At 46.2% G+C, this 72,089-nt stretch overlaps 15 non-coding genes across 15 annotated transcripts; all 15 read left to right on the plus strand.

Annotated features, from left to right (window-relative positions):
* Positions 1–7,879: 7,879 nt before the first annotated feature.
* Positions 7,880–7,951, plus strand: TRNAH-GUG (transfer RNA histidin (anticodon GUG)). Its single transcript has one exon. It is a non-coding gene; the product is annotated as a tRNA-His (tRNA).
* Positions 7,952–12,819: 4,868 nt separating this feature from the next.
* TRNAH-GUG (transfer RNA histidin (anticodon GUG)) lies at positions 12,820–12,891 on the plus strand. Its single transcript has one exon. It is a non-coding gene; the product is annotated as a tRNA-His (tRNA).
* Positions 12,892–15,289: 2,398 nt separating this feature from the next.
* Positions 15,290–15,361, plus strand: TRNAH-GUG (transfer RNA histidin (anticodon GUG)). The gene has a single exon. It is a non-coding gene; the product is annotated as a tRNA-His (tRNA).
* A 1,922-nt stretch (positions 15,362–17,283) lies between these two features.
* Positions 17,284–17,355, plus strand: TRNAH-GUG (transfer RNA histidin (anticodon GUG)). Its single transcript has one exon. It is a non-coding gene; the product is annotated as a tRNA-His (tRNA).
* A 2,280-nt stretch (positions 17,356–19,635) lies between these two features.
* On the plus strand, positions 19,636–19,707 carry TRNAH-GUG (transfer RNA histidin (anticodon GUG)). Its single transcript has one exon. It is a non-coding gene; the product is annotated as a tRNA-His (tRNA).
* Positions 19,708–21,629: 1,922 nt separating this feature from the next.
* On the plus strand, positions 21,630–21,701 carry TRNAH-GUG (transfer RNA histidin (anticodon GUG)). Its single transcript has one exon. It is a non-coding gene; the product is annotated as a tRNA-His (tRNA).
* Positions 21,702–23,981: 2,280 nt separating this feature from the next.
* TRNAH-GUG (transfer RNA histidin (anticodon GUG)) lies at positions 23,982–24,053 on the plus strand. The gene has a single exon. It is a non-coding gene; the product is annotated as a tRNA-His (tRNA).
* Positions 24,054–26,333: 2,280 nt separating this feature from the next.
* Positions 26,334–26,405, plus strand: TRNAH-GUG (transfer RNA histidin (anticodon GUG)). The gene has a single exon. It is a non-coding gene; the product is annotated as a tRNA-His (tRNA).
* Positions 26,406–30,797: 4,392 nt separating this feature from the next.
* TRNAH-GUG (transfer RNA histidin (anticodon GUG)) lies at positions 30,798–30,869 on the plus strand. Its single transcript has one exon. It is a non-coding gene; the product is annotated as a tRNA-His (tRNA).
* A 2,160-nt stretch (positions 30,870–33,029) lies between these two features.
* On the plus strand, positions 33,030–33,101 carry TRNAH-GUG (transfer RNA histidin (anticodon GUG)). Its single transcript has one exon. It is a non-coding gene; the product is annotated as a tRNA-His (tRNA).
* Positions 33,102–40,048: 6,947 nt separating this feature from the next.
* Positions 40,049–40,120, plus strand: TRNAH-GUG (transfer RNA histidin (anticodon GUG)). Its single transcript has one exon. It is a non-coding gene; the product is annotated as a tRNA-His (tRNA).
* A 17,671-nt stretch (positions 40,121–57,791) lies between these two features.
* Positions 57,792–57,863, plus strand: TRNAH-GUG (transfer RNA histidin (anticodon GUG)). The gene has a single exon. It is a non-coding gene; the product is annotated as a tRNA-His (tRNA).
* A 2,636-nt stretch (positions 57,864–60,499) lies between these two features.
* On the plus strand, positions 60,500–60,571 carry TRNAH-GUG (transfer RNA histidin (anticodon GUG)). The gene has a single exon. It is a non-coding gene; the product is annotated as a tRNA-His (tRNA).
* Positions 60,572–65,309: 4,738 nt separating this feature from the next.
* Positions 65,310–65,381, plus strand: TRNAH-GUG (transfer RNA histidin (anticodon GUG)). Its single transcript has one exon. It is a non-coding gene; the product is annotated as a tRNA-His (tRNA).
* Positions 65,382–70,010: 4,629 nt separating this feature from the next.
* Positions 70,011–70,082, plus strand: TRNAH-GUG (transfer RNA histidin (anticodon GUG)). Its single transcript has one exon. It is a non-coding gene; the product is annotated as a tRNA-His (tRNA).
* The last annotated feature ends 2,007 nt before the right edge of the window (positions 70,083–72,089 follow it).

A 72,089-nucleotide genomic window follows, 5' to 3' on the forward strand; every position in this document is an offset into this window, starting at 1 on the left:
ATGAATGCCTGAATTTTATGGTGGTGGCCTTCGGGTGATTTGGCACGTGCAATTGGTGAAGAGCACTTCTCCTGCGCAAAAAAATTAATTTACTATTAGCACCCCGGAGGGAGCCTCTGCACTTCTTATAGGGAGAAAACTCTGCAATGGAAGGGGACAGGGTCAATAACAGCTGTAAACTCTCACAAGACCATCACTGCTCTCACACTTTCCTGCTCTCAGGCTGGCGGGCCATTATCGGCCCTGGCTGCCGCACCATTGCCAGGTTTGTGTAACTATATTATTTCTAATTGGCTCCACTTTGATGTCTTTCATTTGGATTATGACTTGATTAGTGAGATCTTAAATAAGTGACTGGGGATCAGGTGTCCACTTATTCTCATGGATAACATCACAACCAACCTTTAATTCAAACATGAGTCATGACATCACAGATGGAGTACAGCTTATGATAGAGGTGGAACGTCACATTGTAGCAGCTCAAGTAGCTCGCCTTGATCATATAGTGGTTAGTACTCTGCGTTGTGGCCGCAGCAACCTCGGTTTGAATCCGAGTCACGGCATTGCGGTGAGGCAATGTCACGGCAGTTTGGCAGATATTTTAGAATTTCCATTAATACATTGGCAATCTCTGTGGAGGACTGAAACAATTCGATATGTCCTGTTACTGTTATGAACCTTTTGTTTCTTTAATGCTCTTTGCACACTTTTTCATCGGGTGACTGTAATGTATTTCAACCAAATCTAATTAAGAGCGCATTATGTGGTGACATTTGCAGTACATGAAACATTATAACACTGCCATTTACGTCAATAACCACTAGCTTGATTAAGACATATGTATTGCAGCGACAGTATTTCCCAGTTACAAATGGGAATAAAAACAACATCCGCGAGGGATTGAACCAACGACATTTAACTGATGTTGCCAATGGAGCGCGTTACAGAGAGCGCGAGGTCCCGCCTTTACAGTCACACGCTGATGATAATACAGATGTTTAAATAAACAGGCATATCTGTGGACTTGTGGTCTTTCTACATTGGGACTCATAGTCTAGTCCTAGGCTATTGTAGGCACTGGCGTATCTTTTAGTGGAATGAGAGGCATTCTGTAGTCGCGTGAAAGGACCTTTCAAGTCAATCTGATCTGTATTGTCCTGTGAAAAAAAGCGTTCTTAGACACAGTGAGGAGTTTTTGGGGATAATGGGAAAATCATTTCCAACTAAATGACAGGAATTTCTTAGTCCAATCATGAGGTGTGCTAGGCTTTTTTATACTGTGGCGGAAAGAGAGAGAGTATAACAGTCATTATAAATAAAGGGCCAAGGAAGTGACAGTTTATGGAAGGAACAATTTGCACATAGTTTTAGAATGTGGTCAGGAGGAGGACAATGTGCTTACACATATGAAACATTAGAAGGTAGACATTATGGAAGCACATATATTTCTTTATTTTTATTGTATTTGGGGAGAGGGGGTTAATATAGCACGTCCAATGTGGAAAAGTGCTTTCCATAGCACCTTGCAGGTGGGCGACATCTAGAGCTGTGCAGTAGCCACCCATGCCCCAGACGTCAAAGAGAACAAGAAGTTACACATGTTGGAAGTGAGGGTGAGACATTGAGGAGATATGATCCCCATATGAAGCCGAGAGAAGGAGGAGGCGTGAACGTGCATCCATGTATGCAGGCGAGAAGGAAAGGAGCATTGCATCCCTGCATGAGGGTGAGACAGGGAGGAGATATGATCCCCGTATGAAGCCGAGAGAAGGAGGAGGCGTGAACGTGCATCCATGTATGCGGGCGAGACAGGAAGGAGCGTTGGTCATGCATCCCTGCATGAGGGTGAGACAGGGAGGAGATATGATCCCCGTATGAAGCCGAGAGAAGGAGGAGGCGTGAACGTGAATCCATGTATGCGGGCGAGACAGGAAGGAGCGTTGGTCATGCATCCCTGCATGAGGGTGAGACAGGGAGGAGATATGATCCCCGTATGAAGCCGAGAGAAGGAGGAGGCGTGAACGTGCATCCATGTATGCAGGCGAGAAGGGAAGGAGCATTGGTCATGCATCCCTGCATGAGGGTGAGACAGGGAGGAGATATGATCCCCGTATGAAGCCGAGAGAAGGAGGAGGCGTGAACGTGCATCCATGTATGCTGGCGAGACAGGAAGGAGCATTGGTCATGCATCCCTGCATGAGGGTGAGACAGGGAGTAGATATGATCCCCGTATGAAGCCGAGAGAAGGAGGAGGCGTGAACGTGCATCCATGTATGCGGGCGAGACGGGAAGGAGCATTGGTCATGCATCCCTTCCTGAGGGTGAGACAGGGAGGAGATAAAATCCCAGTATGAAGCCGAGAGAACGAGGAGACATGAACGTGCATCCATGTATGCGGGCGAGAAGGGAAGGAGCATTGGTCATGCATCCCTGCATGAGGGTGAGACAGGGAGGAGATAAAATCCCTGTATGAAGCCAAGAGTACGAGGTGGCATGAACATGCATCCTTGTATGCAGGTGTGACATGGAGTCATCATGAACATGCATCCCTTTATAAGGACATAACATGGAGGACGCATGAACATGAATGCCTGAATTTTATGGTGGTGGCCTTCGGGTGATTTGGCACGTGCAATTGGTGAAGAGCACTTCTCCTGCGCAAAAAAATAAATGTACTATTAGCACCCCGGAGGGAGCCTCTGCACTTCTTATAGGGATAAAACTCTGCAATGGAAGGGGACAGGGTCAATAACAGCTGTAAACTCTCACAAGACCATCACTGCTCTCACACTTTCCTGCTCTCAGGCTGGCGGGCCATTATCGGCCCTGGCTGCCGCACCATTGCCAGGTTTGTGTAACTATATTATTTCTAATTGGCTCCACTTTGATGACTTTCATTTGGATTCTGACTTGATTATTGAGATCTTAAATAAGTGACTGGGGATCAGGTGTCCACTTATTCTCATGGATAACATCACAACCAACCTTTAATTCAAACATGAGTCATGACATCACAGATGGAGTACAGCTTATGATAGAGTTGGAACGTCACATTGTAGCAGCCCAAGTAGCTCGCCGTGATCGTATAGTGGTTAGTACTCTGCGTTGTGGCCGCATCAACCTCGGTTCGAATCCGAGTCACTGCATTGCGGCAGTTGGGCAGATATTTTAGAATTTCCATTAATACATTGGCAATCTCTGTGGAGGACTGAAACAATTCGATATGTCCTGTTACTGTTATGAACCTTTTGTTTCTTTAATGCTCTTTGCACACTTTTTCATCGGGTGACTGTAATGTATTTCAACCAAATCTAATTAAGAGCGCATTATGTGGTGACATTTGCAGTACATGAAACATTATAACACTGCCATTTACGTCAATAACCACTAGCTTGATTAAGACATATGTATTGCAGTGACAGTATTTCCCAGTTACAAATGGGAATAAAAACAACATCCGCGAGGGATTGAACCAACGACATTTAACTGATGTTGCCAATGGAGCGCGTTACAGAGAGCGCGAGGTCCCGCCTTTACAGTCACACTCTGATGATAATACAGATGTTTAAATAAACAGGCATATCTGTGGACTTGTGGTCTTTCTACATTGGGACTCATAGTCTAGTCCTAGGCTATTGTAGGCACTGGCGTATCTTTTAGTGGAATGAGAGGCATTCTGTAGTCGCGTGAAAGGACCTTTCAAGTCAATCTGATCTGTATTGTCCTGTGAAAAAAAGCGTTCTTAGACACAGTGAGGAGTTTTTGGGGATAATGGGAAAATCATTTCCAACTAAATGACAGGAATTTCTTAGTCCAATCATGAGGTGTGCTAGGCTTTTTTATACTGTGGCGGAAAGAGAGAGAGTATAACAGTCATTATAAATAAAGGGCCAAGGAAGTGACAGTTTATGGAAGGAACAATTTGCACATAGTTTTAGAATGTGGTCAGGAGGAGGACAATGTGCTTACACATATGAAACATTAGAAGGTAGACATTATGGAAGCACATATATTTCTTTATTTTTATTGTATTTGGGGAGAGGGGGTTAATATAGCACGTCCAATGTGGAAAAGTGCTTTCCATAGCACCTTGCAGGTGGGCGACATCTAGAGCTGTGCAGTAGCCACCCATGCCCCAGACGTCAAAGAGAACAAGAAGTTACACATGTTGGAAGTGAGGGTGAGACATTGAGAAGATATGATCCCCGTATGAAGCCGAGAGAAGGAGGAGGCGTGAACGTGCATCCATGTATGCAGGCGAGAAGGGAAGGAGCATTGGTCATGCATCCCTGCATGAGGGTGAGACAGGGAGGAGATATGATCCCCGTATGAAGCCGAGAGAAGGAGGAGGCGTGAACGTGCATCCATGTATGCGGGCGAGAAAGGAAGGAGCGTTGGTCATGCATCCCTGCATGAGGGTGAGACAGGGAGGAGATATGATCCCCGTATGAAGCCGAGAGAAGGAGGAGGAGTGAACGTGCATCCATGTATGCAGGCGAGAAGGGAAGGAGCATTGGTCATGCATCCCTGCATGAGGGTGAGACAGGGAGGAGATATGATCCCCGTATGAAGCCGAGAGAAGGAGGAGGCGTGAATGTGCATCCATTTATGCGGGCGAGACGGGAAGGAGCATTGGTCATGCATCCCTTCCTGAGGGTGAGACAGGGAGGAGATAAAATCCCCGTATGAAGCCGAGAGAACGAGGAGACATGAACGGGCATCCATGTATGCGGGCGAGAAGGGAAGGAGCATTGGTCATGCATCCCTGCATGAGGGTGAGACAGGGAGGAGATAAAATCCCTGTATGAAGCCAAAAGAACGAGGCGGCATGAACATGCATCCTTGTATGCAGGTGTGACATGGAGTCATCATGAACATGCATCCCTTTATAAGGACATAACATGGAGGACGCATGAACATGAATGCCTGAATTTTATGGTGGTGGCCTTCGGGTGATTTGGCACGTGCAATTGGTGAAGAGCACTTCTCCTGCGCAAAAAAATAAATGTACTATTAGCACCCCGGAGGGAGCCTCTGCACTTCTTATAGGGAGAAAACTCTGCAATGGAAGGGGACAGGGTCAATAACAGCTGTAAACTCTCATAAGACCATCACTGCTCTCACACTTTCCTGCTCTCAGGCTGGCGGGCCATTATCGGCCCTGGCTGCCGCACCATTGCCAGGTTTGTGTAACTGTAATATTTCTAATTGGCTCCACTTTGATGACTTTCATTTGGATTCCGACTTGATTATTGAGATCTTAAATAAGTGACTGGGGATCAGGTGTCCACTTATTCTCATGGATAACATCACAACCAACCTTTAATTCAAACATGAGTCATGACATCACAGATGGAGTACAGCTTATGATAGAGGTGGAACGTCACATTGTAGCAGCCCAAGTAGCTCGCCGTGATCGTATAGTGGTTAGTACTCTGCGTGGTGGCCGCAGCAAACTCGGTTGGAATCCGAGTCACAGCATTGCGGTGAGGCAATGTCACTGCAGTTGGGCAGATATTTTACAATTTCCATTAATACATTGGCAATCTCTGTGGAGGACTGAAACAATTCGATATGTCCTGTTACTGTTATGAACCTTTTGTTTCTTTAATGCTCTTTGCACACTTTTTCATCGGGTGACTGTAATGTATTTCAACCAAATCTAATTAAGAGCGCATTATGTGGTGACATTTGCAGTACATGAAACATTATAACACTGCCATTTACGTCAATAACCACTAGCTTGATTAAGACATATGTATTGCAGCGACAGTATTTCCCAGTTACAAATGGGAATAAAAACAACATCCGCGAGGGATTGAACCAACGACATTTAACTGATGTTGCCAATGGAGCGCGTTACAGAGAGCGCAAGGTCCCGCCTTTACAGTCACACGCTGATGATAATACTGATGTTTAAATAAACAGGCATATCTGTGGACTTGTGGTCTTTCTACATTGGGACTCATAGTCTAGTCCTAGGCTATTGTAGGCACTGGCGTATCTTTTAGTGGAATGAGAGGGATTCTGTAGTCGCGTGAAAGGACCTTTCAAGTCAATCTGATCTGTATTGTCCTGTGAAAAAAAGCGTTCTTAGACACAGTGAGGAGTTTTTGGGGATAATGGGAAAATCATTTCCAACTAAATGACAGGAATTTCTTAGTCCAATCATGAGGTGTGCTAGGCTTTTTTATACTTTGGCGGAAAGAGAGAGAGTATAACAGTCATTATAAATAAAGGGCCAAGGAAGTGACAGTTTATGGAAGGAACAATTTGCACATAGTTTTAGAATGTGGTCAGGAGGAGGACAATGTGCTTACACATATGAAACATTAGAAGGTAGACATTATGGAAGCACATATATTTCTTTATTTTTATTGTATTTGGGGAGAGGGGGTTAATATAGCACGTCCAATGTGGAAAAGTGCTTTCCATAGCACCTTGCAGGTGGGCGACATCTAGAGCTGTGCAGTAGCCACCCATGCCCCAGACGTCAAAGAGAACAAGAAGTTACACATGTTGGAAGTGAGGGTGAGACATTGAGGAGATATGATCCCCGTATGAAGCCGAGAGAAGGAGGAGGCGTGAACGTGCATCCATGTATGCAGGCGAGAAGGGAAGGAGCATTGGTCATGCATCCCTGCATGAGGGTGAGACAGGGAGGAGATATGATCCCCGTATGAAGCCGAGAGAAGGAGGAGGCGTGAACGTGCATCCATGTATGCAGGCGAGAAGGGAAGGAGCATTGGTCATGCATCCCTGCATGACGGTGAGACAGGGAGGAGATATGATCCCCGTATGAAGCCGAGAGAAGGAGGAGGCGTGAACGTGCATCCATGTATGCAGGCGAGAAGGGAAGGAGCATTGGTCATGCATCCCTGCATGAGGGTGAGACAGGGAGGAGATATGATCCCCGTATGAAGCCGAGAGAAGGAGGAGGCGTGAACGTGCATCCATGTATGCGGGCGAGACAGGAAGGAGCCTTGGTCATGCATCCCTGCATGAGGGTGAGACAGGGAGGAGATATGATCCCCGTATGAAGCCGAGAGAAGGAGGAGGCGTGAACGTGCATCCATGTATGCGGGCGAGACGGGAAGGAGCATTGGTCATGCATCCCTTCCTGAGGGTGAGACAGGGAGGAGATAAAATCCCCGTATGAAGCCGAGAGAACGAGGAGACATGAACGTGCATCCATGTATGCGGGCGAGAAGGGAAGGAGCATTGGTCATGCATCCCTGCATGAGGGTGAGACAGGGAGGAGATAAAATCCCTGTATGAAGCCAAGAGAATGAGGCGGCATGAACATGCATCCTTGTATGCAGGTGTGACATGGAGTCATCATGAACATGCATCCCTTTATAAGGACATAACATGGAGGACGCATGAACATGAATGCCTGAATTTTATGGTGGTGGCCTTCGGGTGATTTGGCACGTGCAATTGGTGAAGAGCACTTCTCCTGCGCAAAAAAATAAATTTACTATTAGCACCCCGGAGGGAGCCTCTGCACTTCTTATAGGGAGAAAACTCTGCAATGGAAGGGGACAGGGTCAATAACAGCTGTAAACTCTCACAAGACCATCACTGCTCTCACACTTTCCTGCTCTCAGGCTGGCGGGCCATTATCGGCCCTGGCTGCCGCACCATTGCCAGGTTTGTGTAACTATATTATTTCTAATTGGCTCCACTTTGATGACTTTCATTTGGATTCTGACTTGATTATTGAGATCTTAAATAAGTGACTGGGGATCAGGTGTCCACTTATTCTCATGGATAACATCACAACCAACCTTTAATTCAAACATGAGTCATGACATCACAGATGGAGTACAGCTTATGATAGAGGTGGAACGACACATTGTAGCAGCCCAAGTAGCTCGCCGTGATCGTATAGTGGTTAGTACTCTGCGTTGTGGCCGCAGCAACCTCGGTTCGAATCCGAGTCACGGCATTGCGGTGAGGCAATGTCACGGCAGTTGGGCAGACATTTTAGAATTTCCATTAATACATTGGCAATCTCTGTGGAGGACTGAAACAATTCGATATGTCCTGTTACTGTTATGAACCTTTTGTTTCTTTAATGCTCTTTGCACACTTTTTCATCGGGTGACTGTAATGTATTTCAACCAAATCTAATTAAGAGCGCATTATGTGGTGACATTTGCAGTACATGAAACATTATAACACTGCCATTTACGTCAATAACCACTAGCTTGATTAAGACATATGTATTGCAGCGACAGTATTTCCCAGTTACAAATGGGAATAAAAACAACATCCGCGAGGGATTGAACCAACGACATTTAACTGATGTTGCCAATGGAGCGCGTTACAGAGAGCGCGAGGTCCTGCCTTTACAGTCACGCGCTGATGATAATACAGATGTTTAAATAAACAGGCATATCTGTGGACTTGTGGTCTTTCTACATTGGGACTCGTAGTCTAGTCCTAGGCTATTGTAGGCACTGGCGTATCTTTTAGTGGAATGAGAGGCATTCTGTAGTCGCGTGAAAGGACCTTTCAAGTCAATCTGATCTGTATTGTCCTGTGAAAAAAAGCGTTCTTAGACACAGTGAGGAGTTTTTGGGGATAATGGGAAAATCATTTCCAACTAAATGACAGGAATTTCTTAGTCCAATCATGAGGTGTGCTAGGCTTTTTTATACTGTGGCGGAAAGAGAGAGAGTATAACAGTCATTATAAATAAAGGGCCAAGGAAGTGACAGTTTATGGAAGGAACAATTTGCACATAGTTTTAGAATGTGGTCAGGAGGAGGACAATGTGCTTACACATATGAAACATTAGAAGGTAGACATTATGGAAGCACATATATTTCTTTATTTTTATTGTATTTGGGGAGAGGGGGTTAATATAGCACGTCCAATGTGGAAAAGTGCTTTCCATAGCACCTTGCAGGTGGGCGACATCTAGAGCTGTGCAGTAGCCACCCATGCCCCAGACGTCAAAGAGAACAAGAAGTTACACATGTTGGAAGTGAGGGTGAGACATTGAGGAGATATGATCCCCGTATGAAGCCGAGAGAAGGAGGAGGCGTGAACGTGCATCCATGTATGCAGGCGAGAAGGGAAGGAGCATTGGTCATGCATCCCTGCATGAGGGTGAGACAGGGAGGAGATATGATCCCCGTATGAAGCCGAGAGAAGGAGGACGCGTGAACATGCATCCATGTATGCGGGCGAGACAGGAAGGAGCATTGGTCATGCATCCCTGCATGAGGGTGAGACAGGGAGGAGATATGATCCCCGTATGAAGCCGAGAGAAGGAGGAGGCGTGAACGTGCATCCATGTATGCAGGCGAGAAGGGAAGGAGCATTGGTCATGCATCCCTGCATGAGGGTGAGACAGGGAGGAGATATGATCCCCGTATGAAGCCGAGAGAAGGAGGAGGCGTGAACGTGCATCCATGTATGCGGGCGAGACAGGAAGGAGCATTGGTCATGCATCCCTGCATGAGGGTGAGACAGGGAGGAGATATGATCCCCGTATGAAGCCGAGAGAAGGAGGAGGCATGAACGTGCATCCATGTATGCGGGCGAGACGGGAAGGAGCATTGGCCATGCATCCCTTCCTGAGGGTGAGAGAGGGAGGAGATAAAATCCCCGTATGAAGCCGAGAGAACGAGGAGACATGAACGTGCATCCATGTATGCGGGCGAGAAGGGAAGGAGCATTGGTCATGCATCCCTGCATGAGGGTGAGACAGGGAGGAGATAAAATCCCTGTATGAAGCCAAGAGAACGAGGCGGCATGAACATGCATCCTTGTATGCAGGTGTGACATGGAGTCATCATGAACATGCATCCCTTTATAAGGACAAAACATGGAGGACGCATGAACATGAATGCCTGAATTTTATGGTGGTGGCCTTCGGGTGATTTGGCACGTGCAATTGGTGAAGAGCACTTCTCCTGCGCAAAAAAATAAAAGTACTATTAGCACCCCGGAGGGAGCCTCTGCACTTCTTATAGGGAGAAAACTCTGCAATGAAAGGGGACAGGGTCAATAACAGCTGTAAACTCTCACAAGACCATCACTGCTCTCACACTTTCCTGCTCTCAGGCTGGCGGGCCATTATCGGCCCTGGCTGCCGCACCATTGCCAGGTTTGTGTAACTATATTATTTCTAATTGGCTCCACTTTGATGACTTTCATTTGGATTCTGACTTGATTATTGAGATCTTAAATAAGTGACTGGGGATCAGGTGTCCACTTATTCTCATGGATAACATCACAACCAACCTTTAATTCAAACATGAGCCATGACATCACAGATGGATTACAGCTTATGATAGAGGTGGAACGTCACATTGTAGTAGCCCAAGTAGCTCGCCGTGATCGTATAGTGGTTAGTACTCTGCGTTGTGGCCGCAGCAACCTCGGTTCGAATCTGAGTCACGGCATTGCGGTGAGGCAATGTCACGGCAGTTGGGCAGATATTTTAGAATTTCCATTAATACATTGGCAATCTCTGTGGAGGACTGAAACAATTCGATATGTCCTGTTACTGTTATGAACCTTTTGTTTCTTTAATGCTCTTTGCACACTTTTTCATCGGGTGACTGTAATGTATTTCAACCAAATCTAATTAAGAGCGCATTATGTGGTGACATTTGCAGTACATGAAACATTATAACACTGCCATTTACGTCAATAACCACTAGCTTGATTAAGACATATGTATTGCAGCGACAGTATTTCCCAGTTACAAATGGGAATAAAAACAACATCCGCGAGGGATTGAACCTACGACATTTAACTGATGTTGCCAATGGAGCGCGTTACAGAGAGCGCGAGGTCCCGCCTTTACAGTCACACGCTGATGATAATACAGATGTTTAAATAAACAGGCATATCTGTGGACTTGTGGTCTTTCTACATTGGGAGTCATAGTCTAGTCCTAGGCTATTGTAGGCACTGGCGTATCTTTTAGTGGAATGAGAGGCATTCTGTAGTTGCGTGAAAGGACCTTTCAAGTCAATCTGATCTGTATTGTCCTGTGAAAAAAAGCGTTCTTAGACACAGTGAGGAGTTTTTGGGGATAATGGGAAAATCATTTCCAACTAAATGACAGGAATTTCTTAGTCCAATCATGAGGTGTGCTAGGCTTTTTTATACTGTGGCGGAAAGAGAGAGAGTATAACAGTCATTATAAGTAAAGGGCCAAGGAAGTGACAGTTTATGGAAGGAACAATTTGCACATAGTTTTAGAATGTGGTCAGGAGGAGGACAATGTGCTTACACATATGAAACATTAGAAGGTAGACATTATGGAAGCACATATATTTCTTTATTTTTATTGTATTTGGGGAGAGGGGGTTAATATAGCACGTCCAATGTGGAAAAGTGATTTCCATAGCACCTTGCAGGTGGGCGACATCTAGAGCTGTGCAGTAGCCACCCATTCCCCAGACGTCAAAGAGAACAAGAAGTTACACATGTTGGAAGTGAGGGTGAGACATTGAGGAGATATGATCCCCGTATGAAGCCGAGAGAAGGAGGAGGCGTGAACGTGCATCCATGTATGCAGGCGAGAAGGGAAGGAGCATTGGTCATGCATCCCTGCATGAGGGTGAGACAGGGAGGAGATATGATCCCCGTATGAAGCCGAGAGAAGGAGGACGCGTGAACGTGCATCCATGTATGCGGGCGAGACAGGAAGGAGCATTGGTCATGCATCCCTGCATGAGGGTGAGACAGGGAGGAGATATGATCCCCGTATGAAGCCGAGAGAAGGAGGAGGCGTGAACGTGCATCCATGTATGCAGGCGAGAAGGGAAGGAGCATTGGTCATACATCCCTGCATGAGGGTGAGACAGGGAGGAGATATGATCCCCGTATGAAGCCGAGAGAAGGAGGAGGCGTGAACGTGCATCCATGTATGCGGGCGAGACAGGAAGGAGCATTGGTCATGCATCCCTGCATGAGGGTGAGACAGGGAGGAGATATGATCCCCGTATGAAGCTGAGAGAAGGAGGAGGCGTGAACGTGCATCCATGTATGCGGGCGAGACGGGAAGGAGCATTGGTCATGCATCCCTTCCTGAGGGTGAGACAGGGAGGAGATAAAATCCCTGTATGAAGCCGAGAGAACGAGGAGACATGAACGTGCATCCATGTATGCGGGCGAGAAGGGAAGGAGCATTGGTCATGCATCCCTGCATGAGGGTGAGACAGGGAGGAGATAAAATCCCTGTATGAAGCCAAGAGAACGAGGCGGCTTGAACATGCATCCTTGTATGCAGGTGTGACATGGAGTCATCATGAACATGCATCCCTTTATAAGGACATAACATGGAGGACGCATGAACATGAATGCCTGAATTTTATGGTGGTGGCTTTCGGGTGATTTGGCACGTGCAATTGGTGAAGAGCACTTCTCCTGCGCAAAAAAATAAATGTACTATTAGCACCCCGGAGGGAGCCTCTGCACTTCTTATAGGGAGAAAACTCTGAAATGGAAGGGGACAGGGTCAATAACAGCTGTAAACTCTCACAAGACCATCACTGCTCTCACACTTTCCTGCTCTCAGGCTGGCGGGCCATTATCGGCCCTGGCTGCCGCACCATTGCCAGGTTTGTGTAACTATATTATTTCTAATTGGCTCCACTTTGATGACTTTCATTTGGATTCTGACTTGATTATTGAGATCTTAAATAAGTGACTGGGGATCAGGTGTCCACTTATTCTCATGGATAACATCACAACCAACCTTTAATTCAAACATGAGTCATGACATCACAGATGGAGTACAGCTTATGATAGAGGTGGAACGTCACATTGTAGCAGCCCAAGTAGCTCGCCGTGATCGTATAGTGGTTAGTACTCTGCGTTGTGGCCGCAGCAACCTTGGTTCGAATCCGAGTCACGGCATTGCGGTGAGGCAATGTCACGGCAGTTGGGCAGATATTTTAGAATTTCCATTAATACATTGGCAATCTCTGTGGAGGACTGAAACAATTCGATATGTCCTGTTACTGTTATGAACCTTTTGTTTCTTTAATGCTCTTTGCACACTTTTTCATCGGGTGACTGTAATGTATTTCAACCAAATCTAATTAAGAGCGCATTATGTGGTGCCATTTGCAGTACATGAAACATTATAACACTGCCATTTACGTCAATAACCACTAGCTTGATTAAGACATATGTATTGCAGCGACAGTATTTCCCAGTTACAAATGGGAATAAAAACAACATCCGCGAGGGATTGAACCAACGACATTTAACTGATGTTGCCAATGGAGCGCGTTACAGAGAGCGCGAGGTCCCGCCTTTACAGTCACACGCTGATGATAATACAGATGTTTAAATAAACAGGCATATCTGTGGACTTGTGGTCTTTCTACATTGGGACTCATAGTCTAGTCCTAGGCTATTGTAGGCACTGGTGTATCTTTTAGTGGAATGAGAGGCATTCTGTAGTCGCGTGAAAGGACCTTTCAAGTCAATCTGATCTGTATTGTCCTGTGAAAAAAAGCGTTCTTAGACACAGTGAGGAGTTTTTGGGGATAATGGGAAAATCATTTCCAACTAAATGACAGGAATTTCTTAGTCCAATCATGAGGTGTGCTAGGCTTTTTTATACTGTGGCGGAAAGAGAGAGAGTATAACACTCATTATAAATAAAGGGCCAAGGAAGTGACAGTTTATGGAAGGAACAATTTGCACATAGTTTTAGAATGTGGTCAGGAGGAGGACAATGTGCTTACACATATGAAACATTAGAAGGTAGACATTATGGAAGCACATATATTTCTTTATTTTTATTGTATTTGGGAAGAGGGGGTTAATATAGCACGTCCAATGTGGAAAAGTGCTTTCCATAGCACCTTGCAGGGGGGCGACATCTAGAGCTGTGCAGTAGCCACCCATGCCCCAGACGTCAAAGAGAACAAGAAGTTACACATGTTAGAAGTGAGGGTGAGACATTGAGGAGATATGATCCCCGAATGAAGCCGAGAGAAGGAGGAGGCGTGAACGTGCATCCATGTATGCAGGCGAGAAGGGAAGGAGCATTGGTCATGCATCCCTGCATGAGGGTGAGACAGGGAGGAGATATGATCCCCGTATGAAGCCGAGAGAAGGAGGAGGCGTGAACGTGCATCCATGTATGCGGGCGAGACAGGAAGGAGCATTGGTCATGCATCCCTGCATGAGGGTGAGACAGGGAGGAGATATGATCCCCGTATGAAGCCGAGAGAAGGAGGAGGCGTGAACGTGCATCCATGTATGCAGGCGAGAAGGGAAGGAGCATTGGTCATGCATCCCTGCATGAGGGTGAGACAGGGAGGAGATATGATCCCCGTATGAAGCCGAGAGAAGGAGGAGGCGTGAACGTGCATCCATGTATGCGGGCGAGACAGGAAGGAGCATTGGTCATGCATCCCTGCATGGGGGTGAGACAGGGAGGAGATATGATCCCCGTATGAAGCCGAGAAAAGGAGGAGGCGTGAACGTGCATCCATGTATGCGGGCGAGACGGGAAGGAGCATTGGTCATGCATCCCTTCCTGAGGGTGAAACAGGGAGGAGATAAAATCCCCGTATGAAGCCGAGAGAACGAGGAGACATGAACGTGCATCCATGTATGCGGGCGAGAAGGGAAGGAGCATTGGTCATGCATCCCTGCATGAGGGTGAGACAGGGAGGAGATAAAATCCCTGTATGAAGCCAAGAGAATGAGGCGGCATGAACATGCATCCTTGTATGCAGGTGTGACATGGAGTCATCATGAACATGCATCCCTTTATAAGGACATAACATGGAGGACGCATGAACATGAATGCCTGAATTTTATGGTGGTGGCCTACGGGTGATTTGGCACGTGCAATTGGTGAAGAGCACTTCTCCTGCGCAAAAAAATAAATGTACTATTAGCACCCCGGAGGGAGCCTCTGCACTTCTTATAGGGAGAAAACTCTGCAATGAAAGGGGACAGGGTCAATAACAGCTGTAAACTCTCACAAGACCATCACTGCTCTCACACTTTCCTGCTCTCAGGCTGGCGGGCCATTATCGGCCCTGGCTGCCGCACCATTGCCAGGTTTGTGTAACTATATTATTTCTAATTGGCTCCACTTTGATGACTTTCATTTGGATTCTGACTTGATTATTGAGATCTTAAATAAGTGACTGGGGATCAGGTGTCCACTTATTCTCATGGATAACATCACAACCAACCTTTAATTCAAACATGAGTCATGACATCACAGATGGAGTACAGCTTATGATAGAGGTGGAACGTCACATTGTAGCAGCCCAAGTAGTTCGCCGTGATCGTATAGTGGTTAGTACTCTGCGTTGTGGCCGCAGCAACCTCGGTTCGAATCCGAGTCACGGCATTGCGGTGAGGCAATGTCACCGCAGTTGGGCAGATATTTTACAATTTCCATTAATACATTGGCAATCTCTGTGGAGGACTGAAACAATTCGATATGTCCTGTTACTGTTATGAACCTTTTGTTTCTTTAATGCTCTTTGCACACTTTTTCATCGGGTGACTGTAATGTATTTCAACCAAATCTAATTAAGAGCGCATTATGTGGTGACATTTGCAGTACATGAAACATTATAACACTGCCATTTACGTCAATAACCACTAGCTTGATTAAGACATATGTATTGCTGCAACAGTATTTCCCAGTTACAAATGGGAATAAAAACAACATCCGCGAGGGATTGAACCAACGACATTTAACTGATGTTGCCAATGGAGCGCGTTACAGAGAGCGCAAGGTCCCGCCTTTACAGTCACATGCTGATGATAATACAGATGTTTAAATAAACAGGCATATCTGTGGACTTGTGGTCTTTCTACATTGGGACTCATAGTCTAGTCCTAGGCTATTGTAGGCACTGGCGTATCTTTTAGTGGAATGAGAGGCATTCTGTAGTCGCGTGAAAGGACCTTTCAAGTCAATCTGATCTGTATTGTCCTGTGAAAAAAAGCGTTCTTAGACACAGTGAGGAGTTTTTGGGGATAATGGGAAAATAATTTCCAACTAAATGACAGGAATTTCTTAGTCCAATCATGAGGTGTGCTAGGCTTTTTTGTACTGTGGCGGAAAGAGAGAGAGTATAACAGTCATTATAAATAAAGGGCCAAGGAAGTGACAGTTTATGGAAGGAACAATTTGCACATAGTTTTAGAATGTGGTCAGGAGGAGGACAATGTGCTTACACATATGAAACATTAGAAGGTAGACATTATGGAAGCACATATATTTCTTTATTTTTATTGTATTTGGGGAGAGGGGGTTAATATAGCACGTCCAATGTGGAAAAGTGCTTTTCATAGCACCTTGCAGGTGGGCGACATCTAGAGCTGTGCAGTAGCCACCCATGCTCCAGACGTCAAAGAGAACAAGAAGTTACACATGTTGGAAGTGAGGGTGAGACATTGAGGAGATATGATCCCCGTATGAAGCCGAGAGAAGGAGGAGGCGTGAACGTGCATCCATGTATGCAGGCGAGAAGGGAAGGAGCATTGGTCATGCATCCCTGCATGACGGTGAGACAGGGAGGAGATATGATCCCCGTATGAAGCCGAGAGAAGGAGGAGGCGTGAACGTGCATCCATGTATGCAGGCGAGAAGGGAAGGAGCATTGGTCATGCATCCCTGCATGAGGGTGAGACAGGGAGGAGATAAAATCCCTGTATGAAGCCAAGAGAATGAGGCGGCATGAACATGCATCCTTGTATGCAGGTGTGACATGGAGTCATCATGAACATGCATCCCTTTATAAGGACATAACATGGAGGACGCATGAACATGAATGCCTGAATTTTATGGTGGTGGCCTACGGGTGATTTGGCACGTGCAATTGGTGAAGAGCACTTCTCCTGCGCAAAAAAATAAATGTACTATTAGCACCCCGGAGGGAGCCTCTGCACTTCTTATAGGGAGAAAACTCTGCAATGAAAGGGGACAGGGTCAATAACAGCTGTAAACTCTCACAAGACCATCACTGCTCTCACACTTTCCTGCTCTCAGGCTGGCGGGCCATTATCGGCCCTGGCTGCCGCACCATTGCCAGGTTTGTGTAACTATATTATTTCTAATTGGCTCCACTTTGATGACTTTCATTTGGATTCTGACTTGATTATTGAGATCTTAAATAAGTGACTGGGGATCAGGTGTCCACTTATTCTCATGGATAACATCACAACCAACCTTTAATTCAAACATGAGTCATGACATCACAGATGGAGTACAGCTTATGATAGAGGTGGAACGTCACATTGTAGCAGCCCAAGTAGTTCGCCGTGATCGTATAGTGGTTAGTACTCTGCGTTGTGGCCGCAGCAACCTCGGTTCGAATCCGAGTCACGGCATTGCGGTGAGGCAATGTCACCGCAGTTGGGCAGATATTTTACAATTTCCATTAATACATTGGCAATCTCTGTGGAGGACTGAAACAATTCGATATGTCCTGTTACTGTTATGAACCTTTTGTTTCTTTAATGCTCTTTGCACACTTTTTCATCGGGTGACTGTAATGTATTTCAACCAAATCTAATTAAGAGCGCATTATGTGGTGACATTTGCAGTACATGAAACATTATAACACTGCCATTTACGTCAATAACCACTAGCTTGATTAAGACATATGTATTGCTGCAACAGTATTTCCCAGTTACAAATGGGAATAAAAACAACATCCGCGAGGGATTGAACCAACGACATTTAACTGATGTTGCCAATGGAGCGCGTTACAGAGAGCGCAAGGTCCCGCCTTTACAGTCACATGCTGATGATAATACAGATGTTTAAATAAACAGGCATATCTGTGGACTTGTGGTCTTTCTACATTGGGACTCATAGTCTAGTCCTAGGCTATTGTAGGCACTGGCGTATCTTTTAGTGGAATGAGAGGCATTCTGTAGTCGCGTGAAAGGACCTTTCAAGTCAATCTGATCTGTATTGTCCTGTGAAAAAAAGCGTTCTTAGACACAGTGAGGAGTTTTTGGGGATAATGGGAAAATAATTTCCAACTAAATGACAGGAATTTCTTAGTCCAATCATGAGGTGTGCTAGGCTTTTTTGTACTGTGGCGGAAAGAGAGAGAGTATAACAGTCATTATAAATAAAGGGCCAAGGAAGTGACAGTTTATGGAAGGAACAATTTGCACATAGTTTTAGAATGTGGTCAGGAGGAGGACAATGTGCTTACACATATGAAACATTAGAAGGTAGACATTATGGAAGCACATATATTTCTTTATTTTTATTGTATTTGGGGAGAGGGGGTTAATATAGCACGTCCAATGTGGAAAAGTGCTTTTCATAGCACCTTGCAGGTGGGCGACATCTAGAGCTGTGCAGTAGCCACCCATGCTCCAGACGTCAAAGAGAACAAGAAGTTACACATGTTGGAAGTGAGGGTGAGACATTGAGGAGATATGATCCCCGTATGAAGCCGAGAGAAGGAGGAGGCGTGAACGTGCATCCATGTATGCAGGCGAGAAGGGAAGGAGCATTGGTCATGCATCCCTGCATGACGGTGAGACAGGGAGGAGATATGATCCCCGTATGAAGCCGAGAGAAGGAGGAGGCGTGAACGTGCATCCATGTATGCAGGCGAGAAGGGAAGGAGCATTGGTCATGCATCCCTGCATGAGGGTGAGACAGGGAGGAGATATGATCCCCGTATGAAGCCGAGAGAAGGAGGAGGCGTGAACGTGCATCCATGTATGCGGGCGAGACAGGAAGGAGCCTTGGTCATGCATCCCTGCATGAGGGTGAGACAGGGAGGAGATATGATCCCCGTATGAAGCCGAGAGAAGGAGGAGGCGTGAACGGGCATCCATGTATGCGGGCGAGACGGGAAGGAGCATTGGTCATGCATCCCTTCCTGAGGGTGAGACAGGGAGGAGATAAAATCCCCGTATGAAGCCGAGAGAACGAGGAGACATGAACGTGCATCCATGTATGCGGGCGAGAAGGGAAGGAGCATTGGTCATGCATCCCTGCATGAGGGTGAGACAGGGGAGGAGATAAAATCCCTGTATGAAGCCAAGAGAACGAGGCGGCATGAACATGCATCCTTGTATGCAGGTGCGACATGGAGTCATCATGAACATGCATCCCTTTATAAGGACATAACATGGAGGACGCATGAACATGAATGCCTGAATTTTATGGTGGTGGCCTTCGGGTGATTTGGCACGTGCAATTGGTGAAGAGCACTTCTCCTGCGCAAAAAAATAAATGTACTATTAGCACCCCGGAGGGAGCCTCTGCACTTCTTATAGGGAGAAAACTCTGCAATGGAAGGGGACAGGGTCAATAACAGCTGTAAACTCTCACAAGACCATCACTGCTCTCACACTTTCCTGCTCTCAGGCTGGCGGGCCATTATCGGCCCTGGCTGCCGCACGATTGCCAGGTTTGTGTAACTATATTATTTCTAATTGGCTCCACTTTGATGACTTTCATTTGGATTCTGACTTGATTATTGAGATCTTAAATAAGTGACTGGGGATCAGGTGTCCACTTATTCTCATGGATAACATCACAACCAACCTTTAATTCAAACATGAGTCATGACATCACAGATGGAGTACAGCTTATGATAGAGGTGGAACGTCACATTGTAGCAGCCCAAGTAGTTCGCCGTGATCGTATAGTGGTTAGTACTCTGCGTTGTGGCCGCAGCAACCTCGGTTCGAATCCGAGTCACGGCATTGCGGTGTGGCAATGTCACTGCAGTTGGCCGGATATTTTAGAATTTCCATTAATACATTGGCAATCTCTGTGGAGGACTGAAACAATTCGATATGTCCTGTTACTGTTATGAACCTTTTGTTTCTTTAATGCTCTTTGCACACTTTTTCATCGGGTGACTGTAATGTATTTCAACCAAATCTAATTAAGAGCGCATTATGTGGTGACATTTGCAGTACATGAAACATTATAACACTGCCATTTACGTCAATAACCACTAGCTTGATTAAGACATATGTATTGCTGCAACAGTATTTCCCAGTTACAAATGGGAATAAAAACAACATCCGCGAGGGATTGAACCAACGACATTTAACTGATGTTGCCAATGGAGCGCGTTACAGAGAGCGCAAGGTCCCGCCTTTACAGTCACATGCTGATGATAATACAGATGTTTAAATAAACAGGCATATCTGTGGACTTGTGGTCTTTCTACATTGGGACTCATAGTCTAGTCCTAGGCTATTGTAGGCACTGGCGTATCTTTTAGTGGAATGAGAGGCATTCTGTAGTCGCGTGAAAGGACCTTTCAAGTCAATCTGATCTGTATTGTCCTGTGAAAAAAAGCGTTCTTAGACACAGTGAGGAGTTTTTGGGGATAATGGGAAAATAATTTCCAACTAAATGACAGGAATTTCTTAGTCCAATCATGAGGTGTGCTAGGCTTTTTTGTACTGTGGCGGAAAGAGAGAGAGTATAACAGTCATTATAAATAAAGGGCCAAGGAAGTGACAGTTTATGGAAGGAACAATTTGCACATAGTTTTAGAATGTGGTCAGGAGGAGGACAATGTGCTTACACATATGAAACATTAGAAGGTAGACATTATGGAAGCACATATATTTCTTTATTTTTATTGTATTTGGGGAGAGGGGGTTAATATAGCACGTCCAATGTGGAAAAGTGCTTTTCATAGCACCTTGCAGGTGGGCGACATCTAGAGCTGTGCAGTAGCCACCCATGCTCCAGACGTCAAAGAGAACAAGAAGTTACACATGTTGGAAGTGAGGGTGAGACATTGAGGAGATATGATCCCCGTATGAAGCCGAGAGAAGGAGGAGGCGTGAACGTGCATCCATGTATGCAGGCGAGAAGGGAAGGAGCATTGGTCATGCATCCCTGCATGACGGTGAGACAGGGAGGAGATATGATCCCCGTATGAAGCCGAGAGAAGGAGGAGGCGTGAACGTGCATCCATGTATGCAGGCGAGAAGGGAAGGAGCATTGGTCATGCATCCCTGCATGAGGGTGAGACAGGGAGGAGATAAAATCCCTGTATGAAGCCAAGAGAATGAGGCGGCATGAACATGCATCCTTGTATGCAGGTGTGACATGGAGTCATCATGAACATGCATCCCTTTATAAGGACATAACATGGAGGACGCATGAACATGAATGCCTGAATTTTATGGTGGTGGCCTACGGGTGATTTGGCACGTGCAATTGGTGAAGAGCACTTCTCCTGCGCAAAAAAATAAATGTACTATTAGCACCCCGGAGGGAGCCTCTGCACTTCTTATAGGGAGAAAACTCTGCAATGAAAGGGGACAGGGTCAATAACAGCTGTAAACTCTCACAAGACCATCACTGCTCTCACACTTTCCTGCTCTCAGGCTGGCGGGCCATTATCGGCCCTGGCTGCCGCACCATTGCCAGGTTTGTGTAACTATATTATTTCTAATTGGCTCCACTTTGATGACTTTCATTTGGATTCTGACTTGATTATTGAGATCTTAAATAAGTGACTGGGGATCAGGTGTCCACTTATTCTCATGGATAACATCACAACCAACCTTTAATTCAAACATGAGTCATGACATCACAGATGGAGTACAGCTTATGATAGAGGTGGAACGTCACATTGTAGCAGCCCAAGTAGTTCGCCGTGATCGTATAGTGGTTAGTACTCTGCGTTGTGGCCGCAGCAACCTCGGTTCGAATCCGAGTCACGGCATTGCGGTGAGGCAATGTCACCGCAGTTGGGCAGATATTTTACAATTTCCATTAATACATTGGCAATCTCTGTGGAGGACTGAAACAATTCGATATGTCCTGTTACTGTTATGAACCTTTTGTTTCTTTAATGCTCTTTGCACACTTTTTCATCGGGTGACTGTAATGTATTTCAACCAAATCTAATTAAGAGCGCATTATGTGGTGACATTTGCAGTACATGAAACATTATAACACTGCCATTTACGTCAATAACCACTAGCTTGATTAAGACATATGTATTGCTGCAACAGTATTTCCCAGTTACAAATGGGAATAAAAACAACATCCGCGAGGGATTGAACCAACGACATTTAACTGATGTTGCCAATGGAGCGCGTTACAGAGAGCGCAAGGTCCCGCCTTTACAGTCACATGCTGATGATAATACAGATGTTTAAATAAACAGGCATATCTGTGGACTTGTGGTCTTTCTACATTGGGACTCATAGTCTAGTCCTAGGCTATTGTAGGCACTGGCGTATCTTTTAGTGGAATGAGAGGCATTCTGTAGTCGCGTGAAAGGACCTTTCAAGTCAATCTGATCTGTATTGTCCTGTGAAAAAAAGCGTTCTTAGACACAGTGAGGAGTTTTTGGGGATAATGGGAAAATAATTTCCAACTAAATGACAGGAATTTCTTAGTCCAATCATGAGGTGTGCTAGGCTTTTTTGTACTGTGGCGGAAAGAGAGAGAGTATAACAGTCATTATAAATAAAGGGCCAAGGAAGTGACAGTTTATGGAAGGAACAATTTGCACATAGTTTTAGAATGTGGTCAGGAGGAGGACAATGTGCTTACACATATGAAACATTAGAAGGTAGACATTATGGAAGCACATATATTTCTTTATTTTTATTGTATTTGGGGAGAGGGGGTTAATATAGCACGTCCAATGTGGAAAAGTGCTTTTCATAGCACCTTGCAGGTGGGCGACATCTAGAGCTGTGCAGTAGCCACCCATGCTCCAGACGTCAAAGAGAACAAGAAGTTACACATGTTGGAAGTGAGGGTGAGACATTGAGGAGATATGATCCCCGTATGAAGCCGAGAGAAGGAGGAGGCGTGAACGTGCATCCATGTATGCAGGCGAGAAGGGAAGGAGCATTGGTCATGCATCCCTGCATGACGGTGAGACAGGGAGGAGATATGATCCCCGTATGAAGCCGAGAGAAGGAGGAGGCGTGAACGTGCATCCATGTATGCAGGCGAGAAGGGAAGGAGCATTGGTCATGCATCCCTGCATGAGGGTGAGACAGGGAGGAGATATGATCCCCGTATGAAGCCGAGAGAAGGAGGAGGCGTGAACGTGCATCCATGTATGCGGGCGAGACAGGAAGGAGCCTTGGTCATGCATCCCTGCATGAGGGTGAGACAGGGAGGAGATATGATCCCCGTATGAAGCCGAGAGAAGGAGGAGGCGTGAACGGGCATCCATGTATGCGGGCGAGACGGGAAGGAGCATTGGTCATGCATCCCTTCCTGAGGGTGAGACAGGGAGGAGATAAAATCCCCGTATGAAGCCGAGAGAACGAGGAGACATGAACGTGCATCCATGTATGCGGGCGAGAAGGGAAGGAGCATTGGTCATGCATCCCTGCATGAGGGTGAGACAGGGGAGGAGATAAAATCCCTGTATGAAGCCAAGAGAACGAGGCGGCATGAACATGCATCCTTGTATGCAGGTGCGACATGGAGTCATCATGAACATGCATCCCTTTATAAGGACATAACATGGAGGACGCATGAACATGAATGCCTGAATTTTATGGTGGTGGCCTTCGGGTGATTTGGCACGTGCAATTGGTGAAGAGCACTTCTCCTGCGCAAAAAAATAAATGTACTATTAGCACCCCGGAGGGAGCCTCTGCACTTCTTATAGGGAGAAAACTCTGCAATGGAAGGGGACAGGGTCAATAACAGCTGTAAACTCTCACAAGACCATCACTGCTCTCACACTTTCCTGCTCTCAGGCTGGCGGGCCATTATCGGCCCTGGCTGCCGCACGATTGCCAGGTTTGTGTAACTATATTATTTCTAATTGGCTCCACTTTGATGACTTTCATTTGGATTCTGACTTGATTATTGAGATCTTAAATAAGTGACTGGGGATCAGGTGTCCACTTATTCTCATGGATAACATCACAACCAACCTTTAATTCAAACATGAGTCATGACATCACAGATGGAGTACAGCTTATGATAGAGGTGGAACGTCACATTGTAGCAGCCCAAGTAGTTCGCCGTGATCGTATAGTGGTTAGTACTCTGCGTTGTGGCCGCAGCAACCTCGGTTCGAATCCGAGTCACGGCATTGCGGTGTGGCAATGTCACTGCAGTTGGCCGGATATTTTAGAATTTCCATTAATACATTGGCAATCTCTGTGGAGGACTGAAACAATTCGATATGTCCTGTTACTGTTATGAACCTTTTGTTTCTTTAATGCTCTTTGCACACTTTTTCATCGGGTGACTGTAATGTATTTCAACCAAATCTAATTAAGAGCGCATTATGTGGTGACATTTGCAGTACATGAAACATTATAACACTGCCATTTACGTCAATAACCACTAGCTTGATTAAGACATATGTATTGCTGCGACAGTATTTCCCAGTTACAAATGGGAATAAAAACAACATCCGCGAGGGATTGAACCAACGACATTTAACTGATGTTGCCAATGGAGCGCGTTACAGAGAGCGCAAGGTCCCGCCTTTACAGTCACATGCTGATGATAATACAGATGTTTAAATAAACAGGCATATCTGTGGACTTGTGGTCTTTCTACATTGGGACTCATAGTCTAGTCCTAGGCTATTGTAGGCACTGGCGTATCTTTTAGTGGAATGAGAGGCATTCTGTAGTCGCGTGAAAGGACCTTTCAAGTCAATCTGATCTGTATTGTCCTGTGAAAAAAAGCGTTCTTAGACACAGTGAGGAGTTTTTGGGGATAATGGGAAAATAATTTCCAACTAAATGACAGGAATTTCTTAGTCCAATCATGAGGTGTGCTAGGCTTTTTTGTACTGTGGCGGAAAGAGAGAGAGTATAACAGTCATTATAAATAAAGGGCCAAGGAAGTGACAGTTTATGGAAGGAACAATTTGCACATAGTTTTAGAATGTGGTCAGGAGGAGGACAATGTGCTTACACATATGAAACATTAGAAGGTAGACATTATGGAAGCACATATATTTCTTTATTTTTATTGTATTTGGGGAGAGGGGGTTAATATAGCACGTCCAATGTGGAAAAGTGCTTTTCATAGCACCTTGCAGGTGGGCGACATCTAGAGCTGTGCAGTAGCCACCCATGCTCCAGACGTCAAAGAGAACAAGAAGTTACACATGTTGGAAGTGAGGGTGAGACATTGAGGAGATATGATCCCCGTATGAAGCCGAGAGAAGGAGGAGGCGTGAACGTGCATCCATGTATGCAGGCGAGAAGGGAAGGAGCATTGGTCATGCATCCCTGCATGACGGTGAGACAGGGAGGAGATATGATCCCCGTATGAAGCCGAGAGAAGGAGGAGGCGTGAACGTGCATCCATGTATGCAGGCGAGAAGGGAAGGAGCATTGGTCATGCATCCCTGCATGAGGGTGAGACAGGGAGGAGATATGATCCCTGTATGAAGCCGAGAGAAGGAGGAGGCGTGAACGTGCATCCATGTATGCGGGCGAGACAGGAAGGAGCCTTGGTCATGCATCCCTGCATGAGGGTGAGACAGGGAGGAGATATGATCCCCGTATGAAGCCGAGAGAAGGAGGAGGCGTGAACGTGCATCCATGTATGCGGGCGAGACGGGAAGGAGCATTGGTCATGCATCCCTTCCTGAGGGTGAGACAGGGAGGAGATAAAATCCCCGTATGAAGCCGAGAGAACGAGGAGACATGAACGTGCATCCATGTATGCGGGCGAGAAGGGAAGGAGCATTGGTCATGCATCCCTGCATGAGGGTGAGACAGGGGAGGAGATAAAATCCCTGTATGAAGCCAAGAGAACGAGGCGGCATGAACATGCATCCTTGTATGCAGGTGCGACATGGAGTCATCATGAACATGCATCCCTTTATAAGGACATAACATGGAGGACGCATGAACATGAATGCCTGAATTTTATGGTGGTGGCCTTCGGGTGATTTGGCACGTGCAATTGGTGAAGAGCACTTCTCCTGCGCAAAAAAATAAATGTACTATTAGCACCCCGGAGGGAGCCTCTGCACTTCTTATAGGGAGAAAACTCTGCAATGGAAGGGGACAGGGTCAATAACAGCTGTAAACTCTCACAAGACCATCACTGCTCTCACACTTTCCTGCTCTCAGGCTGGCGGGCCATTATCGGCCCTGGCTGCCGCACGATTGCCAGGTTTGTGTAACTATATTATTTCTAATTGGCTCCACTTTGATGACTTTCATTTGGATTCTGACTTGATTATTGAGATCTTAAATAAGTGACTGGGGATCAGGTGTCCACTTATTCTCATGGATAACATCACAACCAACCTTTAATTCAAACATGAGTCATGACATCACAGATGGAGTACAGCTTATGATAGAGGTGGAACGTCACATTGTAGCAGCCCAAGTAGTTCGCCGTGATCGTATAGTGGTTAGTACTCTGCGTTGTGGCCGCAGCAACCTCGGTTCGAATCCGAGTCACGGCATTGCGGTGAGGCAATGTCACCGCAGTTGGGCAGATATTTTACAATTTCCATTAATACATTGGCAATCTCTGTGGAGGACTGAAACAATTCGATATGTCCTGTTACTGTTATGAACCTTTTGTTTCTTTAATGCTCTTTGCACACTTTTTCATCGGGTGACTGTAATGTATTTCAACCAAATCTAATTAAGAGCGCATTATGTGGTGACATTTGCAGTACATGAAACATTATAACACTGCCATTTACGTCAATAACCACTAGCTTGATTAAGACATATGTATTGCTGCGACAGTATTTCCCAGTTACAAATGGGAATAAAAACAACATCCGCGAGGGATTGAACCAACGACATTTAACTGATGTTGCCAATGGAGCGCGTTACAGAGAGCGCAAGGTCCCGCCTTTACAGTCACATGCTGATGATAATACAGATGTTTAAATAAACAGGCATATCTGTGGACTTGTGGTCTTTCTACATTGGGACTCATAGTCTAGTCCTAGGCTATTGTAGGCACTGGCGTATCTTTTAGTGGAATGAGAGGCATTCTGTAGTCGCGTGAAAGGACCTTTCAAGTCAATCTGATCTGTATTGTCCTGTGAAAAAAAGCGTTCTTAGACACAGTGAGGAGTTTTTGGGGATAATGGGAAAATAATTTCCAACTAAATGACAGGAATTTCTTAGTCCAATCATGAGGTGTGCTAGGCTTTTTTGTACTGTGGCGGAAAGAGAGAGAGTATAACAGTCATTATAAATAAAGGGCCAAGGAAGTGACAGTTTATGGAAGGAACAATTTGCACATAGTTTTAGAATGTGGTCAGGAGGAGGACAATGTGCTTACACATATGAAACATTAGAAGGTAGACATTATGGAAGCACATATATTTCTTTATTTTTATTGTATTTGGGGAGAGGGGGTTAATATAGCACGTCCAATGTGGAAAAGTGCTTTTCATAGCACCTTGCAGGTGGGCGACATCTAGAGCTGTGCAGTAGCCACCCATGCTCCAGACGTCAAAGAGAACAAGAAGTTACACATGTTGGAAGTGAGGGTGAGACATTGAGGAGATATGATCCCCGTATGAAGCCGAGAGAAGGAGGAGGCGTGAACGTGCACCCATGTATGCAGGCGAGAAGGGAAGGAGCATTGGTCATGCATCCCTGCATGACGGTGAGACAGGGAGGAGATATGATCCCCGTATGAAGCCGAGAGAAGGAGGAGGCGTGAACGTGCATCCATGTATGCGGGCGAGACAGGAAGGAGCATTGGTCATGCATCCCTGCATGAGGGTGAGACAGGGAGGAGATATGATCCCCGTATGAAGCCGAGAGAAGGAGGAGGCGTGAACGTGCATCCATGTATGCAGGCGAGAAGGGAAGGAGCATTGGTCATGCATCCCTGCATGAGGGTGAGACAGGGAGGAGATATGATCCCCGTATGAAGCCGAGAGAAGGAGGAGGCGTGAACGTGCATCCATGTATGCGGGCGAGATGGGAAGGAGCATTGATCATGCATCCCTTCCTGAGGGTGAGACAGGGAGGAGATAAAATCCCTGTATGAAGCCGAGAGAACGAGGAGACATGAACGTGCATCCATTTATGCGGGCGAGAAGGGAAGGAGCATTGGTCATACATCCCTGCATGAGGGTGAGACAGGGAGGAGATAAAATCCCTGTATGAAGCCAAGAGAACGAGGCAGCATGAACATGCATCCTTGTATGCAGGTGTGACATGGAGTCATCATGAACATGCATCCCTTTATAAGGACATAACATGGAGGACGCATGAACATAAATGCCTGAATTTTATGGTGGTGGCCTTCGGGCGATTTGGCACGTGCAATTGGTGAAGAGCACTTCTCCTGCGCAAAAAAATAAATGTACTATTAGCACCCCAGAGGGAGCCTCTGCACTTCTTATAGGGAGAAAACTCTGCAATGGAAGGGGACAGGGTCAATAACAGCTGTAAACTCTCACAAGACCATCACTGCTCTCACACTTTCCTGCTCTCAGGCTGGCGGGCCATTATCGGCCCTGGCTGCCGCACCATTGCCAGGTTTGTGTAACTATATTATTTCTAATTGGCTCCACTTTGATGACTTTCATTTGGATTCTGACTTGATTATTGAGATCTTAAATAAGTGACTGGGGATCAGGTGTCCACTTATTCTCATGGATAACATCACAACCAACCTTTAATTCAAACATGAGTCATGACATCACAGATGGAGTACAGCTTATGATAGAGGTGGAACGACACATTGTAGCAGCCCAAGTAGCTCGCCGTGATCGTATAGTGGTTAGTACTCTGCGTTGTGGCCGCAGCAACCTCGGTTCGAATCCGAGTCACAGCATTGCGGTGAGGCAATGTCACGGCAGTTGGGCAGATATTTTAGAATTTCCATTAATACATTGGCAATCTCTGTGGAGGACTGAAACAATTCGATATGTCCTGTTACTGTTATGAACCTTTTGTTTCTTTAATGCTCTTTGCACACTTTTTCATCGGGTGACTGTAATGTATTTCAACCAAATCTAATTAAGAGCGCATTATGTGGTGACATTTGCAGTACATGAAACATTATAACACTGCCATTTACGTCAATAACCACTAGCTTGATTAAGACATATGTATTGCAGCGACAGTATTTCCCAGTTACAAATGGGAATAAAAACAACATCCGCGAGGGATTGAACCAACGACATTTAACTGATGTTACCAATGGAGCGCGTTACAGAGAGCGCGAGGTCCCGCCTTTACAGTCACACGCTGATGATAATACAGATGTTTAAATAAACAGGCATATCTGTGGACTTGTGGTCTTTCTACATTGGGACTCGTAGTCTAGTCCTAGGCTATTGTAGGCACTGGCGTATCTTTTAGTGGAATGAGAGGCATTCTGTAGTCGCGTGAAAGGACCTTTCAAGTCAATCTGATCTGTATTGTCCTGTGAAAAAAAGCGTTCTTAGACACAGTGAGGAGTTTTTGGGGATAATGGGAAAATCATTTCCAACTAAATGACAGGAATTTCTTAGTCCAATCATGAGGTGTGCTAGGCTTTTTTATACTGTGGCGGAAAGAGAGAGAGTATAACAGTCATTATAAATAAAGGGCCAAGGAAGTGACAGTTTATGGAAGGAACAATTTGCACATAGTTTTAGAATGTGGTCAGGAGGAGGACAATGTGCTTACACATATGAAACATTAGAAGGTAGACATTATGGAAGCACATATATTTCTTTATTTTTATTGTATTTGGGGAGAGGGGGTTAATATAGCACGTCCAATGTGGAAAAGTGCTTTCCATAGCACCTTGCAGGTGGGCGACATCTAGAGCTGTGCAGTAGCCACCCATGCCCCAGACGTCAAAGAGAACAAGAAGTTACACATGTTGGAAGTGAGGGTGAGACATTGAGGAGATATGATCCCCGTATGAAGCCGAGAAAAGGAGGAGGCGTGAACGTGCATCCATGTATGCAGGCGAGAAGGGAAGGAGCATTGGTCATGCATCCCTGCATGAGGGTGAGACAGGGAGGAGATATGATCCCCGCATGAAGCCGAGAGAAGGAGGAGGCGTGAACGTGCATCCATGTATGCAGGCGAGAAGGGAAGGAGCATTGGTCATGCATCCCTGCATGAGGGTGAGACAGGGAGGAGATAAAATCCCTGTATGAAGCCGAGAGAACGAGGAGACATGAACGTGCATCCATGTATGCGGGCGAGAAGGGAAGGAGCATTGGTCATGCATCCCTGCATGAGGGTGAGACAGGGAGGAGATAAAATCCCTGTATGAAGCCAAGAGAATGAGGCGGCATGAACATGCATCCTTGTATGCAGGTGTGACATGGAGTCATCATGAACATGCATCCCTTTATAAGGACATAACATGGAGGACGCATGAACATGAATGCCTGAATTTTATGGTGGTGGCCTTCGGGTGATTTGGCACGTGCAATTGGTGAAGAGCACTTCTCCTGCGCAAAAAAATAAATTTACTATTAGCACCCCGGAGGGAGCCTCTGCACTTCTTATAGGGAGAAAACTCTGAAATGGAAGGGGACAGGGTCAATAACAGCTGTAAACTCTCACAAGACCATCACTGCTCTCACACTTTCCTGCTCTCAGGCTGGCGGGCCATTATCGGCCCTGGCTGCCGCACGATTGCCAGGTTTGTGTAACTATATTATTTCTAATTGGCTCCACTTTGATGACTTTCATTTGGATTCTGACTTGATTATTGAGATCTTAAATAAGTGACTGGGGATCAGGTGTCCACTTATTCTCCTGGATAACATCACAACCAACCTTTAATTCAAACATGAGTCATGACATCACAGATGGAGTACAGCTTATGATAGAGGTGGAACGACACATTGTAGCAGCCCAAGTAGCTCGCCGTGATCGTATAGTGGTTAGTACTCTGCGTTGTGGCCGCAGCAACCTCGGTTCGAATCCGAGTCACGGCATTGCGGTGAGGCAATGTCACGGCAGTTGGGCAGATATTTTACAATTTCCATTAATACATTGGCAATCTCTGTGGAGGACTGAAACAATTCGATATGTCCTGTTACTGTTATGAACCTTTTGTTTCTACAATGCTCTTTGCACACTTTTTCATCGGGTGACTGTAATGTATTTCAACCAAATCTAATTAAGAGCGCATTATGTGGTGACATTTGCAGTAGATGAAACATTATAACACTGCCATTTACGTCAATAACCACTAGCTTGATTAAGACATATGTATTGCAGCGACAGTATTTCCCAGTTACAAATGGGAATAAAAACAACATCCGCGAGGGATTGAACCAACGACATTTAACTGATGTTGCCAATGGAGCGCGTTACAGAGAGCGCGAGGTCCCGCCTTTACAGTCACACGCTGATGATAATACAGATGTTTAAATAAACAGGCATATCTGTGGACTTGTGGTCTTTCTACATTGGGACTCATAGTCTAGTCCTAGGCTATTGTAGGCACTGGCGTATCTTTTAGTGGAATGAGAGGCATTCTGTAGTCGCGTGAAAGGACCTTTCAAGTCAATCTGATCTGTATTGTCCTGTGAAAAAAAGCGTTCTTAGACACAGTGAGGAGTTTTTGGGGATAATGGGAAAATCATTTCCAACTAAATGACAGGAATTTCTTAGTCCAATCATGAGGTGTGCTAGGCTTTTTTATACTGTGGCGGAAAGAGAGAGAGTATAACAGTCATTATAAATAAAGGGCCAAGGAAGTGACAGTTTATGGAAGGAACAATTTGCACATAGTTTTAGAATGTGGTCAGGAGGAGGACAATGTGCTTACACATATGAAACATTAGAAGGTAGACATTATGGAAGCACATATATTTCTTTATTTTTATTGTATTTGGGGAGAGGGGGTTAATATAGCACGTCCAATGTGGAAAAGTGCTTTCCATAGCACCTTGCAGGTGGGCGACATCTAGAGCTGTGCAGTAGCCACCCATGCCCCAGACGTCAAAGAGAACAAGAAGTTACACATGTTGGAAGTGAGGGTGAGACATTGAGGAGATATGATCCCCGTATGAAGCCGAGAAAAGGAGGAGGCGTGAACGTGCATCCATGTATGCAGGCGAGAAGGGAAGGAGCATTGGTCATGCATCCCTGCATGAGGGTGAGACAGGGAGGAGATATGATCCCCGTATGAAGCCGAGAGAAGGAGGAGGCGTGAACGTGCATCCATGTATGCAGGCGAGAAGGGAAGGAGCATTGGTCATGCATCCCTGCATGAGGGTGAGACAGGGAGGAGATATGATCCCCGTATGAAGCCGAGAGAAGGAGGAGGCGTGAACGTGCATCCATGTATGCGGGCGAGACGGGAAGGAGCATTGATCATGCATCCCTTCCTGAGGGTGAGACAGGGAGGAGATAAAATCCCTGTATGAAGCCGAGAGAACGAGGAGACATGAACGTGCATCCATGTATGCGGGAGAGAAGGGAAGGAGCATTGGTCATGCATCCCTGCATGAGGGTGAGACAGGGAGGAGATAAAATCCCTGTATGAAGCCAAGAGAATGAGGCGGCATGAACATGCATCCTTGTATGCAGGTGTGACATGGAGTCATCATGAACATGCATCCCTTTATAAGGACATAACATGGAGGACGCATGAACATGAATGCCTGAATTTTATGGTGGTGGCCTTCGGGTGATTTGGCACGTGCAATTGGTGAAGAGCACTTCTCCTGCGCAAAAAAATAAATTTACTATTAGCACCCCGGAGGGAGCCTCTGCACTTCTTATAGGGAGAAAACTCTGCAATGGAAGGGGACAGGGTCAATAACAGCTGTAAACTCTCACAAGACCATCACTGCTCTCACACTTTCCTGCTCTCAGGCTGGCGGGCCATTATCGGCCCTGGCTGCCGCACCATTGCCAGGTTTGTGTAACTATATTATTTCTAATTGGCTCCACTTTGATGACTTTCATTTGGATTCTGACTTGATTATTGAGATCTTAAATAAGTGACTGGGGATCAGGTGTCCACTTATTCTCATGGATAACATCACAACCAACCTTTAATTCAAACATGAGTCATGACATCACAGATGGAGTACAGCTTATGATAGAGGTGGAACGACACATTGTAGCAGCCCAAGTATCTCGCCGTGATCGTATAGTGGTTAGTACTCTGCGTTGTGGCCGCAGCAACCTCGGTTCGAATCCGAGTCACGGCATTGCGGTGAGGCAATGTCACGGCAGTTGGGCAGATATTTTAGAATTTCCATTAATACATTGGCAATCTCTGTGGAGGACTGAAACAATTCGATATGTCCTGTTACTTTTATGAACCTTTTGTTTCTTTAATGCTCTTTGCACACTTTTTCATCGGGTGACTGTAATGTATTTCAACCAAATCTAATTAAGAGCGCATTATGTGGTGACATTTGCAGTACATGAAACATTATAACACTGCCATTTACGTCAATAACCACTAGCTTGATTAAGACATATGTATTGCAGCGACAGTATTTCCCAGTTACAAATGGGAATAAAAACAACATCCGCGAGGGATTGAACCAACGACATTTAACTGATGTTGCCAATGGAGCGCGTTACAGAGAGCGCGAGGTCCCGCCTTTACAGTCACACGCTGATGATAATACAGATGTTTAAATAAACAGGCATATCTGTGGACTTGTGGTCTTTCTACATTGGGACTCATAGTCTAGTCCTAGGCTATTGTAGGCACTGGCGTATCTTTTAGTGGAATGAGAGGCATTCTGTAGTCGCGTGAAAGGACCTTTCAAGTCAATCTGATCTGTATTGTCCTGTGAAAAAAAGCGTTCTTAGACACAGTGAGGAGTTTTTGGGGATAATGGGAAAATCATTTCCAACTAAATGACAGGAATTTCTTAGTCCAATCATGAGGTGTGCTAGGCTTTTTTATACTGTGGCGGAAAGAGAGAGAGTATAACAGTCATTATAAATAAAGGGCCAAGGAAGTGACAGTTTATGGAAGGAACAATTTGCACATAGTTTTAGAATGTGGTCAGGAGGAGGACAATGTGCTTACACATATGAAACATTAGAAGGTAGACATTATGGAAGCACATATATTTCTTTATTTTTATTGTATTTGGGGAGAGGGGGTTAATATAGCACGTCCAATGTGGAAAAGTGCTTTCCATAGCACCTTGCAGGTGGGCGACATCTAGAGCTGTGCAGTAGCCACCCATGCCCCAGACGTCAAAGAGAACAAGAAGTTACACATGTTGGAAGTGAGGGTGAGACATTGAGGAGATATGATCCCCGTATGAAGCCGAGAGAAGGAGGAGGCATGAACGTGCATCCATGTATGCAGGCAAGAAGGGAAGGAGCATTGGTCATGCATCCCTGCATGAGGGTGAGACAGGGAGGAGATATGATCCCCGTATGAAGCCGAGAGAAGGAGGAGGCGTGAACGTGCATCCATGTATGCAGGCGAGAAGGGAAGGAGCATTGGTCATGCATCCCTGCATGAGGGTGAGACAGGGAGGAGATATGATCCCCGTATGAAGCCGAGAGAAGAAGGAGGCGTGAACGTGCATCCATGTATGCGGGCGAGAAGGGAAGGAGCATTGGTCATGCATCCCTGCATGAGGGTGAGACAGGGAGGAGATAAAATCCCTGTATGAAGCCAAGAGAACGAGGCGGCATGAACATGCATCCTTGTATGCAGGTGTGACATGGAGTCATCATGAACATGCATCCCTTTATAAGGACATAACATGGAGGACGCATGAACATGAATGCCTGAATTTTATGGTGGTGGCCTTCGGGTGATTTGGCACGTGCAATTGGTGAAGAGCACTTCTCCTGCGCAAAAAAATAAATGTACTATTAGCACCCCGGAGGGAGCCTCTGCACTTCTTATAGGGAGAAAACTCTGCAATGGAAGGGGACAGGGTCAATAACAGCTGTAAACTCTCACAAGACCATCACTGCTCTCACACTTTCCTGCTCTCAGGCTGGCGGGCCATTATCGGCCCTGGCTGCCGCACGATTGCCAGGTTTGTGTAACTGTATTATTTCTAATTGGCTCCACTTTGATGACTTTCATTTGGATTCTGACTTGATTATTGAGATCTTAAATAAGTGACTGGGGATCAGGTGTCCACTTATTCTCATTTATAACATCACAACCAACCTTTAATTCAAACATGAGTCATGACATCACAGATGGAGTACAGCTTATGATAGAGGTGGAACGTCACATTGTAGCAGCCCAAGTAGCTCGCCGTGATCGTATAGTGGTTAGTACTCTGCGTTGTGGCGGCAGCAACCTCGGTTCGAATCCGAGTCACGACATTGCGGTGAGGCAATGTCACCGCAGTTGGGCAGATATTTTAGAATTTCCATTAATACATTGGCAATCTCTGTGGAGGACTGAAACAATTCGATATGTCCTGTTACTGTTATGAACCTTTTGTTTCTTTAATGCTCTTTGCACACTTTTTCATCGGGTGACTGTAATGTATTTCAACCAAATCTAATTAAGAGCGCATTATGTGGTGACATTTGCAGTACATGAAACATTATAACACTGCCAATTACGTCAATAACCACTAGCTTGATTAAGACATATGTATTGCAGCGACAGTATTTCCCAGTTACAAATGGGAATAAAAACAACATCCGCGAGGGATTGAACCAACGACATTTAACTGATGTTGCCAATGGAGCGCGTTACAGAGAGCGCGAGGTCCCGCCTTTACAGTCACACGCTGATGATAATACAGATGTTTAAATAAACAGGCATGTCTGTGGACTTGTGGTCTTTCTACATTGGGACTCATAGTCTAGTCCTAGGCTATTGTAGGCACTGGCGTATCTTTTAGTGGAATGAGAGGCATTCTGTAGTCGCCTGAAAGGACCTTTCAAGTCAATCTGATCTGTATTGTCCTGTGAAAAAAAGCGTTCTTAGACACAGTGAGGCGTTTTTGGGGATAATGGGAAAATCATTTCCAACTAAATGACAGGAATTTCTTAGTCCAATCATGAGGTGTGCTAGGCTTTTTTATACTGTGGCGGAAAGAGAGAGAGTATAACAGTCATTATAAATAAAGGGCCAAGGAAGTGACAGTTTATGGAAGGAACAATTTGCACATAGTTTTAGAATGTGGTCAGGAGGAGGACAATGTGCTTACACATATGAAACATTAGAAGGTAGACATTATGGAAGCACATATATTTCTTTATTTTTATTGTATTTGGGGAGAGGGGGTTAATATAGCACGTCCAATGTGGAAAAGTGTTTTCCATAGCACCTTGCAAGTGGGCGACATCTAGAGTTGTACAGTAGCCACCCATGCCCCAGACGTCAAAGAGAACAAGAAGTTACACATGTTGGAAGTGAGGGTGAGACATTGAGGAGATATGATCCCCGTATGAAGCCGAGAGAAGGAGGAGGCGTGAACGTGCATCCATGTATGCAGGCGAGAAGGGAAGGAGCATTGGTCATGCATCCCTGCATGAGGGTGAGACAGGGAGGAGATATGATCCCCGTATGAAGCCGAGAGAAGGAGGACGCGTGAACATGCATCCATGTATGCGGGCGAGACAGGAAGGAGCATTGGTCATGCATCCCTGCATGAGGGTGAGACAGGGAGGAGATATGATCCCCGTATGAAGCCGAGAGAAGGAGGAGGCGTGAACGTGCATCCATGTATGCAGGCGAGAAGGGAAGGAGCATTGGTCATGCATCCCTGCATGAGGGTGAGACAGGGAGGAGATATGATCCCCGTATGAAGCCGAGAGAAGGAGGAGGCGTGAACGTGCATCCATGTATGCGGGCGAGACAGGAAGGAGCATTGGTCATGCATCCCTGCATGAGGGTGAGACAGGGAGGAGATATGATCCCCGTATGAAGCCGAGAGAAGGAGGAGGCATGAACGTGCATCCATGTATGCGGGCGAGACGGGAAGGAGCATTGGTCATGCATCCCTTCCTGAGGGTGAGACAGGGAGGAGATAAAATCCCCGTATGAAGCCGAGAGAACGAGGAGACATGAACGTGCATCCATGTATGCGGGCGAGAAGGGAAGGAGCATTGGTCATGCATCCCTGCATGAGGGTGAGACAGGGAGGAGATAAAATCCCTGTATGAAGCCAAGAGAACGAGGCGGCATGAACATGCATCCTTGTATGCAGGTGTGACATGGAGTCATCATGAACATGCATCCCTTTATAAGGACAAAACATGGAGGACGCATGAACATGAATGCCTGAATTTTATGGTGGTGGCCTTCGGGTGATTTGGCACGTGCAATTGGTGAAGAGCACTTCTCCTGCGCAAAAAAATAAAAGTACTATTAGCACCCCGGAGGGAGCCTCTGCACTTCTTATAGGGAGAAAACTCTGCAATGAAAGGGGACAGGGTCAATAACAGCTGTAAACTCTCACAAGACCATCACTGCTCTCACACTTTCCTGCTCTCAGGCTGGCGGGCCATTATCGGCCCTGGCTGCCGCACCATTGCCAGGTTTGTGTAACTATATTATTTCTAATTGGCTCCACTTTGATGACTTTCATTTGGATTCTGACTTGATTATTGAGATCTTAAATAAGTGACTGGGGATCAGGTGTCCACTTATTCTCATGGATAACATCACAACCAACCTTTAATTCAAACATGAGTCATGACATCACAGATGGAGTACAGCTTATGATAGAGGTGCAAGTCACATTGTAGCAGCCCAAGTAGCTTGTGGCCGCAGCAACCTCGGTTCGAATCCGAGTCACGGCATTGCGGTGAGGCAATGTCACGGCAGTTGGGCAGATATTTTAGAATTTCCATTAATACATTGGCAATCTCTGTGGAGGACTGAAACAATTCGATATGTCGTGTTACTGTTATGAACCTTTTGTTTCTTTAATGCTCTTTGCACACTTTTTCATCGGGTGACTGTAATGTATTTCAACCAAATCTAATTAAGAGCGCATTATGTGGTGACATTTGCAGTACATGAAACATTATAACACTGCCATTTACGTCAATAACCACTAGCTTGATTAAGACATATGTATTGCAGCGACAGTATTTCCCAGTTACAAATGGGAATAAAAACAACATCCGCGAGGGATTGAACCAACGACATTTAACTGATGTTGCCAATGGAGCGCGTTACAGAGAGCGCGAGGTCCCGCCTTTACAGTCACACGCTGATGATAATACAGATGTTTAAATAAACAGGCATATCTGTGGACTTGTGGTCTTTCTACATTGGGAGTCATAGTCTAGTCCTAGGCTATTGTAGGCACTGGCGTATCTTTTAGTGGAATGAGAGGCATTCTGTAGTCGCGTGAAAGGACCTTTCAAGTCAATCTGATCTGTATTGTCCTGTGAAAAAAAGCGTTCTTAGACACAGTGAGGAGTTTTTGGGGATAATGGGAAAATCATTTCCAACTAAATGACAGGAATTTCTTAGTCCAATCATGAGGTGTGCTAGGCTTTTTTATACTATGGCGGAAAGAGAGAGAGTATAACAGTCATTATAAGTAAAGGGCCAAGGAAGTGACAGTTTATGGAAGGAACAATTTGCACATAGTTTTAGAATGTGGTCAGGAGGAGGACAATGTGCTTACACATATGAAACATTAGAAGGTAGACATTATGGAAGCACATATATTTCTTTATTTTTATTGTATTTGGGGAGAGGGGGTTAATATAGCACGTCCAATGTGGAAAAGTGATTTCCATAGCACCTTGCAGGTGGGCGACATCTAGAGCTGTGCAGTAGCCACCCATGCCCCAGACGTCAAAGAGAACAAGAAGTTACACATGTTGGAAGTGAGGGTGAGACATTGAGGAGATATGATCCCCGTATGAAGCCGAGAGAAGGAGGAGGCGTGAACGTGCATCCATGTATGCAGGCGAGAAGGGAAGGAGCATTGGTCATGCATCCCTGCATGAGGGTGAGACAGGGAGGAGATATGATCCCCGTATGAAGCCGAGAGAAGGAGGACGCGTGAACGTGCATCCATGTATGCGGGCGAGACAGGAAGGAGCATTGGTCATGCATCCCTGCATGAGGGTGAGACAGGGAGGAGATATGATCCCCGTATGAAGCCGAGAGAAGGAGGAGGCGTGAACATGCATCCATGTATGCAGGCGAGAAGGGAAGGAGCATTGGTCATACATCCCTGCATGAGGGTGAGACAGGGAGGAGATATGATCCCCGTATGAAGCCGAGAGAAGGAGGAGGCGTGAACGTGCATCCATGTATGCGGGCGAGACAGGAAGGAGCATTGGTCATGCATCCCTGCATGAGGGTGAGACAGGGAGGAGATATGATCCCCGTATGAAGCTGAGAGAAGGAGGAGGCGTGAACGTGCATCCATGTATGCGGGCGAGACGGGAAGGAGCATTGGTCATGCATCCCTTCCTGAGGGTGAGACAGGGAGGAGATAAAATCCCTGTATGAAGCCGAGAGAACGAGGAGACATGAACGTGCATCCATGTATGCGGGCGAGAAGGGAAGGAGCATTGGTCATGCATCCCTGCATGAGGGTGAGACAGGGAGGAGATAAAATCCCTGTATGAAGCCAAGAGAACGAGGCGGCTTGAACATGCATCCTTGTATGCAGGTGTGACATGGAGTCATCATGAACATGCATCCCTTTATAAGGACATAACATGGAGGACGCATGAACATGAATGCCTGAATTTTATGGTGGTGGCCTTCGGGTGATTTGGCACGTGCAATTGGTGAAGAGCACTTCTCCTGCGCAAAAAAATAAATGTACTATTAGCACCCCGGAGGGAGCCTCTGCACTTCTTATAGGGAGAAAACTCTGAAATGGAAGGGGACAGGGTCAATAACAGCTGTAAACTCTCACAAGACCATCACTGCTCTCACACTTTCCTGCTCTCAGGCTGGCGGGCCATTATCGGCCCTGGCTGCCGCACCATTGCCAGGTTTGTGTAACTATATTATTTCTAATTGGCTCCACTTTGATGACTTTCATTTGGATTCTGACTTGATTATTGAGATCTTAAATAAGTGACTGGGGATCAGGTGTCCACTTATTCTCATGGATAACATCACAACCAACCTTTAATTCAAACATGAGTCATGACATCACAGATGGAGTACAGCTTATGATAGAGGTGGAACGTCACATTGTAGCAGCCCAAGTAGCTCGCCGTGATCGTATAGTGGTTAGTACTCTGCGTTGTGGCCGCAGCAACCTTGGTTCGAATCCGAGTCACGGCATTGCGGTGAGGCAATGTCACGGCAGTTGGGCAGATATTTTAGAATTTCCATTAATACATTGGCAATCTCTGTGGAGGACTGAAACAATTCGATATGTCCTGTTACTGTTATGAACCTTTTGTTTCTTTAATGCTCTTTGCACACTTTTTCATCGGGTGACTGTAATGTATTTCAACCAAATCTAATTAAGAGCGCATTATGTGGTGCCATTTGCAGTACATGAAACATTATAACACTGCCATTTACGTCAATAACCACTAGCTTGATTAAGACATATGTATTGCAGCGACAGTATTTCCCAGTTACAAATGGGAATAAAAACAACATCCGCGAGGGATTGAACCAACGACATTTAACTGATGTTGCCAATGGAGCGCGTTACAGAGAGCGCGAGGTCCCGCCTTTACAGTCACACGCTGATGATAATACAGATGTTTAAATAAACAGGCATATCTGTGGACTTGTGGTCTTTCTACATTGGGACTCATAGTCTAGTCCTAGGCTATTGTAGGCACTGGCGTATCTTTTAGTGGAATGAGAGGCATTCTATAGTCGCGTGAAAGGACCTTTCAAGTCAATCTGATCTGTATTGTCCTGTGAAAAAAAGCGTTCTTAGACACAGTGAGGAGTTTTTGGGGATAATGGGAAAATCATTTCCAACTAAATGACAGGAATTTCTTAGTCCAATCATGAGGTGTGCTAGGCTTTTTTATACTGTGGCGGAAAGAGAGAGAGTATAACACTCATTATAAATAAAGGGCCAAGGAAGTGACAGTTTATGGAAGGAACAATTTGCACATAGTTTTAGAATGTGGTCAGGAGGAGGACAATGTGCTTACACATATGAAACATTAGAAGGTAGACATTATGGAAGCACATATATTTCTTTATTTTTATTGTATTTGGGAAGAGGGGGTTAATATAGCACGTCCAATGTGGAAAAGTGCTTTCCATAGCACCTTGCAGGGGGGCGACATCTAGAGCTGTGCAGTAGCCACCCATGCCCCAGACGTCAAAGAGAACAAGAAGTTACACATGTTGGAAGTGAGGGTGAGACATTGAGGAGATATGATCCCCGAATGAAGCCGAGAGAAGGAGGAGGCGTGAACGTGCATCCATGTATGCAGGCGAGAAGGGAAGGAGCATTGGTCATGCATCCCTGCATGAGGGTGAGACAGGGAGGAGATATGATCCCCGTATGAAGCCGAGAGAAGGAGGAGGCGTGAACGTGCATCCATGTATGCGGGCGAGACAGGAAGGAGCATTGGTCATGCATCCCTGCATGAGGGTGAGACAGGGAGGAGATATGATCCCCGTATGAAGCCGAGAGAAGGAGGAGGCGTGAACGTGCATCCATGTATGCAGGCGAGAAGGGAAGGAGCATTGGTCATGCATCCCTGCATGAGGGTGAGACAGGGAGGAGATATGATCCCCGTATGAAGCCGAGAGAAGGAGGAGGCGTGAACGTGCATCCATGTATGCGGGCGAGACAGGAAGGAGCATTGGTCATGCATCCCTGCATGGGGGTGAGACAGGGAGGAGATATGATCCCCGTATGAAGCCGAGAAAAGGAGGAGGCGTGAACGTGCATCCATGTATGCGGGCGAGACGGGAAGGAGCATTGGTCATGCATCCCTTCCTGAGGGTGAAACAGGGAGGAGATAAAATCCCCGTATGAAGCCGAGAGAACGAGGAGACATGAACGTGCATCCATGTATGCGGGCGAGAAGGGAAGGAGCATTGGTCATGCATCCCTGCATGAGGGTGAGACAGGGAGGAGATAAAATCCCTGTATGAAGCCAAGAGAATGAGGCGGCATGAACATGCATCCTTGTATGCAGGTGTGACATGGAGTCATCATGAACATGCATCCCTTTATAAGGACATAACATGGAGGATGCATGAACATGAATGCCTGAATTTTATGGTGGTGGCCTACGGGTGATTTGGCACGTGCAATTGGTGAAGAGCACTTCTCCTGCGCAAAAAAATAAATGTACTATTAGCACCCCGGAGGGAGCCTCTGCACTTCTTATAGGGAGAAAACTCTGTAATGAAAGGGGACAGGGTCAATAACAGCTGTAAACTCTCACAAGACCATCACTGCTCTCACACTTTCCTGCTCTCAGGCTGGCGGGCCATTATCGGCCCTGGCTGCCGCACCATTGCCAGGTTTGTGTAACTATATTATTTCTAATTGGCTCCACTTTGATGACTTTCATTTGGATTCTGACTTGATTATTGAGATCTTAAATAAGTGACTGGGGATCAGGTGTCCACTTATTCTCATGGATAACATCACAACCAACCTTTAATTCAAACATGAGTCATGACATCACAGATGGAGTACAGCTTATGACAGAGGTGGGACATCACATTGTGGCAGCCCAAGTAGCTCGCCGTGATCGTATAGTGGTTAGTACTCTGTGTTGTGGCCGCAGCAACCTCCGTTCGAATCCGAGTCACGGCATTGCGGTGAGGCAATGTGACGGCAGTTGGGCAGATATTTTAGAATTTCCATTAATACATTGGGAATCTCTGTGGAGGACTGAAACAATTCGATATGTCCTGTTACTGTTATGAACCTTTTGTTTCTTTAATGCTCTTTGCACACTTTTTCATCGGGTGACTGTAATGTATTTCAACCAAATCTAATTAAGAGCGCATTATGTGGTGACATTTGCAGTACATGAAACATTATAACACTGCCATTTACGTCAATAACCACTAGCTTGATTAAGACATATGTATTGCAGCAACAGTATTTCCCAGTTACAAATGGGAATAAAAACAACATCCGCGAGGGATTGAACCAACGACATTTAACTGATGTTGCCAATGGAGCGCGTTACAGAGAGCGCAAGGTCCCGCCTTTACAGTCACACGCTGATGATAATACAGATGTTTAAATAAACAGGCATATCTGTGGACTTGTGGTCTTTCTACATTGGGACTCATAGTCTAGTCCTAGGCTATTGTAGGCACTGGCGTATCTTTTAGTGGAATGAGAGGCATTCTGTAGTCGCGTGAAAGGACCTTTCAAGTCAATCTGATCTGTATTGTCCTGTGAAAAAAAGCGTTCTTAGACACAGTGAGGAGTTTTTGGGGATAATGGGAAAATCATTTCCAACTAAATGACAGGAATTTCTTAGTCCAATCATGAGGTGTGCTAGGCTTTTTTATACTGTGGCGGAAAGAGAGAGAGTATAACAGTCATTATAAATAAAGGGCCAAGGAAGTGACAGTTTATGGAAGGAACAATTTGCACATAGTTTTAGAATGTGGTCAGGAGGAGGACAATGTGCTTACACATATGAAACATTAGAAGGTAGACATTATGGAAGCACATATATTTCTTTATTTTTATTGTATTTGGGGAGAGGGGGTTAATATAGCACGTCCAATGTGGAAAAGTGCTTTCCATAGCACCTTGCAGGTGGGCGACATCTAGAGCTGTGCAGTAGCCACCCATGCCCCAGACGTCAAAGAGAACAAGAAGTTACACATGTTGGAAGTGAGGGTGAGACATTGAGGAGATATGATCCCCGTATGAAGCCGAGAGAAGGAGGAGGCGTGAACGTGCATCCATGTATGCAGGCGAGAAGGGAAGGAGCATTGGTCATGCATCCCTGCATGAGGGTGAGACAGGGAGGAGATATGATCCCCGTATGAAGCCGAGAGAAGGAGGAGGCGTGAACGTGCATCCATGTATGCGGGCGAGACAGGAAGGAGCATTGGTCATGCATCCCTGCATGAGGGTGAGACAGGGAGGAGATATGATCCCCGTATGAAGCCGAGAGAAGGAGGAGGCGTGAACGTGCATCCATGTATGCAGGCGAGAAGGGAAGGAGCATTGGTCATGCATCCCTGCATGAGGGTGAGACAGGGAGGAGATATGATCCCCGTATGAAGCCGAGAGAAGGAGGAGGCGTGAACGTGCATCCATGTATGCGGGCGAGACAGGAAGGAGCATTGGTCATGCATCCCTGCATGAGGGTGAGACAGGGAGGAGATATGATCCCCGTATGAAGCCGAGAGAAGGAGGAGGCGTGAACGTGCATCCATGTATGCGGGCGAGACGGGAAGGAGCATTGGTCATGCATCCATTCCTGAGGGTGAGACAGGGAGGAGATAAAATCCCCGTATGAAGCCAAGAGAATGAGGAGACATGAACGTGCATCCATGTATGCGGGCGAGAAGGGAAGGAGCATTGGTCATGCATCCCTGCATGAGGGTGAGACAGGGAGGAGATAAAATCCCTGTATGAAGCCAAGAAAACGAGGCGGCATGAACATGCATCCTTGTATGCAGGTGTGACATGGAGTCATCATGAACATGCATCCCTTTATAAGGACATAACATGGAGGACGCATGAACATGAATGCCTGAATTTTATGGTGGTGGCCTTCGGGTGATTTGGCACGTGCAATTGGTGAAGAGCACTTCTCCTGCGCAAAAAAATAAATCTACTATTAGCACCCTGGAGGGAGCCTCTGCACTTCTTATAGGGAGAAAACTCTGCAATGGAAGGGGACAGGGTCCAGGGACGTCATTTCACCAAAATGCCAGGGGTAGCGGAAGTGACATCGCAACACCACGCCCCCAAGAGTGACATCACAGGAAGTGATGTCCTTTGACCACGCCCCCACATGGCATTACAGGAAGTGGCATTATCCCATAGTACATTAAGAAAAATATGGTTACGATATGACTGTATTGTGACATTTCATACAAGAATGGATTTGCATCACATTTCATCAAAAACTCCCTCTTGGGTACTATTTAAACAGTGTCACAAAAGGAATGAATAAGCATTTGCAACTGTGGCTACTTTTTCATTTTTCATTGGTGCCCGAGACAATTTTATGGCCCAGTCCAACCCTGATGACCTGTGTGAAGTGAAGCACACAAGTCAGCATGAGTCTGGGCCCTGGGCCTGCGATGGCGCAGCCCACTCCACTCCCCCAACTCCCATCCCCAGGAATTTTCTAATTAATGACCTGCTGCCAAAAGCGCTTCACTGATCTGACATGCCAGGGTGACCCCGACAAATGAAAAAGGTGACTTTCTGTGAGACTCCTTTCTCAATGCCCCACTAACAAGAAGGTAAAGGTGGCGCTTTTGTTCACCTATTATCTATTTAATTACTTGTGAGCCGAATCATGGCGAGGCTCAGGCATGATGCGTAGATAAAAGCCGTCCTTCGCTTGTTTATTTTTTCCCAAAACGTCTCCAGAAGTGCCAGCGTGGGCCTATTCTGTGGGGCAATTTCATAACTTTATGGAGTGATTTTCTAAGATGTGTAAATTGCTCACAATGGACGTCTGACGTTTTACTTGTGTGCACTTTGATACCCATAGATTTTTTTTGTGTGATTTGCACTATGAAATACTGACGGATCCAGGTTAAACTTAACACGCGTATTTTGCATATCGAAGTGCAAAGAAGTGTAAATGCCCCCCAAAATGTATGCTTGTTGGAGACTTTTACAATGGATTCGTGGCACGTGCTAAGAACGGGTGGACTGGATTCCTTAGGAATCAGCATGCAAATGTGATGCTGACGCTGGGACATGTTTTTCTCATGCAGAGCGTATGGGACAGGTTGGAACAGTGGTTTCGTTCTGCGTCCCTGTTCCACCTGCCAAAAACAAAAATGCCCCACCGTATTAAAAGAGGTGCAAAAACGAGACGATACCTTTTCCATCAGGTTTTTACACCTGTTTTAATTCGCTTGAAATGTAGGCAATGCCCCCCATTAGTGAGATTATGATGGGGATTAGGACAAAATTCACTGAAAACTTGTTCACAAATCTTTGTAAAAATTGCACTCTCTCTCAGTACTAGGTAAACAGAATGCCGTTGGCACCGTGGCAGCAGGCGAGACGAGTTGGTGATTGAAGCACTGTGGTGGAAGGGGTATAAAGCGTGTCAAAGGATCCTTGCGTTTCTCATCCATGTCAGTTGGACAGCTAGGTTTACATTACAGTATCATAGTGCCATGCTTTGTTTCTGTTGGCATGCACAGTACTTCATTGGTATTGTGGTTGACCTGTCACTCGAAGCCCTGGTATTTTAGGGACATAATGCACTGTTACAAGTTAAGAAACCTCAGTGTAAAAAAACAGCTATTATTAAATTACCAAGAGAGAGACGGCAAATCGTGAGTGATATTTTTAAATAGTCAATACTATTAACGTGCTAATATTTCTCTTTGCAGCATTTGGCAGTCAATTGGGAGCACAGCAGGACTTCACGGTGCACTGTAATCCACGTGCCGTCATTAGATGAGACATTCTCTGTATGTTTCACCTCGTCGCCGGCATGATCTATCAATTCCCAGCCACATTACAGCTCCTTGATGCATTTAAGGAGTGGGCGAGAGCCCATATTACGCACAAATTAGCCTCGGCGTGGAAACGGTTTTAGGTGCAAGGAGAGCAATAATGGCGGGACGTGGTGTCGAATTCCGTTTAGTTTAGAGATTAAGTAAAGCTATTATAGGGCTGGGGGTTTGGGGGTTCTGCAGGCCTCACATCTCTCCATCTGTTTGTATGCGAGAGGGGGAAGCACGCCCCCGTCCTGACCTCAGCATGGCAGGCGAGTTCAACTTGTTACTCGCCTGCCGCCACGGCGCTGCTGCAGGCCCAGGCTGACCTGTGTGAAGTGATGCACACAAGTCAGCCTGGGCCCTGGGCCTGTGACTGAGCCGCGGCCGCAGGCAAATAACGAGTTGGTGAAACACACCACGCACCCGACCTCAGCCTGGGCCTGCAGCCGCTGGCTGCAGAGCGGCCGCAGGCGAGTTGGGCTTGGGCACCACCACGGCATTCTGATTCCGGCAACACAACAACCCCAAACCAGCACAGCAGCACACACACCCCCCGTCCCCAACCTCAATCCCACTTACCGCTTGGAAGTTGGACTGGAGTAATTGGACAGCAGACGACAAGAGCGCCGCACAAGAGGAACCGCACATGCTGCTGACTTTGGTAGCTGTGGCCACGCCCCCTCCTCTGATTGGAGGAAACCAGAGGTCGCAGGAGATTGACAGCGGTCGCTGGCCAATCAGCAGAGGTCGCTCTTGCGACCTCTGGCGACCCCCAAATGACGTCCCTGACAGGGTCAATAACAGCTGTAAACTCTCACAAGACCATCACTGCTCTCACACTTTCCTGCTCTCAGGCTGGCGGGCCATTATCGGCCCTGGCTGCCACACCATTGCCAGGTTTGTGTAACTATATTATTTCTAATTGGCTCCACTTTGATGACTTTCATTTGGATTCTGACTTGATTATTGAGATCTTAAATAAGTGACTGGGGATCAGGTGTCCACTTATTCTCATGGATAACATCACAACCAACCTTTAATTCAAACATGAGTCATGACATCACAGATGGAGTACAGCTTATGACAGAGGTGGAACGTCACATTGTAGCAGCCCAAGTAGCTCGCCGTGATCGTATAGTGGTTAGTACTCTGCGTATTGGCCGCAGCAACCTCGGTTCGAATCCGAGTCACGGCATTGCGGTGAGGCAATGTCACGGCAGTTGGGCAGATATTTTAGAAATTCCATTAATACATTGGCAATCTCTGAGGAGGACTGAAACAATTCGATATGTCCTGTTACTGTTATGAACCTTTTGTTTCTTTAATGCTGTTTGCACACTTTTTCATCGGGTGACTGTAATGTATTTCAACCAAATCTAATTAAGAGCGCATTATGTGGTGACATTTGCAGTACGTGAAACATTATAACACTGCCATTTACATCAATAACCACAACTTGATTAAGACATATGTATTGCAGCGACAGTATTTCCCAGTTACAAATGGGAATAAAAACAACATCCGCGAGGGATTGAACCAACGACATTTAACTGATGTTGCCAATGGAGCGCGTTACAGAGAGCGCGAGGTCCCGCCTTTACAGTCACACGCTGATGATAATACAGATGTTTAAATTAACAGGCATATCTGTGGACTTGTGGTCTTTCTACATTGGGACTCATAGTCTAGTCCTAGGCTATTGTAGGCACTGGCGTATCTTTTAGTGGAATGAGAGGCATTCTGTAGTCGCGTGAAAGGACCTTTCAAGTCAATCTGATCTGTATTGTCCTGTGAAAAAAAGCGTTCTTAGACACAGTGAGGAGTTTTTGGGGATAATGGGAAAATCATTTCCAACTAAATGACAGGAATTTCTTAGTCCAATCATGAGGTGTGCTAGGCTTTTTTATACTGTGGCGGAAAGAGAGACAGTATAACAGTCATTATAAATAAAGGGCCAAGGAAGTGACAGTTTATGGAAGGAACAATTTGCACATAGTTTTAGAATGTGGTCAGGAGGAGGACAATGTGCTTACACATATGAAACATTAGAAGGTAGACATTATGGAAGCACAAATATTTCTTTATTTTTATTGTATTTGGGGAGAGGGGGTTAATATAGCACGTCCAATGTGGAAAAGTGCTTTCCATAGCACCTTGCAGGTGGGCGACATCTAGAGCTGTGCAGTAGCCACCCATGCCCCAGACGTGAAAGAGAACAAGAAGTTACACATGTTGGAAGTGAGGGTGAGACATTGAGGAGATATGATCCCCGTATGAAGCCGAGAGAAGGAGGAGGCGTGAACGTGCATCCATGTATGCAGGCGAGAAGGGAAGGAGCATTGGTCATGCATCCCTGCATGAGGGTGAGACAGGGAGGAGATATGATCCCCGTATGAAGCCGAGAGAAGGAGGACGCGTGAACATGCATCCATGTATGCGGGCGAGACAGGAAGGAGCATTGGTCATGCATCCCTGCATGAGGGTGAGACAGGGAGGAGATATGATCCCCGTATGAAGCCGAGAGAAGGAGGAGGCGTGAACGTGCATCCATGTATGCAGGCGAGAAGGGAAGGAGCATTGGTCATGCATCCCTGCATGAGGGTGAGACAGGGAGGAGATATGATCCCCGTATGAAGCCGAGAGAAGGAGGAGGCGTGAACGTGCATCCATGTATGCGGGCGAGACAGGAAGGAGCATTGGTCATGCATCCCTGCATGAGGGTGAGACAGGGAGGAGATATGATCCCCGTATGAAGCCGAGAGAAGGAGGAGGCATGAACGTGCATCCAGTTATGCGGGCGAGACGGGAAGGAGCATTGGTCATGCATCCCTTCCTGAGGGTGAGACAGGGAGGAGATAAAATCCCCGTATGAAGCCGAGAGAACGAGGAGACATGAATGTGCATCCATGTATGCGGGCGAGAAGGGAAGGAGCATTGGTCATGCATCCCTGCATGAGGGTGAGACAGGGAGGAGATAAAATCCCTGTATGAAGCCAAGAGAACGAGGCGGCATGAACATGCATCCTTGTATGCAGGTGTGACATGGAGTCATCATGAACATGCATCCCTTTATAAGGACATAACATGGAGGACGCATGAACATGAATGCCTGAATTTTATGGTGGTGGCCTTCGGGTGATTTGGCACGTGCAATTGGTGAAGAGCACTTCTCCTGCGCAAAAAAATAAAAGTACTATTAGCACCCCGGAGGGAGCCTCTGCACTTCTTATAGGGAGAAAACTCTGCAATGAAAGGGGACAGGGTCAATAACAGCTGTAAACTCTCACAAGACCATCACTGCTCTCACACTTTCCTGCTCTCAGGCTGGCGGGCCATTATCGGCCCTGGCTGCCGCACCATTGCCAGGTTTGTGTAACTATATTATTTCTAATTGGCTCCACTTTGATGACTTTCATTTGGATTCTGACTTGATTATTGAGATCTTAAATAAGTGACTGGGGATCAGGTGTCCACTTATTCTCATGGATAACATCACAACCAACCTTTAATTCAAACATGAGTCATGACATCACAGATGGAGTACAGCTTATGATAGAGGTGGAACGTCACATTGTAGCAGCCCAAGTAGCTCGCCGTGATCGTATAGTGGTTAGTACTCTGCGTTGTGGCCGCAGCAACCTCGGTTCGATCATTGCGGTGAGGCAATGTCACAGCAGTTGGGCAGATATTTTAGAATTTCCATTAATACATTGGCAATCTCTGTGGAGGACTGAAACAATTCGATATGTCCTGTTACTGTTATGAACCTTTTGTTTCTTTAATGCTCTTTGCACACTTTTTCATCGGGTGACTGTAATGTATTTCAACCAAATCTAATTAAGAGCGCATTATGTGGTGACATTTGCAGTACATGAAACATTATAACACTGCCATTTACGTCAATAACCACTAGCTTGATTAAGACATATCTATTGCAGCGACAGTATTTCCCAGTTACAAATGGGAATAAAAACAACATCCGCGAGGGATTGAACCAACGACATTTAACTGATGTTGCTAATGGAGGGCGTTACAGAGAGCGCGAGGTCCCGCCTTTACAGTCACACGCTGATGATAATACAGATGTTTAAATAAACAGGCATATCTGTGGACTTGTGGTCTTTCTACATTGGGACTCATAGTCTAGTCCTAGGCTATTGTAGGCACTGGCGTATCTTTTAGTGGAATGAGAGGCATTCTGTAGTCGCGTGAAAGGACCTTTCAAGTCAATCTGATCTGTATTGTCCTGTGAAAAAAAGCGTTCTTAGACACAGTGAGGAGTTTTTGGGGATAATGGGAAAATCATTTCCAACTAAATGACAGGAATTTCTTAGTCCAATCATGAGGTGTGCTAGGCTTTTTTATACTGTGGCGGAAAGAGAGAGAGTATAACAGTCATTATAAATAAAGGGCCAAGGAAGTGACAGTTTATGGAAGAAACAATTTGCACATAGTTTTAGAATGTGGTCAGGAGGAGGACAATGTGCTTACACATATGAAACATTAGAAGGTAGACATTATGGAAGCACATATATTTCTTTATTTTTATTGTATTTGGGGAGAGGGGGTTAATATAGCACGTCCAATGTGGAAAAGTGCTTTCCATAGCACCTTGCAGGTGGGCGACATCTAGAGCTGTGCAGTAGCCACCCATGCCCCAGACGTCATAGAGAACAAGAAGTTACACATGTTGGAAGTGAGGGTGAGACATTGAGGAGATATGATCCCCGTATGAAGCCGAGAGAAGGAGGAGGCGTGAACGTGCATCCATGTATGCAGGCGAGAAGGGAAGGAGCATTGGTCATGCATCCCTGCATGAGGGTGAGACAGGGAGGAGATATGATCCCCGTATGAAGCCGAGAGAAGGAGGAGGCGTGAACGTGCATCCATGTATGCGGGCGAGACAGGAAGGAGCATTGGTCATGCATCCCTGCATGAGGGTGAGACAGGGAGGAGATATGATCCCTGTATGAAGCCGAGAGAAGGAGGAGGCGTGAACGTGCATCCATGTATGCAGGCGAGAAGGGAAGGAGCATTGGTCATGCATCCCTGCATAAGGGTGAGACAGGGAGGAGATATGATCCCCGTATGAAGCCGAGAGAAGGAGGAGGCGTGAACGTGCATCCATGTATGCGGGCGAGACAGGAAGGAGCATTGGTCATGCATCCCTGCATGAGGGTGGGACAGGGAGGAGATATGATCCCCGTATGAAGCCGAGAGAAGGAGGAGGCATGAACGTGCATCCATGTATGCGAGCGAGAAGGGAAGGAGCATTGGTCATGCATCCCTGCATGAGGGTGAGACAGGGAGGAGATATGATCCCTGTATGAAGCCGAGAGAAGGAGGAGGCGTGAACGTGCATCCATGTATGCGGGCGAGACAGGAAGGAGCATTGGTCATGCATCCCTGCATGAGGGTGAGACAGGGAGGAGATATGATCCCCGTATGAAGCCGAGAGAAGGAGGAGGCGTGAACGTGCATCCATGTATGCAGGCGAGACGGGAAGGAGCATTGGTCATGCATCCCTTCCTGAGGGTGTGACAGGGAGGAGATAAAATCCCCGTATGAAGCCGAGAGAACGAGGAGACATGAACGTGCATCCATGTATGCGGGCGAGAAGGGAAGGAGCATTGGTCATGCATCCCTGCATGAGGGTGAGACAGGGAGGAGATAAATTCCCTGTATGAAGCCAAGAGAACGAGGCGGCATGAACATGCATCCTTGTATGCAGGTGTGACATGGAGTCATCATGAACATGCATCCCTTTATAAGGACATAACATGGAGGACGCATGCACATGAATGCCTGAATTTTATGGTGGTGGCCTTCGGGTGATTTGGCACGTGCAATTGGTGAAGAGCACTTCTCCTGCGCAAAAAAATAAATGTACTATTAGCACCCCGGAGGCAGCCTCTGTACTTCCTATAGGGAGAAAACTCTGCAATGGAAGGGGACAGGGTCAATAACAGCTGTAAACTCTCACAAGACCATCACTGCTCTCACACTTTCCTGCTCTCAGGCTGGCGGGCCATTATCGGCCCTGGCTGCCACACCATTGCCAGGTTTGTGTAACTATATTATTTCTAATTGGCTCCACTTTGATGACTTTCATTTGGATTCTGACTTGATTATTGAGATCTTAAATAAGTGACTGGGGATCAGGTGTCCACTTATTCTCATGGATAACATCACAACCAACCTTTAATTCAAACATGAGTCATGACATCACAGATGGAGTACAGCTTATGACAGAGGTGGAACGTCACATCGTAGTAGCCCACTCGCGTGATCGTATAGTGGTTAGTACTCTGCGTTGTGGCCGCAGCAACCTCGGTTCGAATCCGAGTCACGGCATTGCGGTGAGGCAATGTCACGGCAGTTGGGCAGATATTTTAGAATTTCCATTAATACATTGGCAATCTCTTTGGAGGACTGAAACAATTTGATATGTCCTGTTACTGTTATGAACCTTTTGTTTCTTTAATGCTCTTTGCACACTTTTTCATCGGGTGACTGTAATGTATTTCAACCAAATCTAATTAAGAGCGCATTATGTGGTGACATTTGCATTACATGAAACATTATAACACTGCCATTTACGTCAATAACCACTAGCTTGATTAAGACAAATGTATTGCAGCGACAGTATTTCCCAGTTACAAATGGGAATAAAAACAACATCCGCGAGGGATTGAACCAACGACATTTAACTGATGTTGCCAATGGAGCGCGTTACAGAGAGCGCGAGGTCCCGCCTTTACAGTCACACGCTGATGATAATACAGATGTTTAAATAAACAGGCATATCTGTGGACTTGTGGTCTTTCTACATTGGGACTCATAGTCTAGTCCTAGGCTATTGTAGGCACTGGCGTATCTTTTAGTGGAATGAGAGGCATTCTGTAGTCGCGTGAAAGGACCTTTCAAGTCAATCTGATCTGTATTGTCCTGTGAAAAAAAGCGTTCTTAGACACAGTGAGGAGTTTTTGGGGATAATGGGAAAATCATTTCCAACTAAATGACAGGAATTTCTTAGTCCAATCATGAGGTGTGCTAGGATTTTTTATACTGTGGCGGAAAGAGAGAGAGTATAACAGTCATTATAAATAAAGGGCCAAGGAAGTGACAGTTTATGGAAGGAACAATTTGCACATAGTTTTAGAATGTGGTCAGGAGGAGGACAATGTGCATACACATATGAAACATTAGAAGGTAGACATTATGGAAGCACATATATTTCTTTATTTTTATTGTATTTGGGGAGAGGGGGTTAATATAGCACGTCCAATGTGGAAAAGTGCTTTCCATAGCACCTTGCAGGTGGGCGACATCTAGAGCTGTGCAGTAGCCACCCATGCCCCAGACGTCAAAGAGAACAAGAAGTTGCACATGTTGGAAGTGAGGGTGAGACATTGAGGAGATATGATCCCCGTATGAAGCCGAGAGAAGGAGGAGGCGTGAACGTGCATCCATGTATGCAGGCGAGAAGGGAAGGAGCATTGGTCATGCATCCCTGCATGAGGGTGAGACAGGGAGGAGATATGATCCCCGTATGAAGCCGAGAGAAGGAGGAGGCGTGAACGTGCATCCATGTATGCGGGCGAGACAGGAAGGAGCATTGGTCATGCATCCCTGCATGAGGGTGAGACAGGGAGGAGATATGATCCCCGTATGAAGCCGAGAGAAGGAGGAGGCGTGAACGTGCATCCATGTATGCGGGCGAGACAGGAAGGAGCATTGGTCATGCATCCCTGCATGAGGGTGAGACAGGGAGGAGATATGATCCCCGTATGAAGCCGAGAGAAGGAGGAGGCGTGAACGTGCATCCATGTATGCAGGCGAGAAGGGAAGGAGCATTGGTCATGCATCCCTGCATGAGGGTGAGACAGGGAGGAGATATGATCCCTGTATGAAGCCGAGAGAAGGAGGAGGCGTGAACATGCATCCATGTATGCGGGCGAGACAGGAAGGAGCATTGGTCATGCATCCCTGCATGAGGGTGAGACAGGGAGGAGATATGATCCCCGTATGAAGCCGAGAGAAGGAGGAGGCGTGAACGTGCATCCATGTATGCAGGCAAGACGGGAAGGAGCATTGGTCATGCATCCCTTCCTGAGGGTGAGACAGGGAGGAGATAAAATCCCCGTATGAAGCCGAGAGAACGAGGAGACATGAACGTGCATCCATGTATGCGGGCGAGAAGGGAAGGAGCATTGGTCATGCATCCCTGCATGAGGGTGAGACAGGGAGGAGATAAAATCCCTGTATGAAGCCAAGAGAACGAGGCGGCATGAACATGCATCCTTGTATGCAGGTGTGACATGGAGTCATCATGAACATGCATCCCTTTATAAGGACATAACATGGAGGACGCATGAACATGAATACCTGAATTTTATGGTGGTGGCCTTCGGGTGATTTGGCACGTGCAATTGGTGAAGAGCACTTCTCCTGCGCAAAAAAATAAATGTACTATTAGCACCCCGGAGGGAGCCTCTGCACTTCTTATAGGGAGAAAACTCTGCAATGGAAGGGGACAGGGTCAATAACAGCTGTAAACTCTCACAAGACCATCACTGCTCTCACACTTTCCTGCTCTCAGGCTGGCGGGCCATTATCGGCCCTGGCTGACGCACCATTGCCAGGTTTGGGTAACTATATTATTTCTAATTGGCTCCACTTTGATGACTTTCATTTGGATTCTGACTTGATTATTGAGATCTTTAATAAGTGACTGGGGATCAGGTGTCCACTTATTCTCATGGATAACATCACAACCAACCTTTAATTCAAACATGAGTCATGACATCACAGATGGAGTACAGCTTATGATAGAGGTGGAACGTCACATTGTAGCAGCCCAAGTAGCTCACCGTGATCGTATAGTGGTTAGTACTCTGCGTTGTGGCCGCAGCAACCTCGGTTCGAATCCGAGTCACGGCATTGCAGTGAGGCAATGTCACGGCAGTTGGGCAGATATTTTAGAATTTCCATTAATACATTGGCAATCTCTGTGGAGGACTGAAACAATTCGATATGTCCTGTTACTGTTATGAACCTTTTGTTTCTTTAATGCTCTTTGCACACTTTTTCATCGGGTGACTGTAATGTATTTCAACCAAATCTAATTAAGAGCGCATTATGTGGTGACATTTGCAGTACATGAAACATTATAACACTGCCATTTACGTCAATAACCACTAGCTTGATTAAGACATATGTATTGCAGCGACAGTATTTCCCAGTTACAAATGGGAATAAAAACAACATCCGCGAGGGATTGAACCAACGACATTTAACTGATGTTGCCAATGGAGCGCGTTACAGAGAGCGCGAGGTCCCGCCTTTGCAGTCACACGCTGATGATAATACAGATGTTTAAATAAACAGGCATATCTGTGGACTTGTGGTCTTTCTACATTGGGACTCATAGTCTAGTCCTAGGCTATTATAGGCACTGGCGTATCTTTTAGTGGAATGAGAGACATTCTGTAGTCGCGTGAAAGGACCTTTCAAGTCAATCTGATCTGTATTGTCCTGTGAAAAAAAGCGTTCTTAGACACAGTGAGGAGTTTTTGGGGATAATGGGAAAATCATTTCCAACTAAATGACAGGAATTTCTTAGTCCAATCATGAGGTGTGCTAGGCTTTTTTATACTGTGGCGGAAAGAGAGACAGTATAACAGTCATTATAAATAAAGGGCCAAGGAAGTGACAGTTTATGGAAGGAACAATTTGCACATAGTTTTAGAATGTGGTCAGGAGGAGGACAATGTGCTTACACATATGAAACATTAGAAGGTAGACATTATGGAAGCACATATATTTCTTTATTTTTATTGTATTTGGGGAGAGGGGGTTAATATAGCACGTCCAATGTGGAAAAGTGCTTTCCATAGCACCTTGCAGGTGGGCGACATCTAGAGCTGTGCAGTAGCCACCCATGCCCCAGACGTCAAAGAGAACAAGAAGTTACACATGTTGGAAGTGAGGGTGAGACATTGAGGAGATATGATCCCCGTATGAAGCCGAGAGAAGGAGGAGGCGTGAACGTGCATCCATGTATGCAGGCGAGAAGGGAAGGAGCATTGGTCATGCATCCCTGCATGAGGGTGAGACAGGGAGGAGATATCATCCCCGTATGAAGCCGAGAGAAGGAGGAGGCGTGAACGTGCATCCATGTATGCGGGCGAGACAGGAAGGAGCATTGGTCATGCATCCCTGCATGAGGGTGAGACAGGGAGGAGATATGATCCCCGTATGAAGCCGTGAGAAGGAGGAGGCGTGAAGGTGCATCCATGTATGCAGGCGAGAAGGGAAGGAGCATTGGTCATGCATCCCTGCATGAGGGTGAGACAGGGAGGAGATATGATCCCCGTATGAAGCCGAGAGAAGGAGGAGGCGTGAACGTGCATCCATGTATGCGGGCGAGACAGGAAGGAGCATTGGTCATGCATCCCTGCATGAGGGTGAGACAGGGAGGAGATATGATCCCCGTATGAAGCCGAGAGAAGGAGGAGGCGTGAACGGGCATCCATGTATGCGGGCGAGACGGGAAGGAGCATTGGTCATGCATCCCTTCCTGAGGGTGAGACAGGGAGGAGATAAAATCCCTGTATGAAGCCGAGAGAACGAGGAGACATGAACGTGCATCCATGTATGCGGGCGAGAAGGGAAGGAGCATTGGTCATGCATCCCTGCATGAGGGTGAGACAGGGAGGAGATAAAATCCCTGTATGAAGCCAAGAGAACGAGGCGGCATGAACATGCATCCTTGTATGCAGGTGTGACATGGAGTCATCATGAACATGCATCCCTTTATAAGGACATAACATGGAGGACGCATGAACATGAATGCCTGAATTTTTTGGTGGTGGCCTTCGGGTGATTTGGCACGTGCAATTGGTGAAGAGCACTTCTCCTGCGCAAAAAAATAAATGTACTATTAGCACCCCGGAGGGAGCCTCTGCACTTCTTATAGGGAGAAAACTCTGCAATGGAAGGGGACAGGGTCAATAACAGCTGTAAACTCTCACAAGACCATCACTGCTCTCACACTTTCCTGCTCTCAGGCTGGCGGGCCATTATCGGCCTTGGCTGCCGCACCATTGCCAGGTTTGTGTAACTATATTATTTCTAATTGGCTCCACTTTGATGACTTTCATTTGGATTCTGACTTGATTATTGAGATCTTAAATAAGTGACTGGGGATCAGGTGTCCACTTATTCTCATGGATAACATCACAACCAACCTTTAATTCAAACATGAGCCATGACATCACAGATGGAGTACAGCTTATGATAGAGGTGGAACGTCACATTGTAGCAGCCCAAGTAGCTCGCCGTGATCGTATAGTGGTTAGTACTCTGCGTTGTGGCCGCAGCAACCTCGGTTCGATTCCGAGTCACGGCATTGCGGTGAGGCAATGTCACGGCAGTTGGGCAGATATTTTAGAATTTCCATTAATACATTGGCAATCTCTGTGGAGGACTGAAACAATTCGATATGTCCTGTTACTGTTATGAACCTTTTGTTTCTTTAATGCTCTTTGCACACTTTTTCATCGGGTGACTGTAATGTATTTCAACCAAATCTAATTAAGAGCGCATTATGTGGTGACATTTGCAGTACATGAAACATTATAACACTGCCATTTACGTCAATAACCACTAGCTTGATTAAGACATATGTATTGCAGCGACAGTATTTCCCAGTTACAAATGGGAATAAAAACAACATCCGCGAGGGATTGAACCAACGACATTTAACTGATGTTGCCAATGGAGCGCGTTACAGAGAGCGCGAGGTCCCGCCTTTACAGTCACACGCTGATGATAATACAGATGTTTAAATAAACAGGCATATCTGTGGACTTGTGGTCTTTCTACATTGGGACTCATAGTCTAGTCCTAGGCTATTGTAGGCACTGGCGTATCTTTTAGTGGAATGAGAGGCATTCTGTAGTCGCGTGAAAGGACCTTTCAAGTCAATCTGATCTGAATTGTCCTGTGAAAAAAAGCGTTCTTAGACACAGTGAGGAGTTTTTGGGGATAATGGGAAAATCATTTCCAACTAAATGACAGGAATTTCTTAGTCCAATCATGAGGTGTGCTAGACTTTTTTATACTGTGGCGGAAAGAGAGACAGTATAACAGTCATTATAAATAAAGGGCCAAGGAAGTGACAGTTTATGGAAGGAACAATTTGCACAAAGTTTTAGAATGTGGTCAGGAGGAGGACAATGTGCTTACACATATGAAACATTAGAAGGTAGACATTATGGAAGCACATATATTTCTTTATTTTTATTGTATTTGGGGAGAGGGGGTTAATATAGCACGTCCAATGTGGAAAAGTGCTTTCCATAGCACCTTGCAGGTGGGCGACATCTAGAGCTGTGCAGTAGCCACCCATGCCCCAGACGTCAAAGAGAACAAGAAGTTACACATGTTGGAAGTGAGGGTGAGACATTGAGGAGATATGATCCCCGTATGAAGCCGAGAGAAGGAGGAGGCGTGAACGTGCATCCATGTATGCAGGCGAGAAGGGAAGGAGCATTGGTCATGCATCCCTGCATGAGGGTGAGACAGGGAGGAGATATGATCCCCGTATGAAGCCGAGAGAAGGAGGAGGCGTGAACGTGCATCCATGTATGCGGGCGAGACAGGAAGGAGCATTGGTCATGCATCCCTGCATGAGGGTGAGACAGGGAGGAGATATGATCCCCGTATGAAGCCGAGAGAAGGAGGAGGCGTGAACGTGCATCCATGTATGCAGGCGAGAAGGGAAGGAGCATTGGTCATGCATCCCTGCATAAGGGTGAGACAGGGAGGAGATATGATCCCCGTATGAAGCCGAGAGAAGGAGGAGGCGTGAACGTGCATCCATGTATGCGGGCGAGACAGGAAGGAGCATTGGTCATGCATCCCTGCATGAGGGTGGGACAGGGAGGAGATATGATCCCCGTATGAAGCCGAGAGAAGGAGGAGGCGTGAACGTGCATCCATGTATGCGGGCGAGAAGGGAAGGAGCATTGGTCATGCATCCCTGCATGAGGGTGAGACAGGGAGGAGATATGATCCCTGTATGAAGCCGAGAGAAGGAGGAGGCGTGAACGTGCATCCATGTATGCGGGCGAGACAGGAAGGAGCATTGGTCATGCATCCCTGCATGAGGGTGAGACAGGGAGGAGATATGATCCCCGTATGAAGCCGAGAGAAGGAGGAGGCGTGAACGTGCATCCATGTATGCAGGCGAGACGGGAAGGAGCATTGGTCATGCATCCCTTCCTGAGGGTGAGACAGGGAGGAGATAAAATCCCCGTATGAAGCCGAGAGAACGAGGAGACATGAACGTGCATCCATGTATGCGGGCGAGAAGGGAAGGAGCATTGGTCATGCATCCCTGCATGAGGGTGAGACAGGGAGGAGATAAATTCCCTGTATGAAGCCAAGAGAACGAGGCGGCATGAACATGCATCCTTGTATGCAGGTGTGACATGGAGTCATCATGAACATGCATCCCTTTATAAGGACATAACATGGAGGACGCATGCACATGAATGCCTGAATTTTATGGTGGTGGCCTTCGGGTGATTTGGCACGTGCAATTGGTGAAGAGCACTTCTCCTGCGCAAAAAAATAAATGTACTATTAGCACCCCTGAGGGAGCCTCTGTACTTCCTATAGGGAGAAAACTCTGCAATGGAAGGGGACAGGGTCAATAACAGCTGTAAACTCTCACAAGACCATCACTGCTCTCACACTTTCCTGCTCTCAGGCTGGCGGGCCATTATCGGCCCTGGCTGCCACACCATTGCCAGGTTTGTGTAACTATATTATTTCTAATTGGCTCCACTTTGATGACTTTCATTTGGATTCTGACTTGATTATTGAGATCTTAAATAAGTGACTGGGGATCAGGTGTCCACTTATTCTCATGGATAACATCACAACCAACCTTTAATTCAAACATGAGTCATGACATCACAGATGGAGTACAGCTTATGACAGAGGTGGAACGTCACATCGTAGTAGCCCAAGTAGCTTGCCGTGATTGTATAGTGGTTAGTACTCTGCGTTGTGGCCGCAGCAACCTCGGTTCGAATCCGAGTCACGGCATTCCGGTGAGGCAATGTCACGGCAGTTGGGCAGATATTTTAGAATTTCCATTAATACATTGGCAATCTCTGTGGAGGACTGAAACAATTCGATATGTCCTGTTACTGTTATGAACCTTTTGTTTCTTTAATGCTCTTTGCACACTTTTTCATCGGGTGACTGTAATGTATTTCAACCAAATCTAATTAAGAGCGCATTATGTGGTGACATTTGCAGTACATGAAACATTATAACACTGCCATTTACGTCAATAACCACTAGCTTGATTAAGACATATGTATTGCAGCGACAGTATTTCCCAGTTACAAATGGGAATAAAAACAACATCCGCGAGGGATTGAACCAACGACATTTAACTGATGTTGCCAATGGAGCGCGTTACAGAGAGCGCGAGGTCCCGCCTTTACAGTCACACGCTGATGATAATACAGATGTTTAAATAAACAGGCATATCTGTGGACTTGTGGTCTTTCTACATTGGGACTCATAGTCTAGTCCTAGGCTATTGTAGGCACTGGCGTATCTTTTAGTGGAATGAGAGGCATTCTGTAGTCGCGTGAAAGGACCTTTCAAGTCAATCTGATCTGAATTGTCCTGTGAAAAAAAGCGTTCTTAGACACAGTGAGGAGTTTTTGGGGATAATGGGAAAATCATTTCCAACTAAATGACAGGAATTTCTTAGTCCAATCATGAGGTGTGCTAGACTTTTTTATACTGTGGCGGAAAGAGAGACAGTATAACAGTCATTATAAATAAAGGGCCAAGGAAGTGACAGTTTATGGAAGGAACAATTTGCACAAAGTTTTAGAATGTGGTCAGGAGGAGGACAATGTGCTTACACATATGAAACATTAGAAGGTAGACATTATGGAAGCACATATATTTCTTTATTTTTATTGTATTTGGGGAGAGGGGGTTAATATAGCACGTCCAATGTGGAAAAGTGCTTTCCATAGCACCTTGCAGGTGGGCGACATCTAGAGCTGTGCAGTAGCCACCCATGCCCCAGACGTCAAAGAGAACAAGAAGTTACACATGTTGGAAGTGAGGGTGAGACATTGAGGAGATATGATCCCCGTATGAAGCCGAGAGAAGGAGGAGGCGTGAACGTGCATCCATGTATGCAGGCGAGAAGGGAAGGAGCATTGGTCATGCATCCCTGCATGAGGGTGAGACAGGGAGGAGATATGATCCCCGTATGAAGCCGAGAGAAGGAGGAGGCGTGAACGTGCATCCATGTATGCGGGCGAGACAGGAAGGAGCATTGGTCATGCATCCCTGCATGAGGGTGAGACAGGGAGGAGATATGATCCCCGTATGAAGCCGAGAGAAGGAGGAGGCGTGAACGTGCATCCATGTATGCAGGCGAGAAGGGAAGGAGCATTGGTCATGCATCCCTGCATAAGGGTGAGACAGGGAGGAGATATGATCCCAGTATGAAGCCGAGAGAAGGAGGAGGCGTGAACGTGCATCCATGTATGCGGGCGAGACAGGAAGGAGCATTGGTCATGCATCCCTGCATGAGGGTGGGACAGGGAGGAGATATGATCCCCGTATGAAGCCGAGAGAAGGAGGAGGCGTGAACGTGCATCCATGTATGCGGGCGAGACGGGAAGGAGCATTGGTCATGCATCCCTTCCTGAGGGTGAGACAGGGAGGAGATAAAATCCCCGTATGAAGCCGAGAGAACGAGGAGACATGAACGTGCATCCATCTATGCGGGCGAGAAGGGAAGGAGCATTGGTCATGCATCCCTGCATGAGGGTGAGACAGGGAGGAGATAAAATCCCTGTATGAAGCCAAGAGAACGAGGCGGCATGAACATGCACCCTTGTATGCAGGTGTGACATGGAGTCATCATGAACATGCATCCCTTTATAAGGACATAACATGGAGGACGCATGAACATGAATGCCTGAATTTTTTGGTGGTGGCCTTCGGGTGATTTGGCACGTGCAATTGGTGAAGAGCACTTCTCCTGCGCAAAAAAATAAATGTACTATTAGCACCCCGGAGGGAGCCTCTGCACTTCTTATAGGGAGAAAACTCTGCAATGGAAGGGGACAGGGTCAATAACAGCTGTAAACTCTCACAAGACCATCACTGCTCTCACACTTTCCTGCTCTCAGGCTGGCGGGCCATTATCGGCCCTGGCTGCCGCACCATTGCCAGGTTTGTGTAACTATATTATTTCTAATTGGCTCCACTTTGATGACTTTCATTTGGATTCTGACTTGATTATTGAGATCTTAAATAAGTGACTGGGGATCAGGTGTCCACTTATTCTCATGGATAACATCACAACCAACCTTTAATTCAAACATGAGCCATGACATCACAGATGGAGTACAGCTTATGATAGAGGTGGAACGTCACATTGTAGCAGCCCAAGTAGCTCGCCGTGATTGTATAGTGGTTAGTACTCTGCGTTGTGGCCGCAGCAACCTCGGTTCGCGGCATTGCGGTGAGGCAATGTCACAGCAGTTGGGCAGATATTTTAGAATTTCCATTAATACATTGGCAATCTCTGTAGAGGACTGAAACAATTCGATATGTCCTGTTACTGTTATGAACCTTTTGTTTCTTTAATGCTCTTTGCACACTTTTTCATCGGGTGACTGTAATGTATTTCAACCAAATCTAATTAAGAGTGCATTATGTGGTGACATTTGCATTACATGAAACATTATAACACTGCCATTTACGTCAATAACCACTAGCTTGATTAAGACATATGTATTGCAGCGACAGTATTTCCCAGTTACAAATGGGAATAAAAACAACATCCGCGAGGGATTGAACCAACGACATTTAACTGATGTTGCCAATGGAGCGCGTTACAGAGAGCGCGAGGTCCCGCCTTTACAGTCACACGCTGATGATAATACAGATGTTTAAATAAACAGGCATATCTGTGGACTTGTGGTCTTTCTACATTGGGACTCATAGTCTAGTCCTAGGCTATTGTAGGCACTGGCGTATCTTTTAGTGGAATGAGAGGCATTCTGTAGTCGCGTGAAAGGACCTTTCAAGTCAATCTGATCTGTATTGTCCTGTGAAAAAAAGCGTTCTTAGACACAGTGAGGAGTTTTTGGGGATAATGGGAAAATCATTTCCAACTAAATGACAGGAATTTCTTAGTCCAATCAGGAGGTGTGCTAGGCTTTTTTATACTGTGGCGGAAAGAGAGAGAGTATAACAGTCATTATAAATAAAGGGCCAAGGAAGTGACAGTTTATGGAAGGAACAATTTGCACATAGTTTTAGAATGTGGTCAGGAGGAGGACAATGTGCTTACACATATGAAACATTAGAAGGTAGACATTATGGAAGCACATATATTTCTTTATTTTTATTGTATTTGGGGAGAGGGGGTTAATATAGCACGTCCAATGTGGAAAAGTGCTTTCCATAGCACCTTGCAGGTGGGCGACATCTAGAGCTGTGCAGTAGCCACCCATGCCCCAGACGTCAAAGAGAACAAGAAGTTACACTTGTTGGAAGTGAGGGTGAGACATTGAGGAGATATGATCCCCGTATGAAGCCGAGAGAAGGAGGAGGCGTGAACGTGCATCCATGTATGCAGGCGAGATGGGAAGGAGCATTGGTCATGCATCCCTGCATGAGGGTGAGACAGGGAGGAGATATGATCCCCGTATGAAGCCGAGAGAAGGAGGAGGCGTGAACATGCATCCATGTATGCGGGCGAGACAGGAAGGAGCATTGGTCATGCATCCCTGCATGAGGGTGAGACAGGGAGGAGATATGATCCCCGTATGAAGCCGAGAGAAGGAGGAGGCGTGAACGTGCATCCATATATGCAGGCGAGACAGGAAGGAGCATTGGTCATGCATCCCTGCATGAGGGTGAGACAGGGAGGAGATATGATCCCCGTATGAAGCCGAGAGAAGGAGGAGGCGTGAACGTGCATCCATGTATGCGGGCGAGACGGGAAGGAGCATTGGTCATGCATCCCTTCCTGAGGGTGAGACAGGGAGCAGATAAAATCCCTGTATGAAGCCGAGAGAACGAGGAGACATGAACGTGCATCCATGTATGCGGGCGAGAAGGGAAGGAGCATTGGTCATGCATCCCTGCATGAGGGTGAGACAGGGAGGAGATAAAATCCCTGTATGAAGCCAAGAGAACGAGGCGGCATGAACATGCATCCTTGTATGCAGATGTGACATGGAGTCATCATGAACATGCATCCCTTTATAAGGACATAACATGGAGGACGCATGAACATGAATGCCTGAATTTTATGGTGGTGGCCTTCGGGTGATTTGGCACGTGCAATTGGTGAAGAGCACTTCTCCAGCGCAAAAAAATAAATGTACTATTAGCACCCCGGAGGGAGCCTCTGCACTTCTTATAGGGAGAAAACTCTGCAATGAAAGGGGACAGGGTCAATAACAGCTGTAAACTCTCACAAGACCATCACTGCTCTCACACTTTCCTGCTCTCAGGCTGGCGGGCCATTATCGGCCCTGGCTGCCGCACCATTGCCAGGTTTGTGTAACTATATTATTTCTAATTGGCTCCACTTTGATGACTTTCATTTGGATTCTGACTTGATTATTGAGATCTTAAATAAGTGACTGGGGATCAGGTGTCCACTTATTCTCATGGATAACATCACAACCAACCTTTAATTCAAACATGAGTCATGACATCACAGATGGAGTACAGCTTATGATAGAGGTGGAACTTCACATTGTAGCAGCCCAAGTAGCTCGCCGTGATCGTATAGTGGTTAGTACTCTGCGTTGTGGCCGCAGCAACCTCGGTTCGAATCCGAGTCACGGCATTGCGGTGAGGCAATGTCACGGCAGTTGGGCAGATATTTTAGAATTTCCATTAATACATTGGCAATATCTGTGGAGGACTGAAACAATTCGATATGTCCTGTTGCTGTTATGAACCTTTTGTTTCTTTAATGCTCTTTGCACACTTTTTCATCGGGTGACTGTAATGTATTTCAACCAAATCTAATTAAGAGCGCATTATGTGGTGACATTTGCAGTACATGAAACATTATAACACTGCCATTTACGTCAATAACCACTAGCTTGATTAAGACATATGTATTGCAGCGACAGTATTTCCCAGTTACAAATGGGAATAAAAACAACATCCGCGAGGGATTGAACCAACGACATTTAACTGATGTTGCCAATGGAGCGCGTTACAGAGAGCGCGAGGTCCCGCCTTTACAGTCACACGCTGATGATAATACAGATGTTTAAATAAACAGGCATATCTGTGGACTTGTGGTCTTTCTACATTGGGACTCATAGTCTAGTCCTAGGCTATTGTAGGCACTGGCGTATCTTTTAGTGGAATGAGAGGCATTCTGTAGTCGCGTGAAAGGACCTTTCAAGTCAATCTGATCTGTATTGTCCTGTGAAAAAAAGCGTTCTTAGACACAGTGAGGAGTTTTTGGGGATAATGGGAAAATCATTTCCAACTAAATGACAGGAATTTCTTAGTCCAATCATGAGGTGTGCTAGGCTTTTTTATACTGTGGCGGAAAGAGAGAGAGTATAACAGTTATTATAAATAAAGGGCCAAGGAAGTGACAGTTTATGGAAGGAACAATTTGCACATAGTTTTAGAATGTGGTCAGGAGGAGGACAATTGCTTACACATATGAAACATTAGAAGGTAGACATTATGGAAGCACATATATTTCTTTATTTTTATTGTATTTGGGGAGAGGGGGTTAATATAGCACGTCCAATGTGGAAAAGTGCTTTCCATAGCACCTTGCAGGTGGGCGACATCTAGAGCTGTGCAGTAGCCACCCATGCCCCAGACGTCAAAGAGAACAAGAAGTTACACATGTTGGAAGTGAGGGTGAGACATTGAGGAGATATGATCCCCGTATGAAGCCGAGAGAAGGAGGAGGCGTGAACGTGCATCCATGTATGCAGGCGAGAAGGGAAGGAGCATTGGTCATGCATCCCTGCATGAGGGTGAGACAGGGAGGAGATATGATCCCCGTATGAAGCCGAGAGAAGGAGGAGGCGTGAACGTGCATCCATGTATGCGGGCGAGACAGGAAGGAGCGTTGGTCATGCATCCCTGCATGAGGGTGAGACAGGGAGGAGATATGATCCCCTTTTGAAGCCGAGAGAAGGTGGAGGCGTGAACGTGCATCCATGTATGCATGCGAGAAGGGAAGGAGCATTGGTCATGCATCGCTGCATGAGGGTGAGACAGGGAGGAGATATGATCCCCGTATGAAGCCGAGAGAAGGAGGAGGCGTGAACGTGCATCCATGTATGCGGGCGAGACAGGAAGGAGCATTGGTCATGCATCCCTGCATGAGGGTGAGACAGGGAGGAGATATGATCCCCGTATGAAGCCGAGAGAAGGAGGAGGCGTGAACGTGCATCCATGTATGCGGGCGAGAAGGGAAGGAGCATTGGTCATGCATCCCTGCATGAGGGTGAGACAGGGAGGAGATAAAATCCCTGTATGAAGCCAAGAGAACGAGGCGGCATGAACATGCATCCTTGTATGCAGGTGTGACATGGAGTCATCATGAACATGCATCCCTTTATAAGGACATAACATGGAGGACGCATGAACATGAATGCCTGAATTTTATGGTGGTGGCCTTCGGGTGATTTGGCACGTGCAATTGGTGAAGAGCACTTCTCCTGCGCAAAAAAATAAATTTACTATTAGCACCCCGGAGGGAGCCTCTGCACTTCTTATAGGGAGAAAACTCTGCAATGGAAGGGGACAGGGTCAATAACAGCTGTAAACTCTCACAAGACCATCACTGCTCTCACACTTTCCTGCTCTCAGGCTGGCGGGCCATTATCGGCCCTGGCTGCCGCACCATTGCCAGGTTTGTGTAACTATATTATTTCTAATTGGCTCCACTTTGATGACTTTCATTTGGATTCTGACTTGATTATTGAGATCTTTAATAAGTGACTGGGGATCAGGTGTCCACTTATTCTCATGGATAACATCACAACCAACCTTTAATTCAAACATGAGTCATGACATCACAGATGGAGTACAGCTTATGATAGAGGTGGAACGTCACATGGTAGCAGCCCAAGTAGCTCGCTGTGATCGTATAGTGGTTAGTACCCTGCGTTGTGGCCGCAGCAACCTCGGTTCGAATCCGAGTCACGGCATTGCGGTGAGGCAATGTCACGGCAGTTGGGCAGATATTTTAGAATTTCCATTAATACATTGGCAATCTCTGTGGAGGACTGAAACAATTCGATATGTCCTGTTACTGTTATGAACCTTTTGTTTCTTTAATGCTCTCTGCACACTTTTTCATCGGGTGACTGTAATGTATTTCAACCAAATCTAATCAAGAGCGCATTATGTGGTGACATTTGCAGTACATGAAACATTATAACACTGCCATTTACGTCAATAACCACTAGCTTGATTAAGACATATGTATTGCAGCGACAGTATTTCCCAGTTACAAATGGGAATAAAAACAACATCCGCGAGGGATTGAACCAACGACATTTAACTGATGTTGCCAATGGAGCGCGTTACAGAGAGCGCGAGGTCCCGCCTTTACAGTCACACGCTGATGATAATACAGATGTTTAAATAAACAGGCATATCTGTGGACTTGTGGTCTTTCTACATTGGGACTCATAGTCTAGTCCTAGGCTATTGTAGGCACTGGCGTATCTTTTAGTGGAATGAGAGGCATTCTGTAGTCGCGTGAAAGGACCTTTCAAGTCAATCTGATCTGTATTGTCCTGTGAAAAAAAGCGTTCTTAGACACAGTGAGGAGTTTTTGGGGATAATGGGAAAATCATTTCCAACTAAATGACAGGAATTTCTTAGTCCAATCATGAGGTGTGCTAGGCTTTTTTATACTGTGGCGGAAAGAGAGAGAGTATAACAGTCATTATAAATAAAGGGCCAAGGAAGTGACAGTTTATGGAAGGAACAATTTGCACATAGTTTTAGAATGTGGTCAGGAGGAGGACAATGTGCTTACACATATGAAACATTAGAAGGTAGACATTATGGAAGCACATATATTTCTTTATTTTTATTGTATTTGGGGAGAGGGGGTTAATATAGCACGTCCAATGTGGAAAAGTGCTTTCCATAGCACCTTGCAGGTGGGCGACATCTAGAGCTGTGCAGTAGCCACCCATGCCCCAGACGTCAAAGAGAACAAGAAGTTACACTTGTTGGAAGTGAGGGTGAGACATTGAGGAGATATGATCCCCGTATGAAGCCGAGAGAAGGAGGAGGCGTGAACGTGCATCCATATATGCAGGCGAGAAGGGAAGGAGCATTGGTCATGCATCCCTGCATGAGGGTGAGACAGGGAGGAGATATGATCCCCGTATGAAGCCTAGAGAAGGAGGAGGCGTGAACATGCATCCATGTATGCGGGCGAGACAGGAAGGAGCATTGGTCATGCATCCCTGCATGAGGGTGAGACAGGGAGGAGATATGATCCCCGTATGAAGCCGAGAGAAGGAGGAGGCGTGAACGTGCATCCATGTATGCAGGCGAGAAGGGAAGGAGCATTGGTCATGCATCCCTGCATGAGGGTGAGACAGGGAGGAGATATGATCCCCGTATGAAGCCGAGAGAAGGAGGAGGCGTGAACGTGCATCCATGTATGCGGGCTAGACAGGAAGGAGCATTGGTCATGCATCCCTGCATGAGGGTGAGACAGGGAGGAGATATGATCCCCGTATGAAGCCGAGAGAAGGAGGAGGCATGAACGTGCATCCATGTATGCGGGCGAGAAGGGAAGGAGCATTGGTCATGCATCCCTGCATGAGGGTGAGACAGGGAGGAGATAAAATCCCTGTATGAAGCCAAGAGAACGAGGCGGCATGAACATGCATCCTTGTATGCAGGTGTGACATGGAGTCATCATGAACATGCATCCCTTTATAAGGACATAACATGGAGGACGCATGAACATGAATGCCTGAATTTTATGGTGGTGGCCTTCGGGTGATTTGGCACGTGCAATTGGTGAAGAGCACTTCTCCTGCGCAAAAAAATAAATTTACTATTAGCACCCCGGAGGGAGCCTCTGCACTTCCTATAGGGAGAAAACTCTGCAATGGAAGGGGACAGGGTCAATAACAGCTGTAAACTCTCACAAGACCATCACTGCTCTCACACTTTCCTGCTCTCAGGCTGGCGGGCCATTATCGGCCCTGGCTGCCGCACCATTGCCAGGTTTGTGTAACTATATTATTTCTAATTGGCTCCACTTTGATGACTTTCATTTGGATTCTGACTTGATTTTTGAGATCTTTAATAAGTGACTGGGGATCAGGTGTCCACTTATTCTCATGGATAACATCACAACCAACCTTTAATTCAAACATGAGTCATGACATCACAGATGGAGTACAGCTTATGATAGAGGTGGAACGTCACTTTGTAGCAGCCCAAGTAGCTCGCCGTGATCGTATAGTGGTTAGTACCCTGCGTTGTGGCCGCAGCAACCTCGGTTCGAATCCGAGTCACGGCATTGCGGTGAGGCAATGTCACGGCAGTTGGGCAGATATTTTAGAATTTCCATTAATACATTGGCAATCTCTGTGGAGGACTGAAACAATTCGATATGTCCTGTTACTGTTATGAACCTTTTGTTTCTTTAATGCTCTCTGCACACTTTTTCATCGGGTGACTGTAATGTATTTCAACCAAATCTAATTAAGAGCGCATTATGTGGTGACATTTGCAGTACATGAAACATTATAACACTGCCATTTACGTCAATAACCACTAGCTTGATTAAGACATATGTATTGCAGCGACAGTATTTCCCAGTTACAAATGGGAATAAAAACAACATCCGCGAGGGATTGAACCAACGACATTTAACTGATGTTGCCAATGGAGCGCGTTACAGAGAGCGCGAGGTCCCGCCTTTACAGTCACACGCTGATGATAATACAGATGTTTAAATAAACAGGCATATCTGTGGACTTGTGGTCTTTCTACATTGGGACTCATAGTCTAGTCCTAGGCTATTGTAGGCACTGGCGTATCTTTTAGTGGAATGAGAGGCATTCTGTAGTCGCGTGAAAGGACCTTTCAAGTCAATCTGATCTGTATTGTCCTGTGAAAAAAAGCGTTCTTAGACACAGTGAGGAGTTTTTGGGGATAATGGGAAAATCATTTCCAACTAAATGACAGGAATTTCTTAGTCCAATCATGAGGTGTGCTAGGCTTTTTTATACTGTGGCGGAAAGAGAGAGAGTATAACAGTCATTATAAATAAAGGGCCAAGGAAGTGACAGTTTATGGAAGGAACAATTTGCACATAGTTTTAGAATGTGGTCAGGAGGAGGACAATGTGCTTACACATATGAAACATTAGAAGGTAGACATTATGGAAGCACATATATTTCTTTATTTTTATTGTATTTGGGGAGAGGGGGTTAATATAGCACGTCCAATGTGGAAAAGTGCTTTCCATAGCACCTTGCAGGTGGGCGACATCTAGAGCTGTGCAGTAGCCACCCATGCCCCAGACGTCAAAGAGAACAAGAAGTTACACATGTTGGAAGTGAGGGTGAGACATTGAGGAGATATGATCCCCGTATGAAGCCGAGAGAAGGAGGAGGCGTGAACGTGCATCCATGTATGCAGGCGAGAAGGGAAGGAGCATTGGTCATGCATCCCTGCATGAGGGTGAGACAGGGAGGAGATATGATCCCCGTATGAAGCCGAGAGAAGGAGGAGGCGTGAACGTGCACCCATGTATGCGGGCGAGACAGGAAGGAGCGTTGGTCATGCATCCCTGCATGAGGGTGAGACAGGGAGGAGATATGATCCCCGTATGAAGCCGAGTGTAGGAGGAGGCGTGAACGTGCATCCATGTATGCAGGCGAGAAGGGAAGGAGCATTGGTCATGCATCCCTGCATGAGGGTGAGACAGGGAGGAGATATGATCCCCGTATGAAGCCGAGAGAAGGAGGAGGCGTGAACGTGCATCCATGTATGCGGGCGAGACAGGAAGGACCATTGGTCATGCATCCCTGAATGAGGGTGAGACAGGGAGGAGATATGATCCCCGTATGAAGCCGAGAGAAGGAGGAGGCGTGAACGTGCATCCATGTATGCGGGCGAGACGTGAAGGAGCATTGGGCATGCATCCCTTCCTGAGGGTGAGACAGGGAGGAGATCAAATCCCCGTATGAAGCCGAGAGAACGAGAAGACATGAACGTGCATCCATGTATGCGGGCGAGAAGGGAAGGAGCATTGGTCATGCATCCCTGCATGAGGGTGAGACAGGGAGGAGATAAAATCCCTGTATGAAGCCAAGAGAACGAGGCGGCATGAACATGCATCCTTGTATGCAGGTGTGACATGGAGTGATCATTAACATGCATCCCTTTATAAGGACATAACATGGAGGACGCATGAACATGAATGCCTGAATTTTATGGTGGTGGCCTTCGGGTGATTTGGCACGTGCAATTGGCGAAGAGCACTTCTCCTGCGCAAAAAAATAAATGTACTATTAGC

This window comes from Ambystoma mexicanum (assembly GCF_040938575.1).
Source record: "Ambystoma mexicanum isolate Mex_15411 chromosome 12 unlocalized genomic scaffold, UKY_AmexF1_1 Mex_chr12_unloc.1, whole genome shotgun sequence".
NCBI classification, from domain to species: Eukaryota; Metazoa; Chordata; class Amphibia; order Caudata; family Ambystomatidae; genus Ambystoma; species Ambystoma mexicanum.